We start from the raw sequence: 70,899 nt of genomic DNA, 5'->3' as shown, positions 1-70,899 counted from the left end.
TTCCTGAATCATGTTCTTCCCCTATGGAAATGTTTCCTTTTTATATTTGCACTTTTTTCTTCCTAACCTAATTATCCAATAATAGGGGACAGGTTGAATAAGCTGTGATATATCATCCAGTGGATTATGATGTGGCTATTGGAAGCGATGACTGGGCTTCAACACTGAAAGAAAAATCATTTCTGGGGCTAGGTGGACCCCAGGTTGGTGGGGGTGATAAAGGAGCTTGGTAAGGAGCTGAGGTTTATTTCAGACCAGTTGTTATGGGGCATGGGGGTGGGATCCACCCAGTGAGGAAAGACCACGGAGCTGTTCCAATGCCCTGCGGAGGAAGAACCATGACTTTGTGGTGCCATTAGCCCTGGAGACTGGAGGTAGACAGATAAAAGCTTTTTTGTCTAAGGATCAGGTGTGGGAATCCAGTGTGGCCCAAGGATGTTGAAGGTCCTGGGAGAAGAAGTGTTGCATCCATTGGCTGAACAGGAAAGGAATCGAGTCTAAGAGTAGGGATGCACCGGGGAAGGGAAGCTGGGCCCTTCATTCACTGGAGTGAGGACTGCTTTCTCTTCTGCATCTCTACTCCTGACACATAGCCTGCTATATAATGTATACCGAGTGATTTACTTGATGAATATACGATTTACAAATCTCATTGTACATTAAAGACCGACTGTGTGGTTTTCATCAGAAAACCAGCGGGATTCCAAGTGGCAACAAGTTAGAAAGTTAGAAAGAATGGAATTCCCTCCAAACTTCATCGATGGCTACCTGTGTGGCTTTGGACCAGTTCTGTAACTTCTCTGAGTCCAGACTTTTTTTTCTTTAAGTAGGGATTATTACCACTCTCTCGGAAGTTTTAAATTTTGTTTGTTTGGTACTGGCGATAGAAACCAGGGATACTTAACAACTGAGCCACGGCCCTTTCTATTTTTTGAGACAGGATCTCCCTAAGTTGCTCAGATCCTTGCTAAGTTAGTGAGGCTGACTTTGAACTTGTGATCCTCCTGCCTCAGGCTTCCAAGTCACTGGGATTACAGGCATGTGCCACCAAGCCCAGCTGCTCTCCGAAGTTTTGTGTGGAACAAATGAGATGCCAAATGAATGCTTAGGACAGTGTTCAACAGTATGGGGTCATTTGCTAAGTATGGGAGGATCAAACAGTCTCTAGAAGCCCCATCAAGCTGGGGGCCACATATTAGTGAAATCGTTGCATTTAGTTGCAGACATGAGTGTAAACGTGGAGCCAGACGACCTTCTGCATGTTGTACTTTGGCATTTTTTGTGTTCGTTTGTTTGTTTTATTTTTTGGTACCTGGGCTGGAACCCAAGGGTGATTGACCACAGAGCCACATCCCCAGCCCTTTTTAATGTTTTATTTTGATAGAGTATCGCTAAGTCCTTAGAGACTTGCTAGGTTGCAGAGGCTGATCTCAAACTCCCAATCCTCCTGCTTCAGCCTCCAGAGTCGCTGGGATTGCAGGCGTGCACTACCATGCCCAGTGGATGTGGTATTTCTGAGACTCTTTCTTTATCTACATAGTGCTATTGTGCATTTTGCACAGAACTTGACTCAGCCGATGCACGTTAGATCTCGATTCCTACTAGAGGCTTCTGACACTTGGAGATGAGCGAGATGATGATCACTGTGAAGCTGTCCCATCAAACACAACAGTGTCCTGGCTGCAGAGTCACCCGCCTCGATGTTGACCTAACACCTTCTTTATGCCCAGTGCCCAGCTCTGTAAAACGTGCTTTACAAAAATGAACTCATTTAAGCCTGGTGTGGTGGCGCATGCCTGTCATCCCAGTGACTCGGGGGTTGGTACTGAGGATGCAGCTCAGTGGTCAAGCACTCCTGCGCTGAAACCCCAGTCCAAAACAAACAAAGAAAACCCCACAAAAGTAAAACAAAAATGAACTCATTTGTAACTGGTAACATCCCTTTCAGGTGGATGCTATTATCATTTTGCAGATGAGAAAACTGAAATAAAAGAAGATAAATCACTTGCCGAAGGCCGCACCACCAGTGAGTGGCAGAAAGAGCAAGGATAGGCCACAGGGTCTCTGTCTACTTATTGTGAGTAACCAAAGAGCAAACTTTACTTTCTTAAGAAATCCTCTGGATTTCTTAGCTTTTAATTATTATTATTATTATTATTTTTGGTACTGGGCATTGAACCCAGGGGCACTTAACCACTGAGCCACATCCCCAGGCCTTTTAAAAATCTTACTTAGACACAGGGTCTCACTGAGTTGCTTAGGGCCTGGCTGAGTTGCTGAGTCTGGTTTTGAACTTGTGATCCTCCTACCTCAGCCTCCCAGGCCTCTGGGGTTACAGGCATGTGCCACTGTGCTAGTTTGATTTTCCTTTTTTAATTTAAAAAATTATTTTATTTTATTTTTTTTTTAATTTTTGGTCCTGGGGACTAAGCCCAGGGCCTCTCAGATGCTAAGCACATGCTCTACCACTGAGCTCCTCAGCCCAGCCTTTGATTTAAAAAAAAAAAAAAAAATATTTTTAGGGCACTATAAGTAGACAGAATAGTGGAATTTGTAATTATGAATGAACACATGAACACAACACAATTTGATCTATTTTGTTCCCATCAGCCTTTGTTTCTCTCTCTCTCTCTCTCTCTCTCTCTCTCCCTCCCGCCCCTCTCTCTTCCTTACTGGGAATTGAAGCCAAGGATCCTTGCATGCCTGACAAGCATTCCACCACTGAGCTATGTCCCCAGCCCTAGCCTTGGACCCTCGAGAGTGGCACTAGGAGAATCATGATGGAATCAATTGTCCTCCAAGTTCCCTAAGCCCTGACCTTCAAGGATCAACTCCAGTGAACATTCTTGGTTGAGGGAAGAGAAAGGGGAAATTGATGGTCACAGTTCACTTACTCCATGCGAGACCTGCAAGGCCCTTGGCTAGCGAGAGGAGGAGGATGTCCAGAGGTCCTTCTCTGACCAGGGACCCAAGCACCTCCGTCCCCTCCCCCTTCTCTAGCTGTTACTGGCAGGATAATTGTGGCTGTTCGAGGTCAGAGCCAGAGTCCAGGTGGGACGCTGTGGTGCCTAGAGGGATCAACCTTGGGGCCCTTCTTATCTCCATCTGGGAATAGTGACTCTCTTGGTTCAATTGCCCCATAAAACCTCACTGTGATTCGGATGCAGCTTGAGTTCATTTACCCCTCCTGGGAGGTTCTCAAGAGCCTCGGAGCAAACAACTGAACCCCAGGAAGAGTGAAGGAAGGAGGCACGTGGGGTCTCCTGAGGCGGGGGAGGGGTGTGTTGAGCCAGGTGTCCCATTGTCAATCCTATGCCCCTCCACTCCGTCCTGGTCTTGATGCTGACCTTGGATATGTAGCAATTGAGGGGGGGACAGTTGTGTCCACGCGGGGGGGGGGGGGACTGTGGGAAAGGGAGTTAAGTGGTGGCTGGAGAGGCCATCAGGAGCATCCTGCAGACTCCTTGCCCACCACCCCCAGCTACACTTCTCTGAAATTCTCTCTGCTTCTTGCAAAATGGAATAATAATAGTACCTATGTTAGAGTTGTTCTGAAGATTAAATGAGATAAACCATGCAAACACTCAACAGAGTGCCCAATGCATAATAAATAATAAATACTAGCTATTATTATTTTATTTGGCAGTATTCCTTTTCAAACCCTGGGTCTCGTGTGCTAGGTAAGTGGCCTACCATTGAGCTACACCCTCAGCCCTTTTTGTTTTACTTTTTAATTTAATTTTATTTTTTGAGGCAGAGTCTTGCTAAGTTGCCCAGGCTGGCCTCCAATTTGCAATCCTCCTGCCTCAGCCTCCAAGTTGCTGGGATTAGAGGACTGTACCACCACGCCTGGCAAAATACTTTTTTTTTTTTTTTTTTTAATTCAGAAACTGCTTAGTCTCAGGTCTGATAGGGCCTATTTTGGATAGAAATGAAGGGGGTTCAAGGAGAGAAGACCCAGGAAAGGGAGAGGTTTCCTTAATGAACGATAATGATGAAGATGATGAATCTTTGCAGAGTGCTCTGTACCTCGTTTGCCTGTTCTGTTCGATCCAGGGAGCATCCCACAGCTAGGTAGGCAGTTGGCACAACCAAGGAGCTGAGGCCCCATGTGGAAGACGGGGCAGGAACTGGAAGTCAAGGGTCTGAGCCTGGGGCTTCTTCCCACGGTCAAGCTTGAATGCAGTGACATTCATGGCACGTGTGGTCCAGCGCCTGGCCCTCAGGGGTCCTCAGGGTGCCCTGCCACTCTTCCTCCTGCTGTGCCCTGGTCCCTGGCTGCTGTTGCACTCTGGCTACATCATCTTCATCCTTATCATCTGCCTCCTTCCAGGGGCCTTTGCTGCAAAGTCATTGTTTCCTTCACTGTGGCCCTTCCCACCTCTGTCACACTGTCCCCTCATTCTAGAATATCATCCCCCTTTGTCCCCCCCACACCTTCCTGCTTCTCTGCATCCAAATCCTTTTGGTCCTTCAAGCCCCGTATCAAATGCCACCACCTCCCCAAAGCTGCTCTGGCCCGGCTGGACCCCGGGGTTCCTCCCTCGTGTCCCAGGTCACGTTCCTGCTCACACACGCTGCAGGCCTGAGCCTTGTCCCAGGACTAGACGGGAGAAGCGTGTGTCTTAGTCACCTGTGCCTGCTCAGGGCTGGCCCGCGCAGTAGGTGCTCAATGCACTGCTGGATGAGGAGGGAGGGAGTGAGAGGAGGGATGGGAGGATGGAAGGGGAGGACACGGGGAATGAAGGGAGGGACTGGCAGGGGGCCGACTCCTCAGACTCTCCATAGACCTGACCCTGGCCTTGTGGGGAAGGGCAGTGTATGACGCCTGGCATTTCCCCAGGGTGAATAACCGCAGGGCTCTGTCCCTCCGGGCCCTGCCCACATCATAAAGCAGCACGTGCTTCCTCTCTGGGGGCAGAAGGGAGACGTGGGGTGATTTGGGGCTGAGCCCTGGCAGCGGGGAGTGTTTATAAGCTGAGACTCCAGACAGCTGAGACCGAAGCCCTGGGCCCTCCGCTTGCTTCTCTCTGGCCTCCAGCCCGCCCAGCAGCATGGCCTTCAACGGCAAGTTCGAGTTGGAGAGTGAGAAGAATTACGACGAGTTCATGAAGCGCTTGGGTGAGTGGCCCCCTGAGTACCCCTCCCCCAGGGCCGGCCAGCTCTGGGCCAAGAACAGGACCCTGGGTAGAGCAGGACAGGACCTCATTCATTCATTTACTCGCTCACTCACCACGCTGTTCCATCTCTGAGGATAACGGAAACCAGGAGACGTTCTCTAACTTTAAAACACTTACAGAATATTCATATTTCTACTGATGGAGAACTTGAGACCCAGAGAAGTTGAGTAACTAGTCCAAAGTCACACAGTAACTGATGAAGTGGAGACTTGGAGACTTGGTTGGTGAATGAGAAACTTGATGTTTACTCATTCACACATTTATCAAACACCTGCTATATGTAAGAGCTATCCTGATGTCACCAATGGGGACTCTCAGAATGACTTGCCCAAGTTGGTGGAAGAGGTCTTTAGCCCCCAGGACCCTGTGATGAGCAATGTCACTATGCTCTGCCTCGGGACAGATGACAAAATGAGGTCAGTAGAGAGACCAGGTTGGATCAGTCGCTCCTATGCTCAGTCATTCAACAAACACAGGCCTCTACTTGCTGCGGTGGGCAGAGAGATCGGGATTTCTCCCTTTCTGGCACTGCCTGACACCATCTGTTGTGGGGAACCAGTGACAATCCCATGGATGTCTGGGAGCGCTGTCTGAGGCAGGGTCCTGGTCGAGACTGGGCCTGTGCCCCACCTCTTGGAGGCCACTTCTTACCTGCAGAGCCAGAGCAGCCCTGAGAGCAGGGTCCTTGTGCTCTGAGGCCTTTTTTATTTTGAGACAGGGTCTTGCTCAGTTATCCAGGCTGGCCTCAACTTGGGATCCTCTTGCCTCAGCTTCTCCAGTTGCCAGGGCGACGGCTGTGCGCCACCGCGTCCTTAAGTACTGGGGATTGAACCTGGGGGCGCTTGCCCACTGAGCCACATCCCCAGCCCTTGTTTGTATTTTGTTTAGAGACAGGGTCTCACTGTTGCTTAGCACCTTGATCTTTGCTGAGACTGGCTTTGAACTCGCCATCCTCTTGCCTCAGCCTCCGGAGCCGCTGGAATTACAGAACCGCGCCACTGTGCCCGGCTAGGTCTCCATTTTTTTAAATTGTAAAATAGAAGGATAAGCCAGGTTCCATGGCTCACACCTGTAATCCCCGCGACACTCAACAACTTGTGAGACCCTGTCACAAAATAAAATATTAAAAGGGCTGAGGATGTGGCTCAGTGGTAAAATATCCCTGGGTTCAATTTCCAGTACTGCCAAAAAGAGAGAGAGAGAGAGAGAGAGAGAGAGAGAGAGAGAGGGAGGGAGGGAGGGAGAGAGAGAGAGAGAGAGAGAGAAAGAGAAAGAAAGAAAGAAAGAAAGAAAGAAAGAAAGAAAGAAAGAAAGAAAGAAAGAAAGAAAGAAAGAAAGAAAGAAAGAAATTAGAATATGATCTTGAGGGTCCCCTTCATTGTAGAACTTTGTGAACTTGGCCGTTTTCTATTTCATTTATAATTATTATCAGAAGATGAGCTATTATTGATGAAGAATAGACGTGTCCCAGAGCTTTGTAAGACACAATCACATTAATGCTTGCCACGCCCTGTGATATAGGCCTTGTTTTTAATTTTTAAGGTTTTTTTGTGTGCTTGTTTTATTTTTTGGTACCTGGGATGGAACCCAGGAGTGATTAACCTCAGTGCCACATCCCCAACCCGTTTAAAATGTTTTATTTTGATAGAGTCTCGCTGAGTCCTTAGAGACTTGCTAGGTTGCAGAGGCTGATCTCAAACTCCTGATCCACCTGCTTCAGCCTCCAGAGTTGCTGGGATTGCAGGTGTGCACTACCATGCCCAGTGGGTGTGGTATTTCTGAGACTATCTCCATAGTGTGATCATGCATTTTGCATGGAACTTGACTCAGCCGTATTAGACCACAGGGTTCCAAGCGGCTCTTAGGTGGTCGCTCTGCTTGTCACCCGGCCCAGGTCAATCCAGCGAGGTGATCGAGAAGGCTCGCAACTTCAAGACCATCACGGAGGTTCAGCAGAACGGGCAGGACTTCACCTGGGCCCAGTTCTACTCTGGGGGCCACATCATGACCAACAAGTTCACCATTGGCAAGGAAAGTGAAATACAGACCATGGGGGGCAAGAAGTTCAAGGTGAGAGGCCCTGGCCGCCCTTTCCCGCTTCCCACACCTCTGACTTTCCCCGTCTCAGATGTGGCCTCCGTGACCAGCTAGCTGAGAAGTCTCTATAGTGCAGCCACCAGCATGGAGGGCTCCAATGACTTAAGAATTTAACACTCCTGGTGTGTAGGGTCTGTTGTCAATAATGGACACTATAGTGACCACAAAAATAGCTAATATTTCCCGAGCATTTAATATAACATAACCTAGAGGCTTGTTGAGTAGTTTATGCTATACATCTTAATCCTACGAAGTTGCTACCATTACTCTTCCCATTTTAGAGACAGGAGCTGAGTCATGGGATTGAACAGCTTGTCCTGGTCACACAGCAAGGGCAGGCCTTGACACCTAGGCAGTCTGGCTCCAGAGAGCACAGCTGCTTTGTTAAGCTGCCTTTCAGTGTAGCAGAGAGATAGGGAGTCCAGATCTGTCATCCACTTTAGGGAAATTGGAAGTTACATCTCCCGCCAGCGACTCTGACGCCTTGGACAAGTCCTTTCACTTGCCCGAACCTCAAATCTCTAGCACGTGGTGTAGTCCAGGTGTAGTCCTTGACCCAGAGAGCCAGGAGAGGTGTCAACTCCCCGATGCACGGCAGCACCCAGCACGGGGGTGCCTGCCACACAGTGGATGGCGGGTGGGGAGGTGGGTGATTTATTCTTGTTTTAGAGGTGAAGAAGTGAGGCTCAGGGAGGACACCCAAGGTACCTAAGACTCTGCAGCCAGAAAGAGGCCACAGGACAGGGGCCTGAACCGTGTCATCTGCCGCTAATGGTTAAGCTATCTGCAGGTGCATGCAAGTCCCCAGTGGGACACAGAACCACCAGGCCGCTAATGCATTTGGGAGGAGGTTCTTGATGAAACAGAGTTCCGGACACCTTGAATCCCTGCTAGACCCTCTCTGGTCCATTATTATGCTGCCCTCATGGGTAGCAGAAAAGGGAAGTGTGGCTGGCTGTCCCCATCCTGCCAGGGCTGGTCCCTCAGGTCTTCTACCCCTTCTGGGCCTTCTCTGCAGACCTCACCAGGAGCGTGAGAGTACTATGCTCCTCAGGCTGCCAAGGTGGAGAATAAGTCACCACAATATTCTTATACTGTCACTTCTTTTTTTTTTTTTTTTTTTTTAAACTTGCTGGGGGCTGAACCCAGGGCCTTGTGCATGCTAAGCAGGGGACTCTACTACTGAGTTCCAGCCCCAGACCCACCATTTGGGTTTTTATAAAACTTAACCTCTCCTGGGAGAGAGCCACTGTGGGTCAGCCTATCGATTAGCTTCATTCTTTTCCATGGCTGCCCAGTATTCCAGAGAATAGAAAGGCTCTAATTTCCTTAGCTACTCTCCCATCGATGGATATTTAGGTATTTACTGGTGGATAAATAGAGTGGATATTGAGGTCGTTAATTACTACAACACTGCAATGAAATTCCTTGGATAGTATTGCTCCAGTCTAATAATGACGACCACAACTAACTCTGTAGTTAACGCTTAACTACCCCATGTGCCACTGTTCTAAGGACTTGGCATTTATTGTTATTTAATAATATTTTTTTGGTGCTGAGAACTGAACCTCGTGCCTTCCACATGCTAAGCATATGCTCTGCCACTGAGTTCCCCCACCCAGTCCCCTTTATCACTTATTCCTTCCAACAACCCTAGGAGGTAGGCAGTCACTAGCCCCATTTGAGAGAAGAGTAAACTGAGGCGCAGAGAGCTTAAGTGACTTCCTCCAGGTAATCGCTGTTTTGGAAGTCTGCAGCTGCCTGTGTAGAGACAGCCTCCAGAGAGGATTGCTGGGCTGCGGGGCTCTTCCTCCCTGGAGGGGCTGGACTGAGCGGCTGGGAGGACTCTGCAGGCTCAGGTTCCATGTCGTTTCTCTTCCAGGCCACTGTGCAGATGGAGGGCAGTAAGCTGGTGGTGGACTTCCCCAACTATCACCACACCGCGGAGGTCGTGGGTGACAAGCTGGTGGAGGTAAGCATCGGACCCTTGGTTTCGGGGACTGGTTCATCAGACCCTTTTCTGCCCCAGTCACCCCAGCCCTCCAGGGTGGCCTCTGGGCCGCTGGAGCGTCCTTATCTCCGGTGCACACTTTCTCCTTTGATCTGTACCCCACCCCCATCAGGTGGGGATTTTATCTCCATTGCACGGGGACACTAAGCGATCAGCAGGAAGACACCCAGCTTCAATGAGACAGCTTGGGTTCCATGGGAGGATGGCGAACTCTAGCGCCCCCCTCAGCCCCCTGAGGGGCACAGGTCTGCTGGCTCCTGGGACCCTTCCCAGAACGTAAAGGAAGGCAGCCACGATCTCACTCCCTTTCCACAAGGGACTTCAGGCCCTTCTGCAGGACCTTCTGATGTTTCAGAAGAAGCTGGAAATTCGCATTTGTGTCTCCACACTTAAATGTTGGCAATGACTTAGAAAAAAAATTTTTTTAATGCTGCAGGTCTGACACAGACCTAACTAACTCTGTAGTTAAAGCTTAACTACACCATGTGCCACTGTTCTAAGGACTTGGCATATATTGTTATTTAATAATATTAAATAACAGTATTCCCATCAGGAGGCTCCACCCTCCCGACTCAATGACCTCCTCAGGTCCCGTCTCGGAATGCCCTCACACTGGGGACCAGGGTTGTAAGTGTGAACTGGGAAGGGACACTAATATACAGACCCTAACACGCCTAAGAGGCTCAGTGCCCTCCCCTATTCCTATTCTACAGAGGAGCCTTACCAGGTGGACTCAGAGACAGCATGCGACTTGTCCAAGGCCACACGGCTAGTATGGGGAGAGGGGGAGCCCATCACCAGGCTTCTAGATCAGGCTCTCTGCCTGTTTTTCACGCCAATAGGTTTTTTTCTCTCCCTTCATTTTTACTTTTTAAAAACAACTGAGTCGCTGTATGGTATTACAAAAGTATAAAAGGAACAGCAGTGCGTCTCCCTCTTCTGTTGGGTGAAAACTGGCTCTTGGAGGATCTGGTGAACGTTCTGACACGTTTTACATGAAATGTGGGCCAGTGGGTCTTGATTCCCCGGAGCAAAGCTTCCCAGGTGTGCAGGGAGAGCGCAGGGCGCTGAACCAGGAGCAGGCCTGTGCCTGAACGGAAACCATCTCCCAAGCTCCCGGAGCCTCCAGCTTCCCGCTCTGCGCCCTGGGGCAACCTCCCAGGGCTGCTGGGAAGGTTGAATGAATCCTGCAGGGACGAGCCCGGAGTGGCCGGATAGGCGAACAGAGATGGCAGTAGCACCTAGCACATCACCCCTTACAGCCGTTGGCCATTGACTCTGCCTGGTGACTGCGAACCTAAGACCCAGCCACATGGTGCCCTGACCCCTCGACTCAGGGCTGGCACTGGAGGCTGGTCTTCCGTCAGTTGTGCCCCGAGGTCGCCTCTCACCACTGCCCGGGGCTGTGGCACTGACTCCCTGGGTTCTGGCTGCTTCTTTCAGATCTCCACGGTCGGAGGTGTGACTTACGAGCGCGTGAGCAAGAGGGTGGCCTGAGTCATCGTACCCACTCCAGCAGGCTACCAACCCACCAATAAAACTGAACGAGAGCAGATCCTTCTCCCTCCAGAACCTCTTTGTTTTTCTTTTCTGGTGCCTTGGGACAGCCTTTGGCTGGGTGGGGGTGGGAAAGCCCCCAAGGACGGCTGCCTGGGCCAGACATAGACCTTGAGACCCCAGTGGATCTGGGGACTGCACTGCTCCCACCCTGGGAGAGACCACAGGTGGCCCAGGGTGGCACGCTTCTGAGGCTCTCCTGCCTCCCCGTCTCTCCGGGAAAGAAACACTGTGTTGTCTAAAGACTTCTTTCTTTTGAGATGGGGTCTTGCTGTGTTGCTAAGGTTGGTCTTGGATCTTCCAGCCCCAGTCCCCCAAGTAGCTGGGATTAAAGGTGTGCCCCATAAAGTCTCCTTTAAAGAGATGAAGTCACCTGGAACTTTCAGATGGGCCACAGGATAAGCGTCCCAGCACTCTGGGGGGCAGCCATACCTCTAGGAAGTGACCAGCCTGCAAGGCAGGGCAGACCCCAGGATGCATGCACCAGGACTCATCCTCAGGGGCTGGTCCATCTTGGCTGTGGCATCCTTTCAGGCCTCAGTTTACCCACTGGTACAAAGTGGGGCTGGGAAAACCCATGAGGGGTTGAAAGGAAATGAGATGAGTCCATGAGATGGCAGAGGGGCTAGGGAAGTGGCAGGAGGGACTGGCTGTCCTGGGCTGGGACAGGTGATCAGGAGGCCCATTCTGATCTCTTGGCAGGAGCCTGGAGCCCTGGTTCGAGGATTCCAAGGCAGCATTCAGGGTTAGCAGATGTCCTGTGACTGATGGAACCATGTCTGTCCAGGGCACAGGGGTGGAGAAGGGTGGCCTGTTTGTCCCCTGGCTTGACTATCCCTGATCCAGAGCCCTGAACAGGCCTGTTTTCATCTCCTTTCTCCTCGGAAGTGTCTGCCACATCCGGGGACCAACTTGATTTTTTTTTTTCCTGATATTTTTCTGTAGGACAGTTCACTTATTTTTACTATAATGGAAACCTTTATGTCACTTCCATATGTGGAAAGTTAAGACCATGTGCCAAAAGTCACAGCCAAACAATGGGGACTTCTAGGTATATTTTGTTGCCGACCCAAAGCCCTGAGCCTGACACTTCCCTTGTGAGAGAGGTAAAAGACAGGGTAGAATCAACAGAAAAAAATTTTCCCCTAATCACTCGAAATTACTCCAAGATTACTGAAAAGAAGCTGGGCACTGTGGTTCATGCCTTTACTCCCAGTGTCTCAGGAAGCTGAGGCCGAAGGATCCCAAGTTCAAGGACAGCCTTAGCAAGTTGGTGAGGCCCGAAGTAACTTAGAAAGACCCTGTCTCAAAGTAAAAAAAATAAAAAGGACTGGGATATCACTCAGTGGTAAAGCACCTGTGGGCTCAATCCTGTGTGTACACACACACGCACACACACACACACACACACACACACACACACTGAAAAGAGAACATATGCAAATTATCTAAGAATTATCTAAGGTAGGCAGGACTTGAACTACCTTGAATGAACAAGTTCTACACACAGGGAATAAGGAATAAGCTTTGCCCAGCACACAGCAGGTGCTTACTAAGTGCTTCCTCCCCTAAGATTCTTCTGCAGCCTTCACTCTTGGGGTGGCCGCAGCCTGGATGGATACTAGGCCCAGCCCACTGGCTGCCCTCGCCTGGCCTCCTCCCTCATGCTACCCAGAGACCTTGTTTATCTTTCCAAGAACAGCGCAAAGCCTCTCCCACCCGCCCATCCAGCCAGGACCCCACGAGTTCCAACGTTTTGCCAAGACTTATTGCTAATTAAGTGAACTAGGTAAGCATTAAATTAAACTAGCAGTGTTGCTGTTTCCCCTCCAGACTGAATAATTACTCATAATGAGCTTGGATAATAAGTCTCTAAATAACACAGAGTTAACCATAATTAGGCTGAAAATTGAGAGAGGGAGAGAGGAGAGCAAGGGTGGGGAGGGCAGAGAAGAGGAAGAGGAAGAGGCAGGAGGGGAGGGAGGGAGAGAGAGAGAGAGATTTCATTTCCACGATGGATTCAAATTGTCGGCGGGGTAGGACTTCTGAAGCCCATGTTGACGCACACTCTCAGATGTGTAGAATATAGGACAGCAGGATCTCAGTTCTTGCCAGTTTTAGCTTTGTATTTCAGATAAGAAAAACCAAGGCTCAGAGAAGAGAAGAAACTCACCCGAGGTCACACAGCAGAGTGAGTTGGTGGGTGGGGTCTGAGATAATGGGGCCAGGCCTCTCCCTGAGGTAAGGCGTGGAAGGTGAGCTGGAGGAAAGTGTCCACTCCACTGGCCTCCTGGCAGCCAGAAGAGCTGAGTGGTTAGTTAAGTCACGTTGCCAGGACGGGAATCCCTCTTCTGTCACACGGGACTGGTGTCACCTTGGGGAAGTTCATCCACTGCTCCGAACCTCAGGCCCCTGGGCTGTCGGTGGGTAGGGATGTGCTTACCTCAGGGAGTCGATATGCGCTCCGCATCCTCACTCAGCTCCACTGTCTCTGCCATCGTCCTCGAGGCAGCGTGACTGAAGGTGACTTAACGGGCCGGGGGTGCCTCTGCCGACTCGTAAGCCACCTGGGCGGTCGCTGGACCCTACTGAGCCTTATCTTTCCCGTGCCCAAAATGGGTGAATGCGACCTTCCCTTCCTCGGTCACGGGGGGTGACACGGACACAGGTTAGTAATGCACACCAGTGGCTTCGGAAGGCAGCCGTGTGTTTTGTGGCATTATTCAAGGTGCAGAGCAAGGCTCCGTCCCACGCACTCAGCTCAGGTGCCCTTAACCCAGGCTCCAGGTGACCTTCGCCCTGACCCTTGGGAGTCACCTCTCCCATTCTGCCAGGGTACCAGCTTGCCTCCAGCCAAGCTCAGCCAGGACACGGGAGCTCCTGCAGATGGGCAGCTAGCTCAGTGCACGGCCTTCACTCAGTCATCCCGAGCCTTGAGTCAGGCAGCGTGGGGCGGCCAGGTCCATTGCTGGAGCTTGAATGGACTCCTCCCTTCACTGCTCTCTCCATGTCACTGAGCTGTACCCCCAGCCCTTGAAAATTTTATTCTGAGAGAGGTCTGAGTTGCCCAAGCTGGCCTCGAACTTGTGACCCTCCTGCCTCAGCCTTCCGAGTCGCTGGGATTACAGGTGTGCACTACCACACCGGATGCAGCCAGGTCATGTCTGTCCTGTGCACTGAAGCATGTTAAGCAGCATCCCTGATCTCTACCCACTGGATGCCAGGACCATTTCCCCTCACAACTGAGTATATCATATTTCCAGACACTGCCAAATGTTCCCAGGCTGCCATAGTGACCCTGGTTGAGAATCGCAGATACAAAGGGTAAGGAGTCAGTCCCACAAGGATTAGGGGAGAAGGGTAATCTGGAGATGAAAACCAGCTTTGAAGAGATGGGCTGGAAACTCTCTAGGGCGAGAGGAACGGGAAGCCCTAAACTGGGTATTTGCGAACGTTAAGTCTGGAAAGAAGCAAGTTCCCTTTGGAAAAGGAGCCGGAGGATCCCAACCCTTCACACAGCTCAGGGAAGGAAATACTCAGAGAACGAAGAAATGTTCAGTGCAGGGCAAAGCTGAGCCTGAGCCCTCAGAGGGCTGAGATCCGGGTTGGGACGCTGCTTCCTTGCCCTCTCCTGTTAGCATGGAATCTGTGTCCCGCATGTTTGACCCTTCTTTGGATCTTCAAAGAAATGCCATACTCCAGTCACCAGGAAGGTGGTTAAAAATGCAGGTTCCAGGACGCTACCCTTCTTAGAGAAGTCTCCAGGTCGTTCTTCAGCTTGCCCAGGTTTGAAAACCTCTGGATTTAACCAGATGCCAGCCCTTGGGAGGGCCTTTAAGGACATGGCTGTTTTTTTTTTTTTTTTTTTAATATATATAAACTTTCCTAGCCACCCACCACCCCCAGCATGGAAATTGACAAAATCTTCAATGGAACACCTGTGTGTGGAAATACAAGTGGATCCCTCTGGCTGAAGGCAGGAGCCAGGGACTCTGCAGCCCATCTTCCCCCTAAGTTCAAACCCAGCCATCAACTCAACCATCTCCATGGAAACAGATGGAGAACCGAAGCCCAAAGAGGGAGGGATTTGCCCAAGGTGAAGCAGATGCTCTTGGTAAACGTGCCTTGTCTCTGATGTTCCCAAACCCAGAGCCTCCTACTTGGCAGGGCCTTGTACACAGAAGGGGAGATCTTCCCCCAGTTCCACCTGCAAACAGACATGGTCCCCAACCTCCCTTCCCGGGACTTCCACACATCTTCCCTTGCCTCCCCACCCTGACTGAAGGGACCATTGTAAATCCCTCCCTGCTCCATGGACACTAGCCTACTTGCCGGAACCCAGTGGCAGAGAGCAGGACAGTCCCCAGAGAGAGCCCTTCAGGGAAGAGCAGGAATCCAATATCTTCCATAACCGTGGATGCTCTCTTCCGTCCATTCCATCATACACATATTTTGACATTTTTAAATATTCCTGAATGGAATCCATGGCATCTTAGGCATTGTCATTAAGTTGATAGGATTTTTTTTTTTTTCTCTTTGTGGTGCTGGCTGGGGATGGAGCTCAGGTCTTCGCAAACATTGGGCAAGTAGGCATTCTACCACTGTGCTACACCCTCGGTAATTGGCGATTTTTTTTTTTTTTTTTTTTTTTTTTAGATAGGGTCCTGTTTTGTTGTTGTCATTTGGTACCAGGAATTGAACCCCAGGCGCACTTAACCACGGAGCCACATCTCCAGCCCTTTTTATATTTTCTTTTGACACAGGGTCTAAGTTACTTAGGGCTTCGCTAAGTTTGCTAAGGCTGGCTTTGAATTTGGGATCCTCCTGCCTCAGTCTCCCAAGTCAATGGGATTACAGATGTATGCTACCATACCTGGCTTTTTAAAAAAATTTCTTAGTTCTTAGCTGGCACAGTGGTGCACACCTGTAGTCCCAGCTACATTTGATTTGAGCCCAGGACTAGCCTGGGCAACATAATCAGACCCTGTCTCAAAAATACAAAACAACCCCCCGCAACACAGTCACTGGTACATAAATAAAGGTGCGTCTCATAGTGCTCTTGTGTTTAGAGACACAGTAATTACCCTTTTCTTAGAGGTGCTGGCCTTGATGTACATCATATTGTTTGATCTTCCTGAGAACCCTCAGGCAAGTGCTGTTACTGCCCCCACTTTACCCAGTGAGAAGACCGAGGCTCAGAGGAGTTGGTCAACTACCTCCAACGGTTAGAAAGTGGTTACGATCGTTAATTTTATATGTCAACTTGGTTAGGCCATGGCGCTCAGTGATTTGATAAGATACTCGTCCAGATGTTGCTCTGAAGGTGTTGTTTTAGATGCTCTGACATTTACAATCAGTTGACTCTAAGAAAAGCAGACCACCCTCCATAACATGGGTGGGTCCAATTCCACCAGCCAAAGGCCTCCAGAGCCAAGATTACAGTTTCTCAGGGATGGAATTTTGCCTCAAGAGTACAACACAGAAATCATGCCTGAGTCCCTGGTGTGAGCTACAGATTTTAGGGTCTACAGCAGTATCCACTTTTTTTTTTTTTTTTTTCTTCTTTTCCCTTCTTGTGATATTGGGAATTGAACCCAGGGCCTTGTGCATGATTGGAAGCAAGCACTCTGTCCCTGAGCCACATCCCCAATCAGAAGTGTTCACTGTCACCTGAGATTTTAGCCTACTGGCCTGCTGCCTCACACATTTAAGACATGCCAGCTTTGCAGTCGCATGAGCCAATTCCTTAAATCAAATCTCTCTCTGGGTCCTATTGGTTTGGAGATCCCAGACTGGTGCATTGGTGAGCTGGGAGGTCAAGTCTTCTGTACACCCCTCCACCCAGGGAGGGGTTCCCAGGGAGGCCCAATTCCAGCTGAGATGGCAGGACCCAGCTCCAAAGAAGCCAGTCTGGCTGCTGCCAATCCTGATAGCCCCACACCCTGCTGCTCATCCCTGGAGACACTACCTGGCCCGCTGGAGAGGAGGAGGGAAGAGAGGAAGCCCAGAAAGACAACAGAGAGAGGAAAGGCAGGTGATATGTTTATTGCGTGACACTTACTTCTGGGCGGCTGGGGGAGCCCCTCACGAGCGCCCAGCCCTACAACAGACAGACACAATAACCAGAAGTCCAAACCAGTCACACATAAATAGGAGGAGGTCAGCAGAGGGGAAGAACAACAGACGACCCTGCGGTTCCTATGCTCGTGTGGCCGGGCGGCAGCGCCTCACCCACAGCCCGACTCTTTTCTGTTTCCATGCTGAGACTTTCATCTGCTCTGAAAAGCTCTGGAGCCAACTCAGCAGATTGTGGCCACCTTCCCGGCAGCCCCCGCCATGGTCTCCTAGACGGGCAGATGAGTCAAGAAACCAAGATGGGTTCCTCTTAAAAAAAAAAAAAAAAAAAAAAAAGCAAACCAAAAAAAAAAAAAAAAAAAAATTTGCTTCCGCGGTCCTTTGTAACTCCCAGTTCTGACGGGTGAACAGTGCGTCCCCCTGACAACAAACCAACAAACCCAAAGAAACATGCTGAGCAGAAGCCGGGAGTCAGAATTAAAACATATTGCACATGGTTACAAGAATCTTCCTGAGATCCCTCTTGCTGCAGATCCCCCCAATACTGGTTTCTGATCCAACCAACCCCTTGCCTACCAGCGATGGGGTCACATACTCACAGACACCCCGCTCCCCCAGTCCGGGCAGCATTAACAAGCCTTCCACAGTCTTATCCTTTGCTATTAGCCAAACTCAAAAGCCAGGGCTGGTTTTACCTCACATACCATAAGCAAGCGGAGGGAGGGAGGTGGGGATGGTCTCCACCTTTGTCTTCCCCCCAAGGCCCTGGGTGGTTATCAAAGTTCTACAGCATGCAAGACATGGAATCTTCTGGGACCTAGAGCCTGGGAGGCGGTTCTCGCCAATCGCGTGCTTCTGAAAAGGAAGCGCTGGTGCTACCTGCGGGTCTGTCCCAAGCTGGGTTAAAACCGACGGCCTCGCGGGGGACAGGCAGTGTGGCAATTGAACTTGTGTATTTTCTCTTAAGGAATTTTTTTTTTCAAGTATCACAAAATCCCTGATGCAGTATGTAAACACGACATCTTGCAGAACAGAAAGCTAGATCACTCGGGGCAGCAGCAGCATGTGAAATATCTAAAAGGCCGGAAAAGGGTTTTTACAAGATTCAAAAACAAAAGGCGGAACAGCCACCAGCTGGGTCTCGAAAGAGCCAGAGGAGGGGAGCGCGAACCATGGCGGGCCCCGGGGTCCCGAGAAGGCACCTGGAGGCCCCTTCTCTCTCCGTGGTGTAGCTGCCATTGGCTGAGAGTGGAGAAGTCTTTGAGGCTAGGATGGGACGTGCTGTGGGCTCGTGGCCTGTGTCAGTTCCCAGTGTCCCGGCCTCTAACCAAGTCTTTCTTGATTCGCTGGACCCCTGCTTGAGGGAAGAGCCACCGAGCCTTCTTTGTACCCCAGGCACACGTGGCAGAGGATTTTCAGAGGAATGCTCTTGGGTGAGGTATGTCATCGAATGTTTTGCTTGGGTCAGTTTTATTTAAAGGAAAAAAAAAAAAAATGAGCCCTCTATGTCCAAGGGCACCGGGCTCCCTGGTGAGGGCCTCCAGGTGCCCCACCTGGCTCAGCTCTCCTCTGGGGTGCTCTCTTCCTCTGCCCAGCTCTTGGAGGCTTGCCCCTGGGGTCCAAAGGTGGTCTATCTGTCAAAACAGCCTGCAGGGAACAAGTGGCTCCCGCTGAAGTAGCTGCTTCCGTAGGTGGTAGCAAGGCAGTGCCTGGGCTCGGCTGCAATGGTCATCTGCATGCTAAGGGACGCGGGGACAGGCACAGGACACATGTCCAGGGGCTGGAGGGTGGGGTAAGGAGTGTGGAGGGAGGAGCCAGTGCCCCCTGGGAGCAGGCTCCCTGAGCGCTGGGCCTGCAGCGAGTCCCGATAGGCCAAGCACAGGTCCTGCACGGGGGCCTGGAGCTGGGCCAGGGCCGTTGACGCCTGGCCGAGGGCAGGGTAGGCAGGTGGCTGGAACAGCACTTGGGTGGGGGCTGGGGGCGTGCCGGGCACCATTGCCAAGGCTTGGCTCTTGACTGTGACGGCATCCTTGAGGACATTGTCATACGCTCTGAAAGAAAAGACTCCAGTGAGACGTGAAGGTCGAAGGGCACCCGAGACCTGGGTGTATCTCTGCCTTCCGGAGAGAGCTGTGTGCTCCGACACCGCCGGGCCTGCCAGACTGTGGAGTTCCCAACCAGTCTCAGGCCTGACTCGGCTGGGAGAGCTTCCCCCACAGAAACCTCTCTGACCCCTCGAGACGAGGCTGAGCGGTCCCTACGGCCCCTGAACCGCCCCACCCCGGAGGACAACTGGGGTCCCGTCTGCTTTTCTGGCCTCTGTATTTCCAGCACCTGAGCACGCAGCTCTAGCCCTACCTTCCAGGCCCTTCTGGGTTTGCTCTATTCCCAGCTCAGCTGCTCCTTAGCTTTCAAACACCAAGTAAATTGCCCACTGGGGTCTAAGCGTCTCTCTCTGCAAAGAGCAATGACGCAATGGGGATTTTTCCCATTTTGAAAAAAGCGTCCCATAAAACTTTTTGGGAAAACAAAACAATTAGAGGCTTACATAAGAAAGAAGCAAATGGAGGCTATGACTAATCCAAGACGGGGATACCCCAGAGCGGCAGCCATCAGTGAGGAGCCAGGCTGGGCTGGAGCGTGGTGCGCACCTGCAATCGCAGCAACTTGGGAGGCTGAGGCAGGAGATCTAAGTTTGAGGCCAGTCTGGGCAATTTAGTGAGACCGTCTCAAAGTGCAAAAATAAAGCTGGGCATGGTGGGTGCACGCCTGTAATCCCAGCTGCTGGGTAGGCTGAGGCAGGAGTATCACAAGTTCAAAGCCAGCTTCAGTAACTTAGTAAGGTCATAAACAATTTAGTGAAAGCCTGTCTCAACATAAAAAATAAAATGGGTACCAAAATATAAGTAAATAAATAAATAATACAAAGGGGCTGGGGACGCAGTGCAGTGATAGAGTCCCTCTGGGTTCCATTCCCAGTTTCAAAAAAAAAAAAAAAAAACAGGCTGGGCTGATGGGCTAGATATTGGGGGCAGCCAGCAGCACTCCGATCAGGCTGTGTTCTCTGACTTTGGGGACGTTATAGAAAGCACAAAATTTAAGACAAAGCCGAGGGGACAGGACTGACAATTTTGAGAGTGGGTCAGAGGAAGCCACCCGCCAAGCTCCTCAGATCAGAAGCTGAGGGGTGGTTCTCCAGGGGCCTGAGGAAGTTTGCTTTCACCACACAGGTCCACATCCAGGGTGTGCCGCCACCTGTTGGGTGCAGGAGGGAGTGCGCTGGGGTAGCCATGCAGGAGCTGTCCTGTCTGTCCTCCTCCCTGTGGTCCCTATGGACCTCATTGGTCTCCAATATCCATTTCACGGTACTAGACCCAAGAGACCTTTAAGCTTCTTCACCAAGATTCCAAGGGACCCTTACACAGAGGCTGTGGCTTCTTAGGTGAAGCCACTCGGTTTAGCTGGATAGGTCTGCTTTGCAACCATGTATGAGAAAAGAAGCCTTTAAGAGTCCCTCAGTGTGATTATCCATAAGATTACAGTGGGCCTTACATCAAAGAGCCCAGACGTTTATTTTTAAATTTTTTTTGTACCGGGGATTGAACCCAGAGGGGCTTAACCACAGAGCCACATCCCCAGCCCTTTTTATATTTTATTTTGAGACAGGGTCTTGCTAAGTTGCTTAGGGCCTCACTAAGGTGCTGAGACTGACTTTGGACTTGTGATCCTCCTGCCTCAGCCTCCAGAGTTGCTTGGATTACAGGCATGCACCACTGCATGCAGCAGACCAGATGCGTGGAAGGGGGTGCACACAGCCTCTCGTCTCCTTCCTCCCTGATCTTAAAAATGCAAGCAAGCCCAAAGCGAACCCCAAACAGAAGGGGCCAATTCCCTAACCCCATTTCTCTCAGGAGTCACCATAAATCCACTTCACAGGAGACAGGTGGGTGGGACCCCAGATGTAGGAAATCCCTTGTGCCCTGAGGTGGGCCTCAAGGGCAAGTGAAACCTCGATACTTCAGAAACACAGAGATCAGGAGAGGAACCTACACCAGCAGGATTTCAATACATGTGCTAAGGTGTTCCAGGGAATAGTTCGAGATCCTCTGCAGGTCTCTGGTCCAGTAGGGAGAAAGCTGCAGGCAGATCCTGGAGGCCCCAACACAGGCTGCAGCGACCACAGAAGGCTGGAATTTGTAGAATATATGATCTGAAAGAGAATCCCAGAGGCAGTTAGCACCAAAAAGCTGTCCCGGAGTCTTGTGCCTGTTCTGAGAACTGGTAGACAAATCAATCAGTTAGTTCAAAGGTTATTCATTGATGCTTTATAAATAGGATAAAAACTTGGAAAATGTGAAGTTCCATTATTGAATTTTTTTTTCCCCCCAAAAGCACCTTGGCTCTCAGTTTGGGATTCCTGGTCTTACCTTAGACAAGTGATTTTTCAAATTATTGTCCATGGCTCTTACAGAGCCACAAGGGGCTGACTCATGGGCTACAAAGAGAACTGTAAAACATCTGTCTTCTTTTGGTTGTCAAGGGTAAATGAGGGCTGGGGAGATAGCTCAGTCGGTAGAGTGCTTGCCTTGCAAGCACAAGGCCCTGGGTTCAATCCCCAGCACCGCAAAAAAAAAAAAAAAAGAAGAAGAAAAAGTGAATGATACACCATTTCAAAGGAACCTGTCTTTGGGCATGACTAAAGGTTGCTTAGTAATAGCAACAATGCTTGATCCACAGTGGGTACTTAGGGAAAACATGCTGAATGACTGAACAGCGACAAAACTTTGATACATATAACTCAAATGGGCACCTGACCTAGGTTTACTGAGAAATCTCACATCCTACTAAGATAGCTGGCAACAGAGCAAGTTGATACTATTTTTATGCCAAGGCCAAGAGCCGAAATTCCTGCAGTTTTCATGAATGGTATTGGTTTTCAGTGCATTCCTCTGTTGTCTTAAATTGCTTGTGACTTTCAATTACTTGAACTTTCACCTTTTAGGGTATTAGTCAGTTAGGATGGCATTACAGTTAGAGGCTCAGTCATGGAGTCAGACTCCCAGGTTCAAATCCTAGCAATGATCTTGGCTAAGTTAGTTTACCTCTTGAACATCAATTTCCTCACTTCTAAAATGATGTCTGTGTGGGGTCACGGTAAAGTTCAAATGAGATAATGTGTGCAGAGCTCTGGACCAACAAGCCTGCACACAGTAAGCACTCCATTAATGCTTGGTATCACGACTATGGATATTGCCATTCACTGTCCTTCTGGTTAATGGCAGGTTATTGAGTGTGTGATAGGTTATCAAGTGGTTATTTCCATAGTATTTCCGACTGGTATTTCACCTAACACCTACATTCTAAGACACTGGGAAAAGTGGGGTTTCAAGTAAGGGTCCCCAAACTGGGTAACCTTTATTGCTAAAGCAGATGTAAATATAATTCCCTCCCCCTATCCTGCTGTGTAATGAAGCTCTCTGGGCATGACTGAGCTGTGACTCTGTGCTATTTGAATCATCTGCAATGTTCAGGTTACCATAAGAGGATTATGGAGTGAGCTATAGTCTGCAAAGGTCTAGTTGCCTCTGCAGAAGCTGCTGTTTCTTTTGCATGCTACTGGTACACAATGGACCAGTCCTTGCCCTTTCTTTGCTCATCCCCTGCAGAGTGGGGGTGAGGAGGGTGTGCGTGTCCTCATCATTAAGGAAGTCCCTCTCTAGATGGACATGCCCTCCAGTGCCTCCTGATCTCAGTCCTGTGTGTGCGGTGGAGGGCAGTGTGAGCCCCCAGCTGCCTCTGCTGCCTCACCTTGCAGGGTGACCTCTAGGAAGTAATGGGCGTATTCCTTGAGGCACTCTTTGGTCTTGCGGGGGCAGGTGGTGGGCCAAGTGTGGCAGTGGTGGTCCTTTTGGCTGACAGAGGCCAAGAGGTAGTAGTCCAGGAAGTGGGCGGGCGTGGGCAAGCAGAGGTTCCAGCTGAAGGCCTCCAGGAGTAGCAGCTCTGTGCTCAGCAGCTCCTTCTTGGTCAGGGAGAAGTTCTGGCTGCTTAGGATCCTTGTGCTGTTTATCTGCTCCAACTTGGGCACGTGGTCTTCCCTATCCTCAAACTTACCTACAGGGCAGCAGAAGCAGACGTTACTTACACACAGGAAGCAAAAGGTCATCTTACAGCACCTGGATGCTGTGGGCAGGGAGGAAAGAAAGCAAAAAGGCTGGACTTCTGATGGATAAAAGCACACGTTGCAGGTCTGTCAAATCTGGGCTTGACCCCAAGACACTGCTTCCAGCTGTGTGATCATGGCTAGGGGTCTCAACCTCTCTGGAGCTCAGCTTCCTGTTTTATTTTTTTTGTACTGGGTATTGAACCTAGGGCCTTGCACATGCTGGGCAAGTGCTCTGCCTCTGAGCTACACCTCCAGCCTTTTATAAAAACAATTTTTATTTTGAGACAGGGTCTGACTAAGTTGCCAAGACTGACCTTGAACTTGTGATCTTCCTGTCTCAGCCTCCCAAGCAGCTGGGATTACAGGTGCGCAACACCAAGTCTGGTTTCGGCTCCCTCATCTATAAATGGAACCTAGGCTTCATAAGGCTTTTGTAGATTCAATGAGAAAACGCACATCCAAGGCTCAGACTGGTGTCTGGCACACAGGAGAGAGCAGCCAGCGACGGCGGTCAGGTCAAGCTCTGGGGGATAAGCGCTCCCCAACACGCTGAGTGGCCCTCACCTATCCAACCTTCAGGTCAGAGAGAGAATGACCTTGCAGATCTGACCTTGTTCCCTCCCACGGTGGAAAAGCCCTTCAATGGCGCCCCACCATCCTCAAGATGGAGTTTAAACTCTACATGGTGTCTGAGCTTGGGTTGCCATGGAAACAGGTGGCTCGGAAAGTGGGCCCAGGAAAGACTGGTAGGTTGGGAGAGAAAGCAGGAAGGGAAGAAAGCCTCTAAGGGCACATTCGCAAATCACCACTGTGGGCAGCTGGAGCCTGACCCTTGAAGATTTCTGAGACGCTGTCTGAACCACAGCCCTTGGATTGTCCCACCCCAGTGCTGGGGAGCAGAAGCATCATTTACCTATCCACCCCTGGTTATCAGTGTGGAAATCTCATGCACTGAGGGCCAAGGTCCAGGGGCTGTGTGTTAGGGGGCATGTGACAGCGCCCCTCCTGGAATGCCCTTCCCCATTCCCTCTTGACTCAGCCAACCCTGACGTGTCCATCACCTGCCAATTCACTGCCTCTTGGAAGCTTTCTCTAACTCCCACATCAGGTGCTGGGCCCCTCGTGGGCCTGGCCACAGCCTGGTCACCTGTGACCTCCAAGCTCAGCCTCGTGGGGTGCAAAGCAGCTGCTGAGGCCAGGTCAGACAGGTGGTGGGCGGCCCGGTGGATCTCAAAGGGAATGGTGAACAAAGCGTGCACACACCTGCTCACAACTGCAAGGGCCTCTGACCCAGTTCCCAGCAGCCTCTGGTGCTTTTCAAGAGAGAAGGCAGTGCCAACCACAAGCTGCGCTACAACAGAAACAACCCATTCCTGAGCTCAAAGACCATCACTGCCAGATGAAACACGACTCTGGGCCACCAGGGACTGTCCTCTGTGTGCCGCCAACAGCCCCCCCAAGTGAGAATGGCAAGACAGGAAGCTCTGGTCTGACAGGCGGGAGCTGAGCCAGCAGGATGTGCCTCATTGTGAAGGGCAGAGACACTGACAACCAGTCCCACCTCCTCCCAGAGCCCCTTGTGTGGCAGTCAGTGGGAAGGGTGCTCCTCCGCACACACATCCTCTCTTGTCTTGCACTCATGCGCAGCAGGGCCGGGACGAGGAGGCTGCCTGGGGGAAGAGCCCTGCGCACCATGGAATCCAGGCACCGTTGGCTTCCAAGCCTCACGTCCAACACTCCCTCCCCAAGGGCAGGATGCAGCCATGTGGAACTGACCCCTCACCTACCTCATCTAGGGTCCCCCAGGAATCAGGGTAGAGGTCACTAAACATCATCTCAGCACTTCTCACATCCAGACTACTTGTCAGTATTAACATGGATGGCCAGCCCCTGCTCCCAAGACCTCGGTTCCCACTTTCATGGGACAATATTTAGTCAGTGAGTGAATGGTCACTCATTTCTGGATAGTGGAATTTGGGGTGATCTGACTTTTTCTCTGATGATCTTAGAGTCCCTCTATTTTTCTCCAATAACCATGTATTCATTGAACAATTTAAAAAGGAAGAAAAAAAATTCTTTTTTTCTGAATTGCCCAGGTATCCCTGAACCTTGTGCTGAACACAAGTTTGGTTGTTCACCCTCAATAGAGGTGAGCTTTATTTTATTTTTTAATTTTTTTTTTTTGGTGCTGGGGATCAAATCCAGGGCCTCACATGGGCTAGGCAAGTGCTCTACCACAGCGCTATGCCCCCAGCCCCAGATCTCTTTTTTCTTCCTAGAGCTGAAGGTGACACTGTGAAGCGTGTTGAGCTGGAGGTGGCACTAAGACCCTTGCATGGTATTGCTGGCAGCTGGCATCTATGAGGACCCACCAGCAGATGGGCTCGATCAGATTAGTTTTCTCCTCCTCCTGGCTTTTCAAACCTTTCAGAACTCTGCTATCAGGTCCAAGAGGATTACCCTCCAGTGGAAGGGCCTCGGCTCACTGAGGAATCTCACTTTACCAGCTCCTCCCCTGGCTCCCTCGCTGGGGAGGACTCCCAGAGGCCCCCCACACTGCAGGCCAGAGCCAGGCGGAGCTGGGCCTGAATCCTCAATGAGTCTGCTCTGGACCTAACAGCACTAAATTCTACGGGCTGTTTATTTGTGTGTGATGTTTTTATGTGTGTGTTTATTTGTGTGTGTATTTGTGTGTCACACCCCATGTGAAGAGGAAATGGTCACACGGAATGGAAAGTCCTCTGCAGCCCCCAGCCCCCAGAAGAGGCCTGTGCTTTACACTGGCCCTGAAGTTGAACCCTCCAGAGAGGCTCCTCCAGGCTTCCCCAGGTGGGAGAGCCCAGCGTCTACACCCAGGAGTGACCCTGGAGTCCCTGCTCTTCCTTGTCGGCCCAGCAGACCTCAGCTTAGTGACGATTTCCCAGCCCAACACATTTCACAGCCAGAAAAGATTTTACGAGTTTCTTGATTTGCACGTGGCCTCCCCTCCTCCCAGGGCCACAGGCCTTTGTCCCCAGCGCTCCCACCACCAACACAGTTCCTCAGCTGCTTCCTCCTTATCGACAGACTGCACAGACGACAGATGCCTGCAAGTCTTCAGGCAGGTCCCCTGGGAGGATGGGGACAGAAGTACGAGCCTTTCTCAGTCAGCAATGGCCACTGGCTCTCTCTGATTCCCTCAGTGCACTTATCATTTTGAAAATCTTCACATTTGTAGAAATGATGGAAGAATAGAATAGTGAGTGCACATGACCCTTCACCCAGGTTCCCCAACTGTGGGCACTGAGCCACATGAGACCTGAGTTCCTGCGTGTATGCTGTATATAAGTACTGCTTCCTCTGGACCATTTCTGGTTAACGTCCAGACATGCTATAGCACCCCAAATATAGCACGGCAGCATCTATTCCTGAGGACATTTTCCTACGACTCATAATGCTTTTGGCAGTTCCTAGACAACAACATCTTCTAATATTCAGTTCAGTTCAGTTCATATTTCCTTCAACCTGTTTTTAGGATCTAGGAGTCTTTATATCTCTTCAGTCTCATTTTTTGGTTGGTTTTTCGTGACATTGACTTTTTGGAAGAAGCCAGGCCACTCTGGATTTGTTAGATTTTTCTTCCTCATGATGAGGTCAATCTGGGCAAGAAAACCACAGAGGTGATTGTCACATCAGGAGTTAGAGACATTGCCAATCTGTCCCAGCAAAGCAAGGTTGGATACCTTGGTTAAGACATCTCCATTTTAAAGGTACCACTTTCCCTGTGAAATTAAGCAGGAGCCTGTGAGGTGACACCTTGAGACTCAATATCCTGTTTCCCAACCTTTGTCTCACTGATTTGGCAATCACTGATCCTTTCTCGAATAAATTATTACACTGGGGGTTGAAAAAAACATGTTTTACAAATCCTATCATTCCATCTATGCATTTCTTTTTTTAAAAAAATATTTTTAGTTGTAGATGGACACAATACCTTTATTTATTTAATTTTATGTGGCGCTGAGGATTGAACCCAGTGCCTCCTATGTGTGAGGCAAGTGCTCTACCACTGAGTCACAACCCCAGCCCCAATATACTTTTCTTTTTGATGTTCATATTGTCCCACATTTGAATTTGTTCATATTGTCCTTCTCAATATACTTCTAAGACTAAAAGCAACCCTAGATCCACAGAGCCACCGAAGCTCTCCGAGGCTGGACACACCCCTGTGCACCCTTGGTGCTGCAGGCGAAGTGTGTAAGCAATGTCTCACACGTGCCTTTTGCACTCCTGGATGGCTGGCTAGTGACACCATTCCCTGAAGCTGGTTCACAGAGACCCGGGGCAGTTTATGGCAGGTCACAGCTAGTGGACTGATGAACAGATGTCTAGCCAGGTGTCATAAACTTTTTTTTTTTTTTTTAATAATCATTGAGCTGCATCCCTAGTCCTTTTTGCTTTTTATTTTATTTATTTATTTATTGGGTGCTGGGGATTGAACCCAGGGCCTTGTGCTTGCAATGCAAGCACTCTACCCACTGAGCTATCTCCCCAGCCCCTTGCTTTTTATTTTTTTATTTTTTTTATTGTAAACAAATGGGATACATGTTGTTTCTCTGTTTGTACATGGCGTAAAGGCATACCATTTGTGTAATCATACATTTACATAGGGTAATGTTGTTTGATTCATTCTGTTATTTTTCCCTTCCCCCCACCCCTCCCACCCCTCTTTACCCTCTATACAGTCCTTCCTTCCTCCATACTTGCCCCCCTCCCTAACCCTAACTCTAACCCTAACACTAACCCTTCCCTCCCCCCCATTATGTGTCATCCTCCACTTATTAGCGATATCATTCGTCCTTTGGCTTTTTGAGATTGGCTTATCTCACTTAGCATGATATTCTCCAATTTCATCCATTTGCCTGCAAATGCCATAATTTTATCATTCTTTATGGCTGAGTAATATTCCATTGTATATATATACCACAGTTTCTTTATCCACTCATCAATTGAAGGGCATCTAGGTTGGTTCCACAGTCTGGCTATTGTGAATTGAGCAGCTATGAACATTGATGTGGCCGTATCTCTGTAGTATGCTGATTTTAAGTCCTTTGGGTATAGGCCAAGGAGTGGGATAGCTGGGTCAAATGGAGGGTCCATTCCGAGTTTTCTAAGGAATCTCCACACTGCTTTCCAGAGTGGCTGCACTAATTTGCAGCCCCACCAGCAATGTAAGAGTGTACCTTTCTCCCCACATCCTCGCCAACACCTGTTGTTGCTTGTATTCTTGATAATCGCCATTCTAATTGGGGTGAGATGGAATCTTAAGGTAGTTTTGATTTGCATTTCTCTTATTACTAGAGATGTTGAACATTTTTCCATATGTTTGTTGATTGCTTGTAGATCTTCTTCTGTGAAGTGTCTATTCATTTCCTTAGCCCATTTGTTGATTGGGTTATTTGTATTCTTCGTGTAGAGTTTTTTGAGTTCTTTATAGATTCTGGAGATTAGTGCTCTATCTGAAGTATGATTGGCAAAGATATTCTCCCACTCTGTAGGCTCTTTCTTTGCATTGCTGATAGTTTCCTTTGCTGAGAGAAAGCTTTTTAGTTTGAATCTATCCCAGTGGTTGATTCTTGCTTTTATTTCTTGTGCTATGGGAGTCCTGTTAAGGAAGTCTGATCCTAGACCAACAAGGTGAAGATGTGGACCTACTTTTTCTTCTATAATCTGCAGGGTCTCTGGTCTGATTCCGAGGTCCTTAATCCATTTTGAGTTTAGTTTCGTGCATGGTGAGAGATATGGGTTTAGTTTCATTCTGTTGCATATGGATTTCCAATTCTCCCAGCACCATTTGTTGAAGAGGCTATCTTTCCTCCATTGCATATTTTTGGCCCCTTTGTCTAGTATGAGAAAATTGTATTTATTTGGGTTTGTATCCGTGTCCTCTATTCTGTACCATTGATCTACCTTTCTATTTTGGTACCAAGACCATGCCGTTTTTGTTACTATTGCTTTGTAGTAGAGTTGAAGATCTGGTATTGCAATACCCCCTGTTTCACTCTTCCTGCTAAGGATTGCTTTAGCTATTCTGGGTTTCTTATTCTTCCAGATGAATTTCATAATTGCTTGCTCTATTTCTGTAAGGTACTTCTGTTTTTTATTTTGAGACAGGGTCTTGATAAATTGCTGAGAGTCTTGATAAGCTGCCCAGGCTGGCCTAGAACTTGTGATTCTCCTGTCTCAGCCTTCTAAGTCTCTGGGATTACAGGTGAGCATATAAACTTTGACCACAGATCAGGACATGGTAGCAAGACCCTGTCGATCAACTTCAGTAGGAAAGTTTGCAAACTGACTTTTCTTTTTACAGTATTTTTTAAAAATTGTGGTAAAAAACATGCAACAGAAAATTGACCATTTTAAATGTACAGTTTAGTGACATTAAGCACATTGACAATGATGTGCCACCATCACTACCAGCAACAGCCACCTCCAGAACTCTTTTGATCTTGCAAACCTGAAACTCTGTACCCATGGAACACTCCCCCGTTCCCTCTCCCGGAAGCCCTTGGCAAACCCTGCTCCTTCTGTCTCTGTGAAGGTGACCTCCCTGAACACTGGTTTGTTTTCTTCTTACAGGGCAGACCAAACAGGATTCCTGACTTTTCTGAATTAGGGCCAAGAGAAATGATATTTTTAATTGCTTAAAAAAAAAAAAAAAATTGGAAAATTTTAAATATACCAACACAAAGAAAAAAGAGAGAAAGAAAATGTTGTAACGAACCCCCATGAATGTGCCCATTAGCTTAAACAATCATCATCATTTACAATACCTTTTTTAAAAAGTTCTTAAACAAAAAAGGCAAACCCCATGAAATGACAACGAGAATTCAGAGATCCCCGTTCCCGCTGTCCAGGCCAGGCGCTGCCCTCCCTCAAGTAGACAGGCTGCTTCCTGTCCTGTGCCCCGTTAATCTCCCCAGCAGTCCTTCCTGCCTGGCTGGATGCCCATGTACAACTCACGCAGCGTTACCTGCTGCCCACTCGGGCGCTAAACCCAGGCTCCGAGAGGAGAAAAAAGTTACTTGGCTAAAGAGAAGCAGGTTTAAAGCAAAAGCTGGCTTCTGTCTTCCTAAAGAAATGCAGTACCTTTAAAAACTGGCAAAGCTACTGCTCCCCAGGAATGGTCACTCTCCTTCTTAGACACGCCTACCACAATTTGAGCAGGAACTGGGACCTCGGGCTACCCTGTGTGGCTGCAGCAGCCCCTGCCCTACCATGCACACGCTGGTGAGGCTGATGGCGAGGCTGGCCAGACAGATAACGAGTTGCCCCAATGGTGTCTAGCCCTTGCCTAGCACCCAGGTAGAGCCTGATGTCTCCCCAGGCAAAGGTGCCAGGCAGCGGAGGTGGCCGGGACCCAAGAGAAATGAGGAAGACTTGAACTCGGGAGTTCACAGACACTGAGCCACATTCCCCGTCCTTTTTTAATTTTTAATTTTGAGACAGGGTCTTGCTAAGTTACTTAGGACCTTGCTAAGTTGCTGAGGCTGGCTTTGAAGTCTCGATCCGCCCCTGCTTCTGCCTCCGGGATTACAGGCGTGCACCACCACACCTGACTTCTAAAGTCCTATTTGTTGGGTATAAATGAACTGAAAGCGTACAGCGTTATGACCAGTGCCACAAGGCATTTCCTTACAGGTTCTGAAAACGGGGTGGGTAGAAATAAGTCCAACGAATAGTTCTCCCACCTTTAACTCAATCTCACTGACCAGACTGGACTGGATGCCCAGAGTGAACACTACAATTGCTCCAACCTCCTTTCCCAGAGCTGTGACCTTGAACTTCAACCCTCTTGCTGGTGTTTACAAGACTCAGAGGCTGAAGGGAGTGTTGGCTCTGGGGCCCAGATGCCCCCCACCTTGCTGTGGGTGGGACTTTACCCAGGTCACTCGGCTGGTCAAGAAGACAGAGAGAATCCACACAGTAGGGAAAGCAAGGGGCATCTACATTTGACTCTCTGCTGCATTCAGGCCAGACACATAACAGGCACCAAAACCAGGACAATGGAGCTACCCTTGATTCACAGCAGGGGTGAGGTGGAGCCTCGAAGGCTGGGCTGGTCCTGACCTTAGCAGGCACTCTCTCAATTGATTCTGGGAACAACATTGGGAGGCTGGGGTGTTCCCCATGTGAAAAGGGAAGCCCAGAAAGATCAAGCAAGTTGCCCCAATCACCCAGGTCCTAAGAGACAAAGGAGAAATAAGTCTGGCTGTCTGCTCCCTGACGGGAGGGTGTGCATCTGTCGTGAAGAACACTAGGGCACAGTATTTGGCACAAGGCATATATACATTCATCATATATGTATATGTGTGTGTGTGTGTGTTTATATATATATATATATATATATATATTTTTTTTTTTTTTTTAACTGGGTGTTGATCCAGGGGTGCTAAGTAATGTTCCACTCCATTTTTCTCCCCCTTTTTCTTGAGACAGGGTCTTGCTAAGTTGCCCAGGTTGGCCTCCAACTTGCAATCCTTCTCCTCCAGCCTCTTGAGTTGCTGGGATTACAGGCGTGTGCCAGCACGCGCATGGTTTGCTTGTTTTTCCTTGTCCTGGGAATTGAACCCATGGCTTTGCACGCTAGGCAAGTGTTCTACCACTAAGCGACATCCTCAGCCCCGATTTTTAAAATTAATAAATAAATGATTCCCAAGTTCAGGGCTTTCTATGCCCAAAGCATGAAACCTCACAGAGTCTCAAGGCAATCCCAGTTCCCAGGAACCTCTCTCTGTGGCTGCAGGAATTCCCAGGGATGTGGGTGTCCAGCTAGCTGCAGCCACTCCCCACCTAAACACCCTGTTCTGTGCAAGCACTCTCTATGCTAATTAGCAATTTAATTCCAGAGCTTTCTACTACAGATCTGTATGATTAACAGGACTTAAATGCCTCTCCCCCACACCTTAAAAAAATATTCTTTGGCTTTTTTTGTAGTTACTGGAAACAAGAAGGATGTTTCCTCTTCTTCCCCAAAGGAGGCTCTGCACAGACATCCGGCAGGCAAGTATCTTTCTAGGAACCAGCAGAGACAGACTGGAATAATTTGGTGGATAAGCCAAGTGAGAGGACAGCTGAGAGACCCCTGAGGACAGCATCCTCCGCAGAGGCAATTTTAATTCTGCAATGCAGAAGACACAGCACACTCTAGGGATCCCGGCTCAGCCACTTACTGGCCCTACTGTCTGGGGCACGTCTCGACTTCTTGGGGCTGCGCTTCCTCATCTGTGACATGGGGATGACAGAAGCAAACTGGTGAAGTTGACATGACAGCTTAGTGCCTAAAACGGTGCCCTTTCCAAACGGTGCTTAATTCAGGACCAACCCTGTAATCCCAGATGCAGGTTTCTGGGTGGAATTTGATGAAGGGGAGAAAGTCAGGGACAAAGCAAAAAACCCCCCTCCCTCTTTAAGACAGCGCTACGGTGGTCATGGGGGGGTTTCTGGACCATGGGGCCTGCGGAGTAGGTAGCAGCTTCCCCACGGTTCCTAAGGACCTGCTCCAGCTGCCTCCAAGATCTTCGGTCCCCCTGGGGATTTTGAGATAAGGACATGCTGGAAAAAGGAGACCCCAGGACCAGTCAAATCAGGCTTCAGAGACCCCTCCTGGGGTGAAGGTGGAAGCCCACCTGGCTGAGCTGCCTTCCTGCCTTGGGAAACAAAGAAAAACTGCCTTCCCCTCTGCTTCCTTTCTCAGGAGCGAAGCTGTCCTGTGCAGGGCTGGCTCCCCAGCTCTGGCATGGAGCAGGCCTGGATAAATAACGAATGGGTGGGTGGCTGCCGGGACGGACGGGCGGATGAGGGCAAGCACAGCTCTGACAGGCAGGATCCGTTCTCGGCTCCAATTTTAGAAACAGAGATGAGAGGTGAGATTGTGGGTGGCTGTTTTCTTCAGGGAGCAAGTTGTGGAAATGGAATGTCCCCATCAGAGAAGGCATTCCGCCAGCTGGGTCACACGCGGGCTTCCCCTCTAGCTTTTGAGGACTTCCTTGTCTCAGGATGAAGAAACCGGCGCGATGACTTCACACAGTGGCTTCAGCCAACCCGTGATTCCTCTGTGCTCCACTTTGTAAGTGACCCGGATAATTTCACTGGCTGTCTGAAATAGGGGCCTGGGAGACGGGGGCCACTTCCACGTGCATGGTGGCATCGTGCATGGAGGAAGGTCAGGGCTCACCAAGTTCCTGGGTCATTGCTGGGCAGAGTGCTCCTCCTCTACTCCCCAGGGGCGGCCTCCAGACCAGGTCTGCAGGGCTGCCGGCTACAGGAAGAGCAGAGTGAATTCTCCTGGCTGCAGGGTCAAAAGTGTGACACCAGCGTCCCCGGTTCCAACTTCTGCTGGAAGCAGGCAGAAGGAAGAGGAGAGGCAACTTGGCCACTGCTCTCTAGGTTAGGAGGACAGTCACTTCCAGACAGGAAACCGGGTCCTGAGGGCTGAGCCTTTCATCCAGTCAGACAATCTGCAGATCTGAAGCTCAGAAAGCTGCGAACCTAGGGGCCTCCCGGTAGGGTCTTCATTTGCTGGCCTGAGCCTTCCTGGTATGGCAGGGGAGGAGGGCATCTGACTGAAGGATAAAGGCCACTGCACAGTGAGCCACCAAGTTATCACCAAGTTGACCAGCTGGCTAACCATCCTGTCCAGGCCACTCTAGCTGGGCGTTTTAGGCCAGTTACCTGTTTTCCAGGCCTCAGTTTTGCTCCCTGTGAGTTGCAAAAAATAACACTTCCTATTTCATGGGATTGTTTTGAGATTAAATGAGTAAACATGTGTCAAAACAAAACAAAATAAAACACTGCCTGACATCTGAACACTCAATAAACCTTAGCTGTTTTACTTTATCACAGGGGCTAGGATTTACCCTTCACCCCGAATTCTAATTACAGGGAGAAATGTAGTGAGATTACAAATGACCTTATATATTTATTTTTTAATCTTCTAATTTTCTACAAGAAACAAATACCACTGTCCCACAGAGGCCGGGGGCGGGGGGGAGAGGGGGACTCTTTTAAAAAGTCTTCAGAAGGCAAAACACTGCTGATAGAAACTTAGAAGCCAGAACTGGCAGAAGAATTGTCAGAGAAGGTTCCAGAATGCAGGTCTGCTACGATCCAAGAATATCTCAGTTATGAACCTACTTTTACAAGTGCCCACAAGTCAGAAGGCGTTGGAGTTTCCTAGAAGAGCCAAACCCCACTATGTCGGTGACAAAAAAGAGACTTTTCCTGTCTAGACACTGAAATACTTGTAATTAAAATTAAGATGCAGGAGATGGGAGAGGCAACACATGTTCCCTGAAGAGTCTTGAAATCCAGGCGAACACACCAGACACGGAAATAATCTCTGATCTCAGCAGCAAGGTGCAGGGATGCAAAGGACTGCTAGATTTCCTTCGAGTCTGAAACTGGTTTCAAAACCAACTGAAACAACCAACCACACTGACTATGTGGGTGACGGGGGCTGGGGAAGGGTGACCGCTGAGACCAGGGTCACTCCCCAATCTAGTGAGCGCTCCACCCCATGAACCTGAGCATCCTAGGCAAGGCAAGCAAAAGCTCTATTCCAGGGGGTTTTTCCAGGAAGCAAGGAGTCTGATGAAGGAGGCCCCAGGACTTCAGCACGAGCAGAGAATGGGGGGGTGGGGTGCTGCTCAGTGGGAGATTCAGTGCTTCGTGTGTGTATGGCTCCCGGTTCAGTACCCAGGACCCCAAACAAGAACAAAACCAAACCAATCCAGGAGGACAGGCATAATAATTCTGGCCCCAATGGTACAAAATGTGCTGGAAGACACAGACATTCACGGTAAGAACCCCTAACTGATAGTCCAGCTCAGACAGCACAGAGGGCAGGGGGCACCTGACATCAGTGTCCCTGTCATTTCCTAACCTTCCTGCTAACCTGCTAACCGCGTGAGCCAGTTTTCCTAAGGGCAAGGACACCTGCGTGTTCTTAGAAGGGCCACTGGCTTGTCCTCAGCAAGCTCCCAGGGACCTGCTGGTAACATCAGGCTTGAGGCTGTGTCTTCGAGAGGTGCGTTCAGATCTTAAGGAGCTTGAGGATGGGGGCTCCATCTATTTCATGCCCCACTGTCCCAGCAACACCCAGCATAGGCTGGGCGCGTAGCAGGTACATCTGTGGGGAAGGGACCATCTGCATTGACAGGGGCTGTGGACACACCTACCATTCACCACAGTCTCCCCAGAGCTGACAGTGTCCCTAACACAGCAGAGGTCAAATCAATGGTTCTTGAGCGATTTCCCTGTGTGAGGTCAGGGGCTCCTGAACACTGCATGTTCACTTAACTCATGCAGTCTGAAATCCAAGGCCCCTGCAAAAACAAAAATAAAGACACCCCCTGCCCCTGCCACCTAACACTCAGAACCCAGAGTCCCAGGTCCCCAGAAGCAGGTCTGGTTCTAGACTTGTGGAGGCAGATAGTACAGTATGAGTTTCCGGCCCAGCCAGCTGTCTGACAGGCAGTTCACACAAAATCCCTCCCCCGAAATAGCTCTAAGCCTGCCAGTCTGCAGAGATGGGAACAGGAAATGGAAAATCACCATGTCCTCGGCTCACTGTGCTGTGACATTCGTGCCATTCCGGGATCTGCTCAGCACGGCCTTCATTAAACAGACCACCCTCCCCAGTGTGCCCTGTGCTGGACAGACTCCCACCGAATATGCCACCGATTATAAAAAGCACCACAAATGCTGGAGCGATGTTTTTCAGGGGAAAACTATTGTCATGTGAAGTGCACACATCAAATGTAAGCCCCACCCTGCTTCCTGAAATGCTTAACCATGTACAAGTGCTCTCCGAGGCAGAGCGGAAATGTGGCCACTCCTAGCCACTGTTGTGCCAGTGCACCAGAAGATACGCCATCATCCCCTGCATGGGGGCTGCTGGGTTTCCTTGCGGATTTGGGTTCAATTCTGGCAAGAAATCTCAGGCTTTGTCTGAGATACATCCCCGGAAGAGATCACCTGAAAAAGTCGCTCCCTTTGCCTGTGCTGCCTACAATCTGACCCTGGAGCCATCTAGAGCATTCCTGGCTTTGTGGGGAGCAACAGAGCTTAACCCCCTCTTCCCCCAACCTCCCTAGGCAGAAAGCAGCACAACAGTTCATCCTTGTCTACCACCAGGGATTAAGACCGCTTTCAAGATTCCAAAATCTTCAATAAAATCTCCAAGAGGGTCAGCCCATCCTGCCTCTGCTTTGCTGTCAAAGAAGTAGCTCTGCAGAAGCAGTGGTTGCCAAGTAATCAAAGTAGGATTTGGGGTGCGGGGGCGCTGGAGGGAGTTATGGAGAGGTGCAGGGGAAGTAAGGGGAGTGGAAGTGGTTTCCCAGGAAAAAGACAAGCCTCTCCTAGAATCTCCAGAGGCACCTGGAATCTCCATTGCACCTGGCAGGCAGTAGCTTTTTTTATATGGAGTCTGCCCTAAGAGATGAGGCTACTGATTTCTGACTTAAGAAGCCCTCAGTGCAACTGGTTCGGAGCCACTCCTTGTCTGTGCATGGTGGACAGGGCAAGGCATGCATGTGGACTGCAGATGCACTGACCACTGGAAGCAGAGGACAGGCCACCAGTGGACCTTGGTGGTTGCTGAGGCTCCCCACCGAGTTCAGTTCCATTTAAACAGAGGGATCTCATTAGCTCTTCTGTGGAGTTAAAACCTCTGCCAGGCAAGGAAGCACCACCTACCAAAGTCTTGACCACACGGGCTCTGAGCACATCACTCCCACCTCTGGGAATCCATCCTGCGGACAGACTCGGGTGAGTGTGCAGAGATACAGGGAGACATGCAGGGCTGTCATGCTGTGGGTAGCAGGGGAAGAAGTGGGCAGCGATGGAAGGGTCCATGGGTAGAGGAATCATTAAATAAGCAACAGTGTTTACAGTACGGGGGACGCTGCAGTAATAAAACAGGTGAAGTGTATCCACATGCGCTGAGGTACTGTTAATAAAAAAAAGCACCCTCACTCCTAAGCACTTAGGTACATTTACACTAATGGTTTGTAATTCATGGTTTTCTATTCTAGAAAGTCACCTTGAGCCATAGATTAGTGAACACTGACCCACGGCTCCTAGAAGATACAGGGTTAGGTACTTGTGAGCATCTGATGGCAATGTTCTGTCAACTGAGCAATACGTAACTCAGAAATTGCATGTGTCTTTTAACGTACTATATACTGTTGGTTCATCAGCACTGAATTTGTGGCAAAAAGCACTACAGCTCATGTCTGAGCGGCACTTATCCAACACACACGTATTTTCCCTCCAAGGCACATCAAAGCCTTCTTGAGCTTAGGATGCTAGACAGCACTCAGCGATGCTTGGGGGCCACTTGAAAAAGCAAACCATCGACAAAAAATACAAAACTAAAGAAAACGGGGCACTAAGTAGGACACGAAAAGAATACCTGTTTACAGTTTGAGAGCTAAAAGAACAAGAGCTGAGCTTGGTAGCACATGCCGGTAATCCCAGTGGCTCAGGAGGCTGAGGCAGGAGGATGAGAGTTCAAAGCCAGCCTCTGCAACTTAGCGAGGCCCTAAGCAACTCAGCGAGACCCTGTCCCAAAATAAAATACAAAAAAGGGGGCTTGGGATATGGCTCAGTGGTTAAGTGCCTCTGGGTTCAATTCCCACTACCAAAAAAGAAAAGAAAAAAGAACACTGAAAGCTAAAAGATAAAGGCAGAACTCTGCCCTGCTCCATCTTGGTGGGCACGACACATGGAGGGCAACTCCAAATTTTTTTGCTGCTCTGCCCATGTCCATGGACAACCGCAAAAGCAGAGGCGCTGATTTTAAGTTTATACCCAAAGGACTTAAAACAATTTTAACGAGGGGCTAGGAGCGCAGTTCAGTGGTACAGTACTTGCCTGGCAGGTGTGAATCCCTGGTTTCAATCTCCAGCACGGCAAAAGAATTTTTTTATCAAGTGGGCAAATTTAAAGTACAGAATCAGTTAGAAGGATTGCCTATATGTTAGTATATGCACAGAACATTTCTAGAAAAATATATTAGAACAATTTTGGAAAAAAGAGACAGAAACTGTTCCCAGAAGTTACCTCTGTAGTGTGGGATGGGAAACAGACATTTTTTTGTTTTGTTCTTGAGATCTCACTTTACAAATGAGCATTCAATTTCTCTCTCTCTCTCTCTCTCTCTCTCTCTCTCTCTCTCTCTCTCTCTCTCCCCCCCCCCCCCTCCCTCTCTCTTTTTCTTTCTTTCTTCACAAATCTACAGACAGGAGGTGGGCTTCCACAGGTGAGCTCAGTGCAGCGTAACAGACTCTGTGGGCTAAGGGATCCTGCCCTGCAGGAAGGCCAGTGTCCACAGAGGGGGTCCTTTCCCGGCATAGAGTACACACGAAAATCCTCCCACTTGACACTTCTCTCTCCTGGGGAGGAGGATGGGGGCTGGGATGAAGGTCAAAACCGAATTCAATCTCATCCACAAAAACGAGAAGTCAGAACTTTACCCTGAGGAACAGATGGATCTGCCACCCCATCTGGCACTGAATTTCAGCCCAGAAGCCGTCAGCCAGGGCCTGGACAGGCTGCTGCTGCTCCAGAGCTAACGACTCAGCAATAACAGGTCCTGTTTTCCCAGGGCCTGGGTGGGGTCCAGAGGTGACAATGAGAGAAAGCTCAAAGTGTTAGAGAACCAGGGTGAGGTTGGGGAAAGAAGAATGGAGAAGGAAGAGCGGGAATCTGGCCGGTCTGCTCCCTGGGAGGCTGACATGGGTGCGATCCACGAGGCATTTACCCCTCACAACGAAAATAGGCTTATTTTCTCAACAAGGAAAACATGTCTGTAGGTCTAGGTCTGCAAGCTGTGGGTGGGACTGTGAGCACAGGACAGAAATCACTTTCTTACACTCGGTATTTCTATAGCTTTTGAGTTTTCACAATAAAAACGCACCCCGTGTCTCACGTCGTGATAACTAGGTCTTCCATTTAACGCCATGCTCCCCAGGGATAAGGCTACTCCTGCCTTTCTGGCTTTCTCTCCTGCCATCCCTCTTTCTGCAGCTGCTCTGGGGCTAAGGACTAACGATCCTAGTCACCTCTGAGCAGTCACCACCAAAAACACAATGACGAGTTCTCTCTAAAAAGTAAACACAGAGTTACCCTATGACCTTCAGCCTGTTAGCTGTATACCCCCCCAAAAATGGAAGGCAAGTGATCAAATACACCTGGCCCCTGAATACTGACAGCAGGATGAGTCACTGTAGCCCAAAGGTGAAAACGACCCAAATATCCATCAACGGGTGACTGGATAAGCAACCTGTGGCACAGACAGTGGAATATTATTGAGCCTTAAAAAGGAACCAAGTGCTGATGGGTGGCATGACAGGGGCTGACCTGGCAAACACCATGTGATCCCTTCAGGTGAAAGAGTGGACAGAAAGCCAGAAAGCAAATCACAGCACCAGGGCTGGAGGAAGGAAGGAGTGTGCAGGGACTGGTTAACTAGCACGAGGATGTCTTTGAAGGTGATGAGGATGATCTGGAACTAGACCAAATGGTGACTGCACACTATCAGCGTGCGTGCACTAACTGCCACCGAAGTGCATACTTAAAATAGATAAAATGTCATAGCTTAGGTCACAGTATGAATTTTTCCTTGATCGAAAAGAAAGGAGCAAAACTCCTAAACTGCATGACCTTGGGCAAGTTACCCAGCCTCTCTGGACCTAAAAGTGGGGCAGATCACAGTATGACCAGGTAGGCTGGTGGGAGGACTCTGTGTGGTGTACCAAGTGCCTGGCACCGGGCAGGTGCATAGAAAGGGGCCCTTCTGGGATGAAGAATCCCATGATAACTTTGTCGGTGCAGGGGATGGAAACCGGGGCCTCAGGCATGCTAGGCAAGCACTCTACCCCTGAGCACTGAGCCACACCCCAGCCCTTTTTTTTGCGGTGCTGGGGATTGAACCCAGGGCCTTATGCTTGCGAGGCAGGCACTCTACCAACTGAGCTATCTCCCCAGCCCCACCCCAGCCCTTTTTATTTTTTATTTTGAAGTTGGGGTGTCTTGCTCTGTGGCTGAGGCTGGTCTTGACCTTGTCATCCTCCTGCCTTAGCTTCTGGAGCTGCTGGGATTACAGGGGGGACCATCATGTCTGGCTGTGATGACAGTCTTATGGTGTACTGCCAGAGCTGCCTCACAGGAAATCGTGGGGTGTCCAGGTTGTCAAATTATCCATTTTCTTTGTGGTGCTGAGGATTGAATCCCGGGCCTGTGCACATCAGCTACATCCCCAGCCCTTAAATTATCCTTTCAATTAAACTACGAGAACAACAAAAAGACAGACGGGGGGGGGGGGGGAATGTATAAGATGAAGATTTGAAGCACGTTCATATCTATACTCTATTTACATTAAAATTCTATCAGGGTGGGAGATGCCATGAACTCAGGCAGAGACAAGAGGGCGGCTCTGCCACATGACCTCTGGGGAAGGACTCCCTTTCCACCAGCTTCTGCAGGCCTGCAGGCCTGGATCCTTGCCTGATCCCCATTTTACCGGGCTGCAGGGGCTGTGCACAGGCAAGAAAGTCCCGCCTGAGCAAAGGCCCCCCTTATCTGGAAGCAGCTTTGCAAACCTGAAAACAGACAGGTGGGGGTAAGAATCTAGCTCCTCTTATCTCAGAATAATTTGGGACCAAATTAGCACCACTCCAAACTTCCTGAGGCAAGGTGACCCCCTGTGGCTGACAGTCTTCCTGGGGAGGGAGGGAGGAGTGAATAGGATTTCAGGCTGCCATGGAAACTTTTCTTTCCTGGGGCCTCCGGAGCATATGGCAGGTGTCCTGAAAAATCCGTTCCTGCCACCCACCCAGGCTGGCTGTCGCCTGCAGACATGTGGGTGGGGGCGTCTGCCTCCCCATCTGAACGGCCCCCTCCCTCTGCCAGGGCTACGCACAAAGGAGTCTCCGGTGTGCAGTGTGCGCCTCACGTCCCAGCTCCCAGACAGTCTGCTGGCTGGGGAAATGTTAAGTCCGCCATGGGAATGTAAGTAAGTCCCCTGCCTGCAGCAGACCTCAGATCACAGACAACAAGAGGCCAAAGGCCACAGCGCAGATTTCCCCTGCGGCTCCTGAAATGCGATGCGCATTCGGCCCTCTGCTGACAGGGGCGTCTTGCAAGCCCTGCATCTCTTCCCAAGACGAAAGGATGCTGGCGTGCTGGTTTGGGACTTTCCAGTAGGAAACAGGCTGGACTCCCAGCAAGACTGGCTGGGAATGAAAAAGCACAAATTTGGGAGTGTTAAACCTGAAGCAGCCAAAGGGATTAAAACCAGCAGCAGGTAGGTCCCAGGGAGGAAAAGCAGACAGCACTGGACACTCTGAAGCTGTGTGTCTCCAGCTGGTGATGGTGCCTGGGGGGGCCTGTGGCAGTGTGCCAGGAACGACAAAGCCACCGCAGAGAATAGGTGCCGGCCTCCTCAGCATCAGCTGGGAAACCTGCAGTGCAACAGGACAATGGCATATCACGGAGGAGAAGGCGACACCTGGTTGAATTTTAAGGATAAACTGTGCAATGCCAAAGAAACACCCTGAGCCATGCCTGCAATCCCAGGCAGAGGCAGGAGGATCATGAGTTCAAAGCCAGCCTCAACAACTTAGGGAGGCTCTAAGCAACTCAGAGAGACCCTGTCTCTAAATAAAATAAAAAATATGGCTGGGGACGCGGCTCAGTGGTTAAGCCCCCCTGGGTTCAATCCCCAGTACCAAAATAAATAAGTAAATAAATAAAAAACCCAATCGCAGCTGGCTACTTAGAGCCCAAGGTCTACACCACTGCTCTGCATTAAGGGCAACCTAGAGAAGTGCGGACCCTCTGTCTGGAAGGAGCCATTAATTTTATTTATTCCACAAATGATTCCATGAGGTCCTACTATGTGCCAAGCTCTGAAATTCAAGGGATGAAGTGGGCAGTGGGTGTTAGTTCACAGCACCCGAGGCGCGGGTCTGTCATCAGACATGACCTATCCAGGGCGGTGGGGAAAGGGTTCCACAGGGATGAGGGGCCTGGACCAGAAGGATAAAGGGAATGAGAAGCAATCCAGGTGGAGGGAACAGCATGTGCAAAATTCTTAACAGAATGGGGACTGGTCAGTGTGGCCAGAACCCAGCAGTGAGGAGCAGAAAGGTCAGAGAGACCAGAACCTGAGGGGTGGTCTTCATCCTAAGACTCCTGGTAACCACGGGTGATTTCAAGTGGCAGGTGGCACGGCAAACCTGCATTCTCAGGATATTGTTCAAGCAGCAGCATATTAATATAGTAATCCCTCTGGAGGCAGACAGATGGTCAAAGCCACACTGTGTTTTTGGTGAGGCCTTGTTGGAAGGTGCAAATCCCAAGAGGGCCATGCTCACTCAGGCCTGGTGACTATATAACAGGTCCTGCTTAGGTCCAGATCAAGCAGTCACATTTAAAACAATTTTTTTTTTATTTTTACAGACTGCATTTTGATTTACTTTACACAAATGGGGTACAACTCTTCATTTTTATGGTTGTACACAATGTAGATTCATACCATTCATGTAACCATACATGTACATAGGGTAATGATGTCTGTCTCATTCCACCATCTTGCATACCCCAAATGGATAAAGAAACTGTGGTATATACACACAGTGGAATATTATTCAGCCATAAAGAAGAATAAAATTATGGCATTTGCAGGTAAATGGACAGAATTGGAGAATATCATGCTAAGTGAAATAAGCCAATCCCAAAAAACCAAAGGCCAAATATTTTCTCTGATAAGTGGATTATGATACATAATTGGGGTGGGAGGTAAGAGAAGAAAGCAGTCACATTTTTAAGTACTTCTAAGAACAGTGGTTGCTGGGGTTCCCTCCCAGCACATTCAGAACTCCATGTCGAGAAACAGGAGCCACAGCCTGAGGTTAGGAGCACAATTCTAACATCATGCAGATCTGGCTTCGAATCGTGCCTACCCTATACTAGTGGGGTAACCCAAAGCAAGTTTCTTTTTTGGTGCCGGGGATTGAACCGAGGGGCACTTAGCCACTGAGTCACATCCCCAGCCCTTTTTATGTTTTATTCTGAGACAGAACCTGGCCGAGTTGCTGAGGCTGGCTTTGAACTCATGTTCCTCCTGCCTCAGCCTCCTGAGCTGCTGGGATAACAGGCGTGTGCCGCTGAATTCAGCTCCAAAGCAAGTTTCTTAACATCTCCGGGCCTTGGTAAAGCGGGGTAGTAAGAGTATCTGTCTCCTAGGGTGCTGTGTGGATTCATTAAGATCAAATTGCTAAAATTCTTATCACTTAATGTGGTGCCTTATAGACCCTAAAAACCATCGCCGATTATTAATACAGCTCACACCCAGCTACGGATGCACACAGAAGATGCTCGGAGACGGCGGGAGTGTGAAGCGGAGCAGCAGGGTCGCTGAGGGGCAGAGACAGCACAGGAGGAGGCCAGGTTCCACTTACTTGCAAGCAGGAGGCAGGAGACGGCCACAGTGTACAGCTGCTTGGAGGTGGTGACATTGTAGCGATCCGTGAAGTGGTCCAGCAGGTAGATGGCCAGGTGCCGGGCCGCAGGGCAGAGCTGGCAGTGGCTGCTCAGCAGGGTCAGGATGTCCACGAAGAACCGGCGGCTCTTCAGGAGCGGGGAGTGGGCTCGGAAGGCGGGAAGCTTTAGCTCCTGCAGGACAGGTGGGACAGGTGGGGGTCAAGGCTGCTTGTCAACCTCAGAGACCTCGGGGCCAGCTGCCGAGCGGCCAGGGTGGTGCGTCCCTCCATCCCCTCGTTCCATCTGCCTCAGGTCTCAGGCTGGCAGCCCCTCTGTCCCAGAATGCTGGACAGCCTCCTCTGTCTCCCTAAGGACACACCGAGTATCAGTAACTACACGATGGCAGCAGCAGCCCATCATTCCCGGGGGGAAAGGCTTTGCTGGCCAAGACACACAGGCAGGAAAGAAAGACGGCCTCGAGGCCAGATGCCCGTGCCGGATTTGGGTTCCACTGCTCAGCCAAGCCGTTAAGACTCTGGTCACCTGCCTTCCCCTTGGTTCCCACCTCAATCCCTGAAGATTAAATGAAAAAGATAATATGCAAAATGTCCAGCTCACATTGACCTCTGGTGGGCCACAGCTCATTCCTTCTGTGGGGAGGATCATGAGGCAGAGTTTTGAAAACAAACAACCACAACAACAAAGCCTAGGCAGAGCTGGGGAGGAACTCTGGAGCGGCCCAGCTCCGACTCACTGGTTGCCGACTTCTGCCTTCACTCTCCATGCGCACGCTTCTTTACAAAAGTAAGTTCCAGACTCACGATCGCACCACCGGGGAGGTGCCCCCTGCTTTGCAATCAGCACACCACCACGTTATCTGAATTTGTATGTCTAACACAAGGAAAGCCAGCCAAAGACAGAGCAAAACAACAAAGATCTATACGTCAGGAAAAAATTTTTATGTGTGTACCATATTTAACATTTAACTAAGCAGATTAGACAATTTGTTTAGGAAATGTCTTAGCGGTATTTTGTCAAGAGAAAAAGTAAAAAGAAGCAAAACCGAAGGAAAATGGGAAAGAAGTTCACAGGAAAGGGATTATGAGAGCTCACTCATGGCAGGTTCGTGGGGGATGGCACTGAAACAAATCCGTGTCCCCTCCCTCCTTTCCTCTTGTGGTGCTGGGGATGAACCCAGGGCCTTGCACATGCTGGGCAAGCACTCTACCACTGAGTTACACCCCCGAGTCTTATAATGCCTGTCTTAATCCTTTACTCAATCAACCAAAGACGTGGACCAGAAAGAGGTGTGTGTCCATCCATTCCACACAGAGATTCATTCATTTTCCTCCGTACGGATCAAGTGCCTTCCAAACACCAGGCATTATTCTAGGCGCTGCATCTGCAATAAGGCAGATACAGACCCAAGTGTAGGCTCTAAACTATAAAACTCTTAGGAGGAAATCTTCATGATGTTAGATACGATACCAAAAACTGAAGGCACAAGAGAAAAACACGTAAGTTGGATTTCAAAATTAAAAACTTGGGGCTGGGGATGGGATTTGGTGGTACAGCGCTTGCCTAACACATGCAAGGCCCTGGGTTCCCTCCTCGGCACTGCAAAAAAAATATGCAGCTAGTGAGCACATATCAAAAGACACTCAATATCACTTATCATTAGAGAAATGAAAAGGAACACCAAAATCAGATACTACCTCACACCCACGGGGATGGCTGCTAAAAAAAAAAAATCGTAACTCAAAGTGCTGGTGAGAATATGGGGCAAATAGGAAGCCCCAGAGACCACGGGTGGGAAAGCGAAGGGTGTAGCCACTGTGAGAAAGAGTTTGGCAGGCCCTCAAAATATCAGATGGAGTTATCACATGACCCAGCAATCCCAGTCCTTGATTTATACCCAGGAGAAAGGAAAACCCGTGGCTGTACAGAGACTGGAACATGAATATTCACAGTGGCATGATTCATGACAGCCCCCAAGCGGGAGCAACCCAAATGTCCATCAACTGATTATCAAAGAGATTAACAAGTGTGGCACAGCCGTGCAATGGACTCCCACACAGGTCACACAGGGATGAACCCTGCGGTACGAGCTAGCCATCAAAGGCCACATGCTATGTGACTTGATGTACGAGACATGTTCAGAAGCGTCAATCCACGCAAACCGAACGTAGATGAGCGGGGGCCAGGGCCTGGGGGCAGGAGTCCATAGGGATGGGACTTCTCTGCCAAGTGATGAAACTGGTCTGAAATCGGACAATGGAGATGACTGTATAACTCTGTGAATATACTAGCAACTCAACTGCACACTTTAAAAGGCGAGTTTTATGGGACGTGAATGATTCTGTCCCAAGAAAGCTGTTATTAGAAAACACAAGACAGACACACCACCCATGCTCACGCAGCCTATGGTCCAGTAAGAGATGGTCATAAACAATAAGGCAGTTACATAATTCCAACCAGCGAGCAGCGCTAGCAGGAAAGCAGCAGATCGAGAGCCCCCATCTTCCTTGAGGGAGGTGCCTGCCTCGCGCAAGCAAAGCTGGGGTATGGACTTCACACCAAATCCCGCTCTGGCCGGTCCCGAGGCTATGAGGACTCAGCCATCCTCATAGCCTAGGGCCTTGTTCATGAAAGGTGCTCAGAGCCAGAATAAATTACTTCCTCTCCCTGATATTTATAGATGAAGAAACTGAGTTTGAGAAAGTCCCTTAACCCCGAGGCTTTACTGAACTAGGGAAGGATCTGAGACGGAATGTTTGATGTATCCTTTCTTCCAACATCTTCATTTTCAAGTCACGGTATCTTTCATCCCCAGCTTAACTTCTCTGAGGATAAAGACCCCACCATCGTGGTGTGTCCTTCATCTTCACTGACTTGGTGCAGGGCCTCAGGCCTGCCAGGCAAGCACTCTACCACGGAGTCATACCGGCCCCAGCTGATGACCCATGTGGCCCCACCAGAGTTCAAACTCTCTGGGTTCAGGTTCCAGGCCTGCTTTTGCTCATCAGTTTCCCCAGCTTCCCAGCGTGATCAGAACAGTGGGTGCTCAATAACCAGCAGTCGATGGGAAAAGACAGGGAGGGAGGGAGAAGGGAGGGAGGAAGGAGTGAATTGCAGGGGTGGGTACAGATGGCCCTGAGCCTAGAAGGGACTTCAAAGAGGAGAAATGGAGCCAAGTTTTTTTTTTTTTTCTTTTGGTACCAGGGATTGAATCCAGGGGTGCTTAACCACTGAGCCACATCCCCGGCCCTTATTAAAGTTTAGAGACAGGGTCTCGCCGAGTTGCTCAGGGTCTCACTCAGTTATTGAGGCTAGCTTTGAACTTACAATTCTCCTGCCTCAGCCTCTCAAGCTGCTGAGATTACAGGCATGGGCCACCATGCCTGGCTGGAGCCAAGTTTTGAAAAGGACATCTAGGAATTACCTGTGAAGATGCAGGAAGGGAAGTATGCTCAGCAGAAGAAATAGTGTCTGCGAAGTTACACGGGTGACTCATCTGGGGAAACAGGGCGGGTGGAGCAGCCAGGCAGGCAGGGTCTGCCTAGACAAAGCAGGCTGGAAAGGTGGGCTGGCTTCTGGCTTTGGATGCCCTGTAAGATCCTGCCATGAGGTCCTGGGGGCCAAGGAATGGTTTCGACAGGGCCTTGACCTGGCCGGTACAGCCTTGCTTGAGGATCTCTCGGCTAGCCTCCCCCTGAGCCAAGGCCATATAGCAGCCGCAGGGTCTGTGGGTCGACCATTTCCTCCCAACACTGCTCCCGCCCTCCAGCACCCCCCACCAGCATGCTGCTGCTTGGGTATTTCCTCTAAACACAGGGCTCTAAGTCCAGGTCACAGCAGAAGCAACCACAATCACAGATCCTTGCTGTCTGGTAGGCCACAGCTGCTAGAAATCAGTCCTTGCCAAGTGACCTTTGGCTGGACCATGCTACCCCCTCATCAGGGCGGTTCAGGGCCTTGAGACACAAGTTAGATAATGCAACATCCTGACTTCCAGTCCCACTCAACTCATCCGAGCTCAGCACCTTCTAGATTTTTCTTTGTGCCAAGTAGGAGAAGACAGCTCAATGCAGCACAGCACAGTCGTACACATTTCTGGGAAAAGGATCCTTTGCCTTGAGCAGATTCTCAACGAAAGCCATGGATGCATAAAAGAAAAAGTTATGGACTGTCAGAGTAGGCAGGCAACCCCTGTCAAGAAGCAGTGAGCAGGTGAGACTTTCTAGAAAAGGCTTGTCTCAAGGGGGCAGGGTTGTGAAAGCGAGAGCCATCTCCCTGGGATACTCTCTTCCTCCCTGTTTCTACTTGAACCTCAAATATTGGTTTAAATGTCACTTCCTGAGAAGCCTCCCCCGACCTTCCCGTCATCCCTGATCAGGGTCCCCTTATTCTCTCTCCTGGCATGCTGTTCCTCAAGGTCCTCATGTTACTGATTTAAGCGTCTCTCCCTGCTAAAATGCACGCTCCAGAAAGCCTGGGCCAACGGTTTCACCCGCTGTTGCCCAGTGCCTAAAGGTGGCTGGCATAGAGCAGGTGTTTAAAAATGTGTGTTGAGTGAAAAAGAAAGATTACAGGGTTGTCCTTCCCTGTGTCAGGCACTGCCCCAACCCCTGCTTACAGGGAAGCTGAAGGCCACGGGCTGTGGAGTCCAGCAGCTTGGGGCTGGAATCTCAGTTCCACTGTTTGCTAACCTCGGGCATGTGAATTCTGAATGTCAGAGTCCTGAGAAATGGAGAAATGGTGCTGTGAATACGAAGTATTTGGCACTCAGCAAGCAAGAATGGCCCCTCTCTCAAACTCCTGGAAAAACAAACCCCAGGTAAGCAGAGTTTATCTAAGGCCTGGAGCCCTGGTCTCTTTAGCAGGTTCAAAGGAACCCAATTTGAGGAACATGGAACGAAGCTTTCTACCTTGGGATTTTTTTGACAGTTGGGTTGAGACACCTCTGCCAGGAAGGACACCTGCCTATCTCTGCGTCTCCTGCAGAGCCCCCAAACCCAATGGAATTAGTGGCGCGAAGCCTCAGCTTCTTCCTGTCCCTAAGAAAAGGGCGACTCTTTGGCCCAAGAACAACAATGTGGAGCTGCTGTCCTGTTGGTTTGTGTCCAGCTGATTATTTCACTAAACCAATTAGGGGTGGGGAAGGCACTTGTTTCCGGGCTCTGCTCTAAGGCTCTGTACTCCTCCCAAGCCCCCTGGACCTAAGTCTGCTCCAGGGAAGGCCGAGCAGCCCACATGCGGGAGGCCAGTCCCTCTGCCGAGCGGCCTGGGCTCCAGAAACAAAAGGGCAGCCTGCCTAGGGTGGCTCGCAACACTCTCCCTGGGTCAGGCAGCTGCTGGCAGGCAGTTAGCAACCAGCTCGGACAGGAGTTTCGCCGCCACCCGGCTGGGCAGGTGACCTTCCTCTCACCAACAGGCCTCAGGGCTGGAGCAGCATCAGTGTGGCCGGCAGCAGGCTGTGGGGAGAGAGGAGACAAAAGGGACAGAGGGAAGGTTTCCTAACAATGGTCCCTCCCCCACTGCTGCTCTTTATCACCTGAGCTGGACAGGAGAGCTCACCTGCTACAGGTGCATCTAGAGATGAGCAGATGGTGACATGGCACAGATGGTCACGAGTGAGGCCGGTGGGGAGACCTTCTTTATTAAAAAAAAAAAAAAAACCCCTTCTCACGGTAGCTTGTTTATTTTGTGGCACTGGGGATTGAACCCAAGGCCTCGCACATGCTAGGTAAGTGCTCTACTATGAGCTACGAATGACACTAACCCAATCATTTAATTTTTATTCTGGGACCAGGCTTTGCTAAGTTGTCCAGGTTGGCCTCGAACTTGTGACCCTCCTGCCTCGGCCTCTGGAAGAGCTGAGATTTAGGAGTGACCCACCACACTCAGTCACGGTAGTTTGGTTTTTAAAATAATTACTATGGACCAGAAAAAAACAGAAGATAATATACCAAAATGTTCAGGGTAGTTATCTGGTGAGTGGGTGAGAGGTGCTGACATTCTGCACGATTTTCACTTTTTTTTTTGCAGGAGTGCCATGGATTGAACTCAGGGGCACTCGACCACTGAGCCACACCCCCAGCCCTACTTTATATTTTAGAGACAGGGTCTCACTGAGTTGCTTAGCACTTTGCTATTGCTCAGGCTGGTTCTGAACTCGAGATCCTCCTGCCTCAGCCTCCTGAGCTGCTGGGATTACAAATGCGCACCACCGTGCCCAGCACTTTTCTGCTTTTTGATATTGTCTGAATTTAAAAAAAAATCCATATATAACCATTTTATTTCAATAAATAGATTTCCAGTTTAAAAAAAAAAAAGAATTGGACTAGATGCGCACTGCACGGAGGTTCAGCACAGTTTATCCCCAAGGGTTAAGCTTACATCAGCCCTTTAATATTAAAGGCCCATCAAGGCCCCGTCAGAACCTGCTTCATCCTCCAAGGAGGCGAAGCCCAGGCCAACGTCTTCTCCCTGGGTGTTCCTTCTCTCTCTCTCTCTCTCTTTTTGTGGCGGTGCCGGGGATTGAACTCAGGGCCTCACATAGCCTAGGCAAGCACTTTACCACTGAGCCACGTCTACAACCTCTCTCTTTTCAACGAATTATAAATTATAAGTTCACTGATGGATTTTGAAAAGTAGAAGTGCAGAGGGATCCAGAGCGAAGGGCTAAGTTTTATTCAGTACATTTTTCTTAGCGCTGGGGATGGAGCCCGGGGCCTCCGACAAGCTGGGCCAGGGCTGTTCCATGGAGCTCCACCCAGCCCAGCCCAAGGACTGGGCCGCAGCGGGTTCCTCAGATGCTTCCTGATGCGAATGCTCATAAAATGGGGTCACGACCTACAGCTGCTTCCCGATGCCCTCACGATGGCTGCATGGACAGTGTTTTCGGCACTGCCTGGTATTTCACTGCAGTGTTGTACGGTGACCTGGTTTTGGACATCTGGACTGTTTCTCTTCCTTCGGGTCTCTCTCCTCTGAGGCCCCTGTCCACTCTCCTACCCACAGTCAGCAGTTCACCTGCTTCTTCAGTGTCCTCCCTCCCACCCCGCACGATGGGACCTCTCTGAGGCGGGAGACTCGGCTCTGGGCTGCTCTGGGCTCTATCCTGGGTACCCGGCGCACAGCAAGGGTGAATGAACTTTCCTACGTTCATATGTGATACACGGCCAGCGAAACTCCACAGCACACACAGCCACAGAACGGATCCTAATTAGAGTGAGTTATACTCCATGTCTGTGTAATATGTCGAAATACGCTCTCCTGTCACGTGTATCTAAAAAGAACAGATAAAAATTTAAAAGACCCAGTAAGATGTACAAAAAATTAAAAATAAAAAGACACCTGCTGATTGAGACAACGCAGGTCTGAAGGAAGGGGAGGCTCTGTGGGAATCCCTGCCCTGCCTGTGGCTTCTATGCCCTCCTTCCCCTGAGGCTCTCTTACCTACAGCCTTCCCTGGGGTAAGTGCCAGGAAGTAACTCCTCCCCATCCCGGGAACACTGCCATGACTGTGAGCCAGCATCTCCAGGACCAGAGCAGCCCTTCAGGGGGACAGGAGGTGGTGGTGTCAGGCAGGCTTGACCCCACTCTCCTTGGGCTGGGGTACAGCTCAGTAGTAGAGTGCCTGTCTAGCAAGAGCTAGGGACTGGGTTTGGTCCCCAGCAACACAAAAGGAAAGAACTGAACAGTTAAGGGAAGGGCAGGGAAACCACTTCTTTACCTGGGGCTCTCCAGCAGGAAGAGGGTTATCAGTGGGGGAGCTCTCTGGGACAAGTCAGGGGTCAGTGAATCACGACCAACACAGAGCCCCAAACTGAGCTACATACAGAGGCAGAGGGCTGGCCGCACAGGTCTGCGAAGACTCCAGGTGTAATTAGGGAGTGGAGGCGCACACCTGTACTCCCAGTGACATGGGAGGCCGAGGCAGGACGACGGCCAATTTCGAGGACAGTCTCAGTAATTCAAGGAGGCCCCAAGTAACTTAGCGAGACCCTGTCTCAAAATAAAAAAGTAAAAATGGCTAGGGATGTGGCTCAGTGGTTAAGTGCCTTTGTTTTCAATCCCTGGTACCAAAAAAATTAAAAAAAAGTCTCCAGGTGTGTGTCGGTCCCTGAACCTTGGTGCCTCTCTCATGGTGGTGCTCCAATTGGCAGAGTGGGGCACACTTCCCTGCCTGTGCTAGGCTCCCAGGTGCCGGGAGGGCTTGCAGGTGGGCAGGGCCAACCCCAAGCCAAGTGACACAAGACCCCAAGCCAAGGGCCAGAATGTGGCAGACACTGCCCGAGGGACCCACCCATGACTGCTGCAGGACAGGCTGAGGCTGGGGAGAATGCGCTTCACACACGCTCTTCACACACGCTCTTCACACACTGGCTCTACGGCCTTTGTGGCTAACCTTGGAGGAGTCTGAAGGTCAAGTGCACTCAGAGTCCAGTTGGGTTAGGGGAGAAGGGGACATCCTCCCTTTAACCCTTGCTGTCCTGCAGGCTTTATTTTCTTCTGGCTGCCTGCAGCCTCCCTTCTGATTATGTATGCTCTGCTATGTCGCCTGTCAGCTTAAGTCACCTCTGACTTCTGCTCCCTGCTCACGCTTCTGTCAGCTACTCCCCAGCTGCCCAGGACTCTCCATCCATCTGTCCACTCACTCTTACTGCCCTTCTTCCCCACCAGACTGCAAATGTCACAAGAACAGGGACTGGGCTCAGCTGCTCAGCCTCCTGACCCCAATACCTGGTCAGAAAGAGATCTTGCTCGCTCTGGCAAATGCTTGAAAAGAACAGGAGAGAGAAAGAGTGATTTATTCCTGATCTTCAGTTGTAGGAAACTACTCATCCTAGTGAGCAATTCCAAACATTCAGGAAGGCCAGAGGGGCGGCCCAAGAAACCGGGGGGAGCTGAATTCCAGGGGAAGGAGAAGGCATTTCCTTGCCTTAGGGTGGGAAAGGAAAGGAGCTTCTGTCTACCACGGGCAATAAAGGATTTCCAGAGGAAGCAGGTCAGTGTTTATGGAGGACTGAGAACTTCAAGAAGAATGATAAATTATGCATCCATTTTAAAGGCAAAGTTTCCCAATGTGTGTTCCATGGTATACTGGTCCTGAGACACGTTCCCTGAAGCAAAAGGGTTCTAGAGGCCACAGTTTGGGAAACAGTGCATACTACACTGCTTCTTCCTAAATAAGGAATTAGCCCAGGAGAGGCCCCGAAACACTTGCTCAGCAAAAAAACTAAACTACGGGAAACTCTAGGTTCAATTCATCTATCCATAGGATACCATCCTGTTTTGGGGGAGGCAGAAAGCTTATTCTGGGAAATAGTGCTTTAGGGTGCTGGCTGCTGGGTTCCAGTCCCCTGGGGAAATTAAACTCTAGCACATCTGTAAGGCGAAACTCTGGCGGAAATCCCTGGCTTGGTGCCAGTAATTCGATGATTCTAAGCCTAGAGATTTACAGAAAAGCTCACTGAGATTAACGAGGGCAGCTTCCACCTGCAGAATTGCCCTGGTAGAAATTTCCATGGCCATGGCATGAGGAGACCAGGAGAGGCTCACAAGGAGCTGCAGATGGCCACTTGTGGCAGCCCAGGGCTGGCTGTCCTGCCTTGACTGGGTCCAGAAGAAATCCCCCACCCCATCCCATCCCCACCCCGTCCCATCTCATACACAGTATATGTTATAATCCTGGCAGCTCCCGATCCTCCATAAACAGCACCCTCCTGGGAAGCTCTCTGCGGCTGTGTGGTAGACTGAGCCACCCTAAGGCAAGGAAGCACAGAGACTTCTCTCTTGCAGAAATTCAGCTCCCCAAGCTTCTTGTGCCCCCCACCCCGGGACTGCATGTGTAATTTAGAATTGCTCTTTATGATGAATCGTTGTATACAGTCTTCTGAGCGTACACGTTTATGTATATCTCTCCATATCCATACAGAGAGAGTTAAAATAGATCATTTAAAGCCTTTTATTTATCATAGTAAGATATGAAGAAAGACCAACAGGAAGCAGACTTGCAACACTGAAGGGAAAAAGAAAGGGGAAGGGGAGGGGTTCCTCAGCGGCCTCAGGAGTCCACACGCTGACCCGGCCGGGCCGAGCCTCCCTCCTTCCCTCTCCACCATTGCCTCACATGGCCTGAGGAGGCACTTTCGGTAAATCATCTGTACCTCTATGGGAACTGTTTCCACACCCTCCGGACGGTGCGCTGCAGCAAGACAGGCAGCAATGCCAGTCATGTGCCCTCCTGCTGAAGTCTGGCCTGGGCTTCCATCCAGCACAGTGAGAGGCCGCACCCAGTGACATCTGTCTGTCCCTGGCCCTCTATTCCTCAGCAAATGGCAGGTGGGCCAGCACTACACGCTCCTCATTCCCAGGAGCCAGAGTCACTGCCCGCTGAGCAAACCTCTGAGCCAGGCTCAGGTATGGCTGCCAGGGCACCCGACAGGGACCACAAGCGTCTGCCCAGTCCTTGCAGGTCCCCACTTCACTCCCCCAAACACCCCCAAAGAACAATCAGGGCCTTTTTATATCCCTGCTTCCGGAGTTCTTCACTTCAGCAGCTTCCCCATAGGACCACACCCCTCTCGCCTCCTGAACAGGTGCCCCTCACTCTCCCATGCCAGTGTCCAGGTGCAGGACACAACCCTGCCCCCGCATCCTGCCCAGGATCTCTAATAAGTCCCATGCTCCGATTGTTCCTTTTCCCTCTGAGTTACTAATCTTGTTTGGTTCTTTTCCCCGCTTCTCGGGGCTGGGGAAGAAACCCACAGCCTTGCGCACCTTAGACAAGTGCTGGGTCACTGAGCTACATCCCCGGCCCAGGGTTACCACTCTGGTGCAGTGGCCCCCAAAGTTCTTCTCTATCAACTTCCAGTTCCCATCCCCGAGTTCCAGGTTCATTCTGGTGCTTTTCCTGGGCAGCCTGACTCCAGTGTGAAGCCCAAGACGGTTTAGCAGATAACCCCCACCCCATACCCCCCGGGGCTGGGACTCTGCTCCCCTGCCCCTCTACAGTCCAGGGTTTCTCAAAGGGTCTTCCGTTGAACATATGCATTAGAGTCTCCTGGAGACCTGTTTAAAAACAGAGGTTCCTCCCTATACTGGGTTGAATAATGTTCCCCCACAATTCATATCCACCCAGAATCTAATAACGTGATCTCATTTGGAAATGATGGTCTTTAGGATGGAATCAAGTTAAAATAAGATCATATTGGAACAGGATGGGCCTTAATCCAACAGTTGGTATCCTTATAAGAAGAGAAAACAAAACAAAACAAAAATAAGAGAAAACAGGGGTGGAGAGATAGCTCAGTGGTAGACTTCTTGTTCAGCCTGTGTAAGGGTCTGGGTTTAGTCCCAATCATGACAAAAAAAAAAAAAGAGACAGAGAATGAAAACAGACACACACAGACATGCAAGGTAGAGAGAGAGACATGCAAGGTAGAGAGAGATCCAGAGGAGAAGGTCTTGCAAAGATGGACGCAGCAAGTGCAGACATGCAGCTATAAGCCCAGGACCACCCTGCGCTGCCCGGGACCACCTGAAGCTGCAGAAGGCTTCAGAGGCGGCACAGTTCTGCCCACACCTCAATCTCAAGCTTCCAGCTTCTACAAGTGTGAGAGAATGACTTGGTTGCTTTAAGTCTCTCAGTTTGTAGGCTTGGGACATCAGCCTTTGGAACTGAATCCCCCCCCAGTTCCTGAATCAGGAGCCCTGGAGAGGGAGCTGGGTGCCTTCCTGGGCAATTTTGAGTTGGCTGTCCAATTATCAGCTCCACAAAGATAAAGAACTGAATTCTGTTTAAAACATGGCGACTCACACTGAGCTTGGCACACAGTCAGCTGCTAAAAAAAAGAAAGAAAGAAAAAAGAAAGCGTGGAAATGAAGAATGAACAGGCACTGATGTTCAAAGAACTGCCAGTGCCTCGGGCAGTGGGTTTAACTGGTTCTTTCTCTTTCAGAAGCAACTTTAATAAACAAATGAGATAGTGCGCACAAGGCCCTGGCAGGCCCTGGCACACTGTAGGTGCCCGGTAGACATCGACTCCCTTCATTCAGGGCAGAACGTCCTTTGAGATTACTAGAAGCTAACAGTTTCCTTCTGGGACTCTTCAAGAACAATGTTCACTGTGAAAAAGGCTGACCGTGCTCAGTTCCGGAGTTACTTTGTTCCAGCGAGGGAGCAACTTGAACTTTTTCCTGTCTCGTCTATCTAACGGGTCCTCTTGACCCCAGAGTCCAAAACCTCTGGGGTCTCTGCGCTTCCTGTGCTGGCTTGGATGCCATCACCCTGGACGGCTGCAACACCCTGAGAGCCAGGGTCCGCTCCCAGTGAGCCGGCACCCGCTCCTCACACCTGTCCCATAGCTCTCCGCCGGCTCTCCAGGTTTCAACATCCAGGGAGCCCAGCACCCCCAAAGCCGCTGCTCCTGGCCCATCTCCCTGCTGCCCACCCTCAACTCGCCAAACAGCCCTCCTGGGGCGCACGCACGGACCTGTGACTATCACATGCTGCCCTGATCCTGGGAGAAGAACTTCCTCTACTCCTTTCTCTCCTTTACTCATCCTGTAAACCTGTATTAAACAACATGTCCTCTTTAAGAGCTTTCTAAGACTCCCCAGGCAAGGGGACAGGGGTCATCAGTGTGAGCTTTGAGGCCAGATTGCTTAGTCGCTGGGTGGTCTTGGGTAAGCTATTTAACTCTAAACTTGGCATGTCCCACCTGGGAAATGGGGACAATTATAGGACCTTCTAGAGAGGGTTGCCTGGAGACTTAGCTAGTGGAAGGGAACAGAGCGCAAGCTCTTAGCACACAGTGAGTTCCCAGTCAAGGTGGAATATCGTCACTAGCCATTGTGGCCATGACATATGCCATAAGTGGTTTTATATAACCACATCCTTAGCTACACCATGGACCCCCGGGGCAGAGTCTGGGTCGTGGTTTCTCCTGGCAGAGCATCCCGTGGGGCTGCAGGTAGTACACTGGGCTCACTGAACGACTGTGAATGAAGAACAGTGTTGTGGTCTGAATCTGGAATACTGCACGGAGGTCTTGTGTTGAAGGCTTAGTCCTCGGTGCAGCAGCGTTCAGAGACAGGCTTTGAGGAAGTAACTGGATCACAAGGGTGGTTCCCACACCAATGATTTAATCCACTGGGAGTTCACAGCTCAATGGGCTGTCAGGAGGTGGGCCTGCTTAGAGGAAGCAGGTCAATGGAAGGGGATATATTGTCTCAGGTCCCTTCTCTCCCCGCCCCCCCTGCTTCCCTGCTGCCATGAGCAGCTTTGTTCTGCCACACTCCTCCGCCATGATGTCCTGCCTCACCTCAGGCCCAAGAATCAACGAAGTCGGCCAACTATGAACTGAAACCTCAGAAACCATGAGCCAAAATAAATCTTTCCTCCTTGAAGTGGATTTTCTCAAGATATTCTGTCACAGTGACAAAAAGTTGACTAACACAGGCTACCTGCTGGGCACTGAGTGCCAACCGAACCAAAGAGACAACCAAGGACGTGCGACAGAACGTTGCTTTCCCCGGCCTCGAGGCTGACAGGGCCCAGCAGGATCGTGAGGCTGGGCTTCCTCATTCATGACCAGAATGTCAATCTCCACCTCCAGAAGTGTGCGTCATACCTGGCACGTGTCCTTAGTTTTTGTCTGACAAAAAAAATTCTTCCAGAAACAACTTCATGGTCAATCCTGAAAGTAAACCTGAGAAACAAATCCTCAAGTATTTAAGAGCTAATGGGGTCTAATTCCTGCAACTGGGTTCAGAAGAGAAATGTGTCAAAATGTTCACAAAATCGTGTACTATGCCTGCCACTCAGACTAAGTTTGAAATCATGTCGAAACCAAAAGTCAACACCAAAGGAGACTGAAGAGAGATTTTTGGCTCCAAGTCAACAGCTCTGTGCCACGAATCCCCACCTTCTCGCCTAGCCGGGCCACTGCCCTGGGGTCAGCTGTGTGAGGGAAAGTCCACATGACACCATCACTAACTTCAAGGACCACTGAAATTCCTCTGCCTCCTGTGTATTCTGGCTAAGGTGGGGCCTCTGGGGACAGCAGATCACAAGATTTTGAGGCCCCCAGTCTCCCATTTGACAGGGAGGCTGGGGCCACCTACCTAAGCTCTGGGAGGCTGTTTCTCCACCAGTGCGTTGGAGTTATTGGCAGCCGGGCCACCTGCCCCGCCAGACTGCTGCAACAGGAAAGTCCAGGAAGGCCATCTGTGGGCTGCAACGTACAGTCAGATAAGGCGTCTGTGATGTGCACACACTGAGGGGCCCTTGGGTAACAGTGAACCCTGCTTAGAGCGGTGGGGGGTGGGGGGCACCTGCCCTCATGGCCTGTGGTCTAGGGAGGGACCCAGACAGACGGCAGGCAACCATGCATGTGTGTGAGTACAAGTTGCGCTAAGAGGCATGTGGGTGGGCTGAGAAGATATGACAAGGGGCCCAGCCCTGAACTTGCTGGGGAGTCAGGGACGGCTTCACTGAGGAAGCAGAGTTGAAGCCTAAAGCCAGAAGAAGTAGGTTAAGGCATGTTACAATCCCACAAGAGTGGGAAGTACACAAGCCAAACTGTTAACAGAGAATGTGAATGAGAACGTGAGGAAGGAACAGGTCCGATAAGAACATGGGAGACAAATGTCCTGGCTTCCCTGAGAACCTAGGGCATGAAAAAATAATTTAAGGGGATGTCACAGGAAGGAGCCACTGGAGAATAAAGTACTTAAGAGATTTTTTAAAAAATGCAATGCATAGACTTATCTGGATTATGATGTAAACAAATCCCCATAAAAACCTTAAAAAACTTAAATAGATTGGTTCTCACTATACTGCTCAGGCTGGCTTTGAACTCCTGGGCTCAAGTGATCCTCCTGCCTCAGCCTCCAAAGTAGCGGGGACTACAGAGGTGTGCCACCACATCTGATTAGTTACAGGAGCCATTTCTGACACAAAGGAAAAGTGAATACCAGACTGAACAATGGAAGATGATTAACTATTGGTAATGGAAGATTGATAAACTATGGGTAATTTTGTTAGGTGTGATAATGGCATAGTTATGTTTTTAAAAGGCATTAACTACAGTTGACCTTTGTGGATTAAATGACATGTGGTTAAAGAACAGATGAGACAAGTAACGAAGCTGGGTGGGGGACACGGGAATCATTCTACTATTCTCTCTTATAACATTTTAAAATTTCTATAAAAATTAAGAAAAAGCAGTGGTTAACGTCAGAGTCAGAGGTTCTCTGAATGACTGGACTTTTTTACGATGATCTGAAACGTCAACGATCACGCAGGACAAGGCTGTCTAGCACGTCATGCCCAGCGACTGCACCATATTTTGGTACAGGGATGAACCACAGTGTCAGCGACTCTCTTCTGACGGGCACTGCAGTTCCTTCCAACCTCGCCTCGCAGCTGAAGCTACCGATGCCTAATGCTTCTGTCAAGCATGACGTCCTTCCCTCCCTCCTTGTCTCCCCACAACCCACCCACCCAAGTCCCCAAGTCACCACTTCTGGACTAAGTATCTGGCAGCACACTGTGGGTGTTCCCGTCACAAGAATGCTCAGGTGCTAGCACCATCTTTCCCGAGGCCTGCAAAGGACCAGTGCCTCAGGATGATTCCAATTCTGCCTCCAAAGGATTCAGCTAACAAGTGATGGCCACTTGGGGGTGGGGGGAGCAGCACACACTGCAAAGGCTGGGGTGAAGAGGGGGCAGGATGAATTTTCTAGGAGGTTCTCTACAGTCCTTACCTGGCCCCTGACAGGGGTCTCAGGTCAGATTCCTGCAGCAGACAGGGGTCCATGATATCAGAGCTGATTCAAAGAATACCCTTCCCATTTTCTGGAGTTTTCCCCACTCTGGACTCTGGTCTTTTTAAACAAAACCAATAAAACACAATTTTTAACCAATCCAAATGGCACTATTGTTTTTTAAAGGACTATAATCAGGGTTAGCAAAGTTACCGGAAGCAGTCATTCTATCCCACCACCAGGGCAAGTGCAAACTTAGTGCAACCTCTTGGGTTAATTAACTGATGGTTCTTAAAATTGTACCCTGTGACCAGCAATTTCAAATCAGGGCTTCATTCCCATGAGCATACTTAACGGATATACAGACAAGGACCACCACCACAGGAATATGTAAAATCCAATGGTGAATCCAGTGGTTCACCAGACACAATCCAAAAAGCATTCATTGGGAGGATAGATGAACAAACTGTGTTACACACATGCAATGTTATATTACTTGGCCATAAAAAGAAATAGACTCCTGATAGATGCATGCAAGTGAATCTCATGAGCATTACATTAAGTAAAAAAAAGTAAGGCAGAAAGGAATACATACATAACTTCCATTTATATGAAACTCTGGCAGACTAATCCACAAAAAGCAGGTCAGGGATTGTTTGGAGCTGAGCATGGGATGGGGTGACTGGCAGAGGAGGGGAACAGGGAGCTTTTTAGTTGATGGCAATGTCTTCCATCTTGATCATGGCAGTGGTTACCTGAGGGAGCAAGTTTGCCAAAACTCACTGTACACCTAAGATCTGGACTTCATATCATATATAAGTTATACTTTGATACAAAAAAAAAAAAAGTAGCTCTACCTGAATATCCAATAAGGAGATAAGTTAGTCAAACTGTGGTGCAGCCATAAAATAGAACATTACACATGAGACTGGAGAGGAATAGAAAGTCATGTAGTACACCCAGTTGAAGAAAAAAATGAGGTTACAGAACTGTAATACAATTGATGGCATATTTGTAAAATGAAATGCATCCCTTTGAATAGAAAGCGATCAAAAGAAAACATTCTACTCACTCATTCAATATGAATCGGCTGAGTTCCTAGATATAGCATTATTGTTACAACCAGCAAAAGACAAAACATCCCTTCTGCTCTGCATGGAGCTTCTGTTCCAAAGTTTTATAAAAATATTGAGATTATTATGCATACATTAAAATAATGAAATGGTAAAGGAAAGTAGGCAAATTATACTACCAAGTGTGTCAAAACACACATAATTTATGCTTGCTCAAACTTGCACAGAACAACTTATAAAGGTCTATGAGACATTAAGATCCCTTCCCTCTGGGGACAGGATGAAAGAAAGTCTTTTCACTATTCTTTTATACAGTTTTTCCTTTTAACCATGTTCACGTATTCTCTATTCCTAATAAACACCAGTGATTATTTTTAATTTTTTTTTTTTGCTAGTATCCAGTAATCAGGAATCGGGTGGAGAACAAGGGGAAAAGACACACATGCGAAACGAACATGACATTTTCAGAAATTACTTTCCATTTTTACTATTTGAAAAAAATCTCAAAATGCCTTGTGATGAGATGATATGCATACAGAAGAACGGACTATACACCCAGTGTCAGCAGAGGCCATTTCCAAGTGGTGGACGATGAGGAGAACCTGACCTTCTTCTGATGGCTTGTATTTACTTTTGCAGTTTCTGAAACAAATACTTTGTGAGCTTGTGAGTGTGTGCGTGTGCATGTGTGTAATAACCCAGTGTCACCTCCCACCGCCAGGTGCACAAGAGAATCTTTGGCTGTGTTCCCTTTACCCAAGGGAAACACGAAGAACAAGTCAAGGGCAGGGGCGTGGGGCCAGGTCCCAGGCCTCAACGTCCTCCCCTTACATAGGGTGCCCAGTCAACCAGGGTGCCCAGCCAAGTCCTTTCTCATCCCACACCCTAGAGGCCCGGAGGTTGACAGACAGCACAGAGACCCATTTTCTCCCTGGGACACCTGGGAGGCAGGTGTTACAGATAAAGAGAAGCCTTTGAAGATAAGTCTGCTTCTTCCACACACAAGGTGCACTGAGACCAAACCTCAAACGGGTGCTGTGCACACACACACTCTGCACTTTGGTATTCTAAGACCTCAAGGACTCCAGGGACAAGGCCAAATCCTGATTCAATTTTGCCACTAGCTTCCTGCAAGATGCAGGTGAAGGTTGGGTACAGGGGTGCACGCCTGTAATCCCAGTGACTTGGGAGGCGGAGGTAGGAGGATCACAAGTTCAAGGCCAGCCTCAACAACTTAGACCCTGTCTCAAAATAAAAAGAGAGAGAGAGAGAGAAAGAGAGAGATAGCGCGAGCTAGGGGTAGCTCAGCTGTAATGCGCCCCTGGGCTCAATTCCCAGAACCATAAAAATAAAGGAAAAAAAGAAAGAAAAACAAAACAAAAAAAGAAAAACAAGACACAGGCAAGGCATTGGAGCCAGGGAGCCTCAAAGCTGGACACCTTCTTGAATGACACCTTGTCCGGCTCTCCAACCCCATTTACAGTTTTTGGTCCTTCTCCATCTTTCATCCAGTCTGTACATTCCAGCACTGGGCTCAGAATCAGGAGTTAGTGACCTCCTGGGGCAGCTCTGTGATGTGGACTGAAGGAAACTCCTCTTGTACTGGGAAGCTTGGTACCCTCACCTCCAGGAAGGACCCTGAGGGCCAATCACTTAAGATCTCACTTGAAGACTCAAGTGACAATGCCAAGTCACTTGAGGCACCAGGAAGCACACTGTTAGTACAGTAGGTAAGGGCTTGTCAAGCCCCACATTTGGGTTTGAAAGGCCTGAATTACATGTTCCTAGATATAAGCGGGGCAGACACATCCCACCAAAGTGTCTAAAACACCTTCCTATCAGCAGATCTGGGTGCGTCTTGTGATATGGGAAGAAATCCTGTCTCGGGATGCAGAAGTTCCAAGCAAGGAAAAGAAATGGAAAAACCAATTGTGGGGGTGACCTAGCCAAATTATTGAGTAGGGACTTGGGTCACCGCTTTCTATAAGGAGACAGATGTGCAGTGTATAGTGCAAAAATTTAAGGAATTTAGGAGACAAAGAGTGAAAAAACATATTCATATGGAAAGAGAGAAATAAAAGAATCTGCCAATTTCAGAGGTTGCGAGAAAACGACATGGTTGTAACTCAGGGGCCAAGGATGGCTCTAGGATGAGATTCTGCCATCAGTCAGCTGGTAGACTTCATGTGGTAGGAGGGTCCTGAGGCATTTCTTTCCCTGATCAACTGCAAGAGCCCACTATAGCCTCTCCAAAGACAGGCAATGGCAGAGGCCAAATCTCTTCAAGGTGAGAAGCACCATATACAGGTGAGGTATCAGGCATGGCCACCCACCAGGACGAAACATGGAGATCCTGGCCTGGCCTGGCCTGGCCCTTCCCAATGCCTACAACGGGTCCAGCACCCACAGTGGCTAACTTTTCAGGGTGGTTTAGGGAGAGCACATCTCCTAGAGATCACTGTGAACAAACTAAAGCACCAGAGCCTACAGAGTCATGACTGACAGTTTAGATTTTTTCCTGTCTTCTAGTTCCTGTCTTTGTTTAAAAAAATTTTTTTTTCAAATAATTTACGTTCAAGCTCTGATACAATCAGGTGTTTGATCTCAAGACGGTGACATCAGGTGGGGCTTGTAGTTCCATCTCTGTGAAACGGGGAATACCCACACCGGGGCCAAGATGAGGAGTAAATGAGACAATACATGGCAGAATGCCGAATGCTGGCACGTTATCTCCAATAGTCGAGTGCACCGTAAACAGCAGCCACCAACATTATCATCACTCGACAAAATTCAGGTTGTTGGTGTTTTGGAAGATCTTTTTCTATGTTCAATCACAGATCAGTAAAAATGTCCTTTGTCAGTGCACTGATTGAAGAAAGGTGGTCTCCCACATAAGGTCCTCCAAGTGCACAGTGAAGTAGCTTCAGGGAGTAGGAGAGGCTCCAGGTGGCTGGCTACTCTGTAGGCTCAAGTCAGAGGTAGGCACCATGCTGACTTGGAAGTCAGAAGATGGAGGGCCCTGGGGGAGTGGGAGGAAGAGGAGGCCTCCGGCCAGGTCTGCAGCTCCAGAGCCCAGAGGGATGAAGCTACTAGGTCATGCCAAGCCAGGCTGGTCAACATGGCCTTGGGGGCAGACATTGTTTTCCTCCACACTTTCCCCCATCTCCCTAAATTCAAAACATCTTAAACCACAATGCTGAGGGCCCTCCAACATCTTCTTCACTTACCAGCTCCTTTTCCTACTTGGAGAATGAATGCTACGCATAAAACGAGCCCAAAGAAGACAAGAGAGAGTTCTATTTTTGTGGCTCATCTGGAGATAAAAGTCAGGAAGAAAAATGGAACCTTTTGATGGAGGTCTGGGCAGGATTATCTAGATTCTTCTTTTCTAGGCTCAACCTGTAGTCATCCTTTCCTCAGATCCTGAAGCTGTAATCTGCTCCAGGCCTGAAAACCTGCCCTGCGGTAATTGTTTTCTAAGTCTCTGCCCAGCACTGCCTGAGAGGAGAAGGCGCAGGCGCCTAGGGAGCTGGGAGGCAGCCTCCGCTGTGTCCTCTGCCCAGCAGCACAGCTAAGTGTGGACTCCCCTGGCTGTTTTTGTCAGCTTTGTCACTGCTGTGACCAAAAGACCTAACAAAAACAACTGAAGGACGGAAAGTTTATTTGGGGGCTCATGGTTTCACAGGTCACAGTTCACGGAACGCTGGTTCCATTCCTCAGGGCTCGAGGTGAGGCAGAACGTCATGGCAGAAGAGTGTGGTGGAGAGAAGCAGATCGAGACATCTCTCCAGGAAGCACAGGGTCCACTCACCAGATAGAGACTCCAAAGTCACGCCCCCGATGCCCACCTCCTCCAGACACACCCTGCCTGTCTTCAGTTTGCACTCAGTTAATCCCATGGGGGATTAATCCACTGATCAGGTGAAGGCTCTCACAACCCCATTCTTTCACCTCTGGATGTTCTTGCATTGGGGACACCTACTATCTAAACTCTAACACTGGCTAAACCAGCAGGTACCCAATGGTAAATGCCAAGGGCCTAACACAGGATCCCGGGGAAGTGCTTCTGAACACCCGTTCAACTACCCGCCAAAAGAATCCATCCTGGGCCTGTTTCCAACCTCTGGGCTCCTTCCTGTCTGTGCCTGCAAGGTCCCTCTGCCTGGGGACCCCGAAGTATAAGGCACGTTCATGCCCACAAGCGGCCAGAGTTTAATGGGCAGAGACACATTTAATACACAGGTGACAAAGACCTTGAGAGAGAAGTAAACACAAATTATTGGGACCAGGACACAAGGCAGAGGCGACAGAGGCTGGACAGCTTGGAGGACAGGAAAGGTGGCCCTCAGGCCAAGTGCTCTAATTCCGCCATGTGTACCCCAAACTTGCCCAAACCTGTAATTCCTGGATTTAAGACTCTGTATTAATTTTAAACTTAGGTGGATGTCTCTTTTTGCCCCTATGGGTTCGCTCATCTGGTACAAGTACTTTACCACTGAGCTGCATCCCCAGTCTTTATTTTTTGTTCTGAGACAGGACCTCACTGACTTGCTGAGGCTGGCCTCAAATGTACAATCCTCCTACCTCACACTCCCAAGTCATTGGGATTACAGGTGTGCACCCCCGCCCCCGGCTGGCTCAGCGTTTTAATGTGGATACTCGTGGTGGCATGGACCCAATTACCAAAAACACATCACTAAAGCCTCTCCCGGTCCCCAGGTAGCCAGGATGTGCTAGCTCCTCCCTCAAGTTCAGTGAAGAGGGTCAAAGGGCACCAGGCAGCAGCAGCAGGTAAGAAACCTGGCTCTCCTGTGTGCTGGTGTCCCACCCCCAGCAGAAAGGTCAGAGGGGGAGGAGCCGAGGGGAGGCAGGTTCTAGGCAGCTTCCACAGGAGCAACAGGCCCAGGGCATGATCAAAGGAGGAATTTAAGGGCTTAGCGTGGGATAAAGTGGTCTGGAGAGGGAGAAGCAGGAGAGCTTTCTCCAGAGCCCTGGGGGCAGCAGAGGGACTCCACTGCCCCATTCACAGGACAGCACGCCTTACCCAGGCAGGCCAGGTCTTCTGATACAGGGTGGTGCTCCTGGGCACCAGGCCTCCGCAGACACATGGCTGTGGGCAAACTGCTCTCTTTGGGGCCTCAACCCTGTCACTGGTCCAATGATTCAAAGAAATAACAAAGTCTTTCTTACAAGGATTGTGGACCCTGTGGAGGGTGGCCATACCCGAGCCCACACTATGTGAAGGGGCCGTGGTCTCCCACGCAGGGGTCATACATGGGAAGGCAGGATGCCAGCCAGGTACCTACTGCAAGTCCCACATGGCCCTTAATCCTTACATTCCTCTGAAACACTTCTCCCCAGCTTCCTTCCCAGCAATCCTTCTCATTACTTCATACACATCAGGAAGGCTCGTGCTAGGTACCGCATCCCCAGCCTGAGCAAGACAGGCCTGTTCTCACAGAGCACAAACAAATAGGAAATGATTTCAGAAACTGGTACCTGCTATAAAGAAAATAAAACAGTGATCTGAGAGTGATAGGGAGTGGATTAACACACTGGGTGGGGGAGGCAACCAGGCTACAGACTGAGATGCCTAAGAAGTCAAACAGAACAGCCAGTGCAAAGGCCCCAAGGCATGAACACGTCTGACCTGTTCAAGGAACAGAAACATAGCAAAGACGGGAGCTGGGGGTGTAGCTCAGGGGCAGAGCATTCTCCTAGCATGTGCGAGGGTCTAGGTTCATCCCCAGCACAAGGAAGGAAGGGGAGGCGGGAGGGAGGAAAGAGGGGCATGAGGGGTGGGAAGGGAGCAGGAGACGATGTAGTAGAGTAGGCTGGAGCCAGATTGTGTCAGGTGTCCAGGGAATTTTACTATAAGTGCAACAGGATGGCACTGAAGGTCTTTAAACAAGGAAGTGTCACAATCTAAACTGTGACTGTTGTGGGAAGATGGACCCCAGCAGCCAGGTTCAAGAAGTTAAGTGTGTGGTTTGGGGTTCCACTGCCATTATTACTTTGCACCTAACACCTAGACTGGTTTCCATGGTGTTTCTTTTTCCACAATCTAGTCTGATGCTAGACTGGACTCTCAGATCTGATGAAATGGGGCTCCTGCTCCTCTTTCCCAGGTCTCTCAGGGTTGCCTTGGGGTTACCCTGGTCAGGTGGGATAACTGCTAGTGGTTCTGTAACCTCAACATGTGGCATATGCGACCCCGTGCTTTGGATTCATCCAGCAACGTTCAACAAAGAATGAGCGTCCACTATGTACCAGGCGCTTGCAAAGTTGTTCTACAGTGTTCTACAGTGTTATCAGAGAAGATGTTTAATAAAAATTACCCCATCTGGGAAAAACAAGGGGCCAGCCCTCATTCCTCAAGGAAGGCGAGGCACTTGACCCTGGAAACTCTCCATTAAGCCAAAGGTTCTTTTTTTAAGAAATCTTCTTTAGATGTTGACAGACCTTTATTTTATTCATTTATTTATATGTGGTGCTGAGAATCAAACTCAGTGTCTCACAAATGCTAGGCAAGCGCTCTATCACTAAGCCATAACCCAGATACAAGCCAAATGTTCTTAAGAAATACCTTCTTTGAAGAGGGAGAGGAAATAAAAAAAGAAAAACAATAGCAATATTTGGAAGAGGTGGGACACGATAGTGAAAGACCCTTGGGATATGCTCTAGTAAGATCAGCTTCAAGTCATGGGTGACCCTGGACAACAAATCCCAAGTAAATCTTCTATTTCTAACCTATAAACCTGGGGCAAACCTGACTTCACTTAGAGGGGAGCAGCCAAGAGGACACTAATGTGGGACTATTGCAAGGGAAGCAAAAATTCACAGGGGAATTACTTTCTTTGAACGGCTTGTATATATACTTGCTTATATATAAAAGGCTGGGCTTGTCAGGTAACTGAACTAGTTGAGTTTATATTGCTCTTAGTAATCCCTCCCTCTGGGTCAAAGTCATTCCTCATAAGCCATGAGCAGAAAGGATAACCCCAAGCCTTTGATAAACAAGGAGGCTCCAGCACCTCAACTCATCCAGTCACCACCTCCGGAAAAGGACAAGACCACAGCTGCCTGGCCTACCACCCTCGCCACCACTGCCCCAGTCAAACGGAACCACTCAGACCTGGACTTCTCCAGAAGCCCAGTTTGTCACACTGTGGCCATTCTGTTCCAGGAAGACCAAGGGAACTGGGGAAAGCTACAGCCTGGACAAGAACGCCAGACAGGGGTTCAGCAGGTGCAGGAAAAGAGAAAAAAGGACCCATGTGACTGGAAGACAGCCACTCCTGGTGGAGGGAAACCCCCAGGAGCTGGGAGCTTTATGCACAGGTCCTACAGACACCTGGTAGGGAAGTGCTGAATGCAGGACCTGTGTGTGGAGGCACTGGGTTGAGTAGTGCCTCCCATTTCCCTTAGTGTCCATCTAGAACCTCAGAATGCAGCCTTGTGTGGAAATGGGGTCTTTTCAGATGTGATGAGATTATAACGAGGTCATACTGGATTAGGGCGGGTGTGTTCCTGAGAAGAGAAACACAGACTGGAATCAGGGAGGCAAGGAATGCTAAGGATCGCCAAGAGTCCCCAAAACTTAAGAGAGAAGGAAAGATCCTTTTCTGGGGCTTTCATAGAGGGTGTGTCCCTGCCAACACAGTGATCTAGAATTTGTAGCTTCCAGAGAATAAATTTCTGTTGCTTTAAGCGCTCCAGCCGGCGGGTTACGGTGGTCCCAGGCAACCCACCTACTCCCCTGCTTCACGCCTGTTCCCCAAATCACCCTTCCCAGTTTCAGCACAGGCCCGGGCCTCCAGTCCACCTGGCCCTTCCACCCTCCCACGCCCACCAGCACTCTCCTCCTCTCCAGGGGAGGAGAGTGCTGGGGTCACATTTCAGCGGCCACCTTCTGCCACCGGAGAGAAGCCCATCAGGAAGTTTTCTGTTCTCCCTCAGCCTTCCAGTTTTGTAGCCTCTTTCAAGTAGGCTGGAGTTTCTTAAATTTCAGTCATTCCGTTCCACACCCCCCACACACACACACATTTGCCCATAAATATGCATTTCCCCGAAATACCATTTACCTAATATTTCTTTGCATAAACTTACTCTTTTTACTTAAATTTACTGCGCCCAAGCACTCTACCACGGAGCTACCTCCCCAGGCTAATAAATTTATTTTAAAAGGAACTGCTACATCATTACTATAATAAGTGGAAAATCAACATCGTTTATCCTATGCAGAACTTTTTCTCTCTCCCTCTCTACGCATAGACGTAGACACAAACGCACACCACGCATATAGGCACACTTATAAATTAGAATTAATTACAATATGCTTAAAGATCTATTCATATACCATCTAAGACAACTTGGGGAAGCAATCCTATGAGAAATACTGCCTTTGCGGTACAGGGACTATCTCCGTTTAATCGTCCTGGCTGGGAGCTCCAGGTTCCTAATCAGAAAAAACGAGTTCAAGTTCTCCAATATTGCTCCCGTCCTCACTCCGGCCCCCAAACGCCCCGGCACCACGGAGAAGGAAAAGGGCAGCGGCAAAGAAAGGCACCCGGAGTTCTGAGTTCCCACGCGGGGCGGCCTGCGGACACCGAGGGGAGGCGGGAGGAAGAATGGAGAAAGGGGGCCGGCTTTAAATACCCAGTGCCGCGAGTGACAAGGGCGGGGAGGGACTGACCTTCTCGCGCAGAGTGCAGTGGACGTCCGAGGCGACGCACCCTTCCCACCACGGCTCATCCATCATCGCGACTGCAGCGCCGCGCTCCGCGGCTATCGGGATCTCCGGACGTACCCTGCCGGGACACGGGCAACCACAGTGGCCGAAGCGTGTCGCCGGCTCCGAGCCCCGCGCCCCCCGCCCCTGCTGTCCCAATCCTCCCTCGCCCTGGGTCAGGGGCCCGGACGGGCGCCCCTCCTGCCTCTCTCAGCGAAGCGGGCGGTCACCTCCCGTGCGGGAAAGCCTACGGGTGCCCCCTTCTCTCTGCCCGCCGGACCCGGGGCGATCTGGAGCTGTGCAACAACTTGCAGAATTTTTATCTTCTCTTCTGCAAAAGTTACAGAGAAAGTTGCCGAGTCCGCTAGTTCGCCCGAGGCTGGAGCTCCGGCGGCGGCCACCGGCTCGCCGTCCCCAACTCCTCCCCCGCCGCCCAGCCTTTGTCCTGCTCCCACATCCTGCCCTCGAGCCGGGGCGAAACTCACGCATCCCTCTCCGGGCGTGGGGGGCCGCGGGCGCCGGGCCCCTCCCGGGGTCGAGCGGACTGTGCCCTCGGGTGCCTGCACGCGGCTGGACCTCGCCCGGGCTCTGGGCGCTCTCAGCCGCGGCGTCCGCAGCCCGGCTCCCCGGCAGCCGCCGCGCCCCTGCGTGCGCTCGGGTCCCGCCGCGGCTCGCAGCTCCCGGCCGCCGGGGGCCTCCCTCCCTCGCTGGGGGAATTGGGGGCCGGGCCTCGCGCATGCGCTGCCAGCGCCCTGCGCCCCGCGGGGCGGGGGGCTGGGAATTGGAGTCTTTCTTTCCCCACCGCTGGCTGGGCTTCCTGCCCGCCCTCCTCCCTCGCCAGTGTGGAAAGCTTCTCACCTTCGCGGACACTTGCCGTGGGCTTCTGGGCACACCGGCGGCTTGCGTCGCGAGCGTGGGGACGCGGCGCCACCTGCGCGCACCACGCGTGAAACGCGCGGGCAGGACGTCCCCAGAAAGTTCTCCCTTCCGCGAGCATTGCTCTAGCCAACCTGCGATCTGTTCCACCTGTTTTTCTTTCTTCTTCTTCTTCTTCTTTTAAATTTTCTTTCCTTCTTTCCTTCCTTCCTCCCTCCCTCCCTTTTATTTTTAAACCTGTCCTGTGATGGGGAGGTGACTTACCAAAGGACACTGCCCACAAAAGCTCTAGAAAAGCCACTCCTCGTTATCCATGAGTTCCTCACTGGTATTTATTGTGCTCGTGCAAAGTATGGATCCATGCTGTACATGGGAGGAAAACCAGTCTTCTGGAAAGGTAACGCGGATGGAAAGCAGTGTTTATAATTCAGTTGTTTTCAGAAAGGCGCTTTCTTCAGTCAGCCCACTTGGTAGCACAGCATTGGACTGTCCTGATTTTTGTGAGATCTTGTAGATCATAAACTTTGGATCAAATCCACCTACCAACTGGGTGATTTTTGACAAGTTCCTCAAACACTTAAGAGTCTGGGGTCATGTAAAATGGGACTATAAGTTGCACTAACCTGCTGAAGATATGTTGTCGTTAAATGAGAATGCACGGGAGAGAATAATCACTATGCCAGACATAAAGTGAACACGGAAGAGTCTTTAGTCTTCTGATTTTCTAGGAGCAAAAACCCACCTGGAAAAAAAAAAATTAAGTCAACTTTGATAAAACTTCAGTTGAATCTTAAAAAGCACCCCCCTTTTTTTTTAAATTTATTTTT

At 49.9% G+C, this 70,899-nt stretch overlaps 2 protein-coding genes across 2 annotated transcripts; one reads left to right on the top strand and one right to left on the bottom strand.

Annotated features, from left to right (window-relative positions):
- The first annotated feature begins 4,980 nt into the window (after window positions 1-4,980).
- On the top strand, window positions 4,981-10,860 carry FABP6 (fatty acid binding protein 6). The gene is made up of 4 exons (XM_079144700.1): window positions 4,981-5,121; window positions 7,075-7,250; window positions 9,160-9,249; window positions 10,732-10,860. Exons 1-4 carry the CDS (start codon window positions 5,055-5,057, stop codon window positions 10,783-10,785), a joined length of 387 nt encoding a protein of 128 aa, XP_079000826.1. The 5' UTR covers window positions 4,981-5,054; the 3' UTR covers window positions 10,786-10,860.
- A 6,988-nt stretch (window positions 10,861-17,848) lies between these two features.
- CCNJL (cyclin J like) lies at window positions 17,849-70,032 on the bottom strand. The gene is given in 9 exon segments (XM_079143839.1): window positions 17,849-18,971; window positions 20,971-21,130; window positions 22,729-23,031; window positions 43,591-43,804; window positions 69,161-69,275; window positions 69,682-69,695; window positions 69,697-69,821; window positions 69,824-69,877; window positions 69,880-70,032. Coding segments are annotated over 9 exon segments (1,461 nt in total). The 5' UTR covers window positions 69,935-70,032; the 3' UTR covers window positions 17,849-18,550.
- Between the last annotated feature and the right edge of the window lie 867 nt (window positions 70,033-70,899).

This window comes from Sciurus vulgaris (genome assembly GCF_902686455.1).
Source record: "Sciurus vulgaris genome assembly, chromosome: 6".
Lineage (NCBI taxonomy): Eukaryota > Metazoa > Chordata > Mammalia > Rodentia > Sciuridae > Sciurus > Sciurus vulgaris.
The sequence above is the reverse complement of the archived record's forward strand: the minus strand, read 5'-3'. Positions and strand labels throughout refer to the sequence as shown.

Coding starts and splice junctions, on each gene's coding strand:
- FABP6 (XM_079144700.1), top strand. CDS start 5,055: ATGGCCTTCAACGGCAAGTTCGAGTTGGAGAGTGAGAAGAATTACGAC. Junction 5,122..7,074: donor CGAGTTCATGAAGCGCTTGG/GTGAGTGGCCCC, acceptor CACCCGGCCCAG/GTCAATCCAGCGAGGTGATC. Junction 9,250..10,731: donor TGGGTGACAAGCTGGTGGAG/GTAAGCATCGGA, acceptor TGCTTCTTTCAG/ATCTCCACGGTCGGAGGTGT.